Source organism: Callithrix jacchus, chromosome 9 (assembly GCF_049354715.1).
Source record: "Callithrix jacchus isolate 240 chromosome 9, calJac240_pri, whole genome shotgun sequence".
Lineage (NCBI taxonomy): Eukaryota > Metazoa > Chordata > Mammalia > Primates > Cebidae > Callithrix > Callithrix jacchus.
Genome location: NC_133510.1, coordinates 133,278,097 through 133,349,175, shown reverse-complemented (window position 1 = coordinate 133,349,175; position 71,079 = coordinate 133,278,097). Strand labels below are relative to the sequence as shown.

Below are 71,079 nucleotides of genomic sequence, written 5' to 3'. Positions count from 1 at the left end.
AAAATAGCCCTCCTCCAAGTGTTGACCTTCTCCTGAGATCAGGGGCCCTTGAAATGGTAAACATGGCAGAGGCCTTTGAACAGTACGTCCCGTGCTGCCTGACCCAGAGGAAGAGACATTGTCTTTGCCCACCCATGCCTGAGCCTCACAATGATTGGGTTAGTTTCGGTGGATGCCCACCTTCGTGGATATCTCAATGAAGTGAGCCAGTGGAGACAGGGCGGGACCGAATTCCTCCAGCTGCATGGATCCCCAAAGAGAAAAGGGGTGAAATGAATACCAGGTAGCAGCCTGCTCGTGCCCACTCACGAAACAGACAGCACTGTACCACTTGCTCTGCAATAACCAGATACTGCAAAGTCTGCGAGACTTCCTTTCTTTCCTTCTTTTTTTTGAGACAGAGTCTTGCTCTGTCGCCCAGGCTGGAGTGCATGATCTTGGCTCACTGCAACCTCCTGGGTTCAAGCGATTCTCCTGCCTCAGCATCCCAAATAACTGGAATCACAGGTGCCTGCTACCACGCCCGGCTCAGTTTCGTATTTTTAGTGGAGATGGGGTTTCACCATGTTGGTAAGGCTGGTCTCAAACTCCTGACTGCAAGTCATCCGCCCACTCAGCCTCTCAACGTGCTGGGATTACAGGCGTGAGCCGCTGCGCCTGGCCTGTTTTTCCTCCCCTCCCCTCCCCTCCCCTCCCTCTTCTCCTCCTTTTCTTTCTTTTTATTTTTTGAGACTGGGTCTCGCTGTGTTGCCCAGGCTGGTCTTACTGAGGAATTATATAACTTGCTTTGTTTAGTAACAACAGGGTAATACTTGAAATGTTTAACAATTGATCTGGCACAGGGGCGTGGACACGTTCGAAAACACACCACACAAAACAAACTGGAAGGGCCGCCCTGGCCCGTCCTGTCTCAAAGCCAGCCTGCTCAGCCACGCCATGTGGCCAGTTCCCATGTTAATAACGTGGTGCTACATAATTACTTCGATGACCACGTGACACTCCATTTTAAGGATCCTCCATAACTGGATTGGGCAGTCAGCTCACTGGAATATATTTACATTGCTCCCAGTTTTCAATACAGCATTTATTTGGAAGTGGAATTGCTGGGTGAAAGGGCTCCAGGTACACATCACAGTTGTTCTCCAGAAAGGGTGAGCTACTCTATATAGTTCACTCATGTCACACAGGAGCTCACGTCTCCATGCCTGAGCAAAATCTAGGTGTTATCAGCTTTTTAAAAAAGTACCCACCTGGCCAGGCGCCGTGGCTCAGACCTGAAATTCCTGCCCTTCGGGAGGCCGAGGCAGGTGGATCACTTGAGCTCAGGAGTTCAAAAGCAGCCTGGGCAACCTGGTGAACCCTCGTCTCTACTAAAAATACAAAATTAGCCGGGTGTGGTGGCGAACGCCTGTAACCCCAGCTACTTGGAGGGCTGAGGCAGGAGAATAGCTTGAGCTGGGGAAGCAGAGGTTGCAGTGAGCTGGGATGGCACCACTGCACTCCAGCCTGGGCAGCAGAGTGAGACTTTGTCTCAAAAACAAACAAACGGACAACTAAAACCTGCCAGGCAGAAATAATCACGTTTCCTCCATGCGCCCCTGGATTATGGGGAGTGAGGTTAAATACCTTTCCGCAGCTTAATGGGCCACTAGAATTTCTTCGGATTTGGATTGCGCACTCAGAGACCCAGACAAGAGACTCTCATTTTTGTCTTTCAGTTTTGTTTGTGGAGATTTTGCCTTTTTAACTACCTGATTCCTGGCATTATGGAATTTCACATTCTTATGGGGTCAAATCATCATTTTTTAAAAAGTGGTTTTAGCTTTGATGTCATGCTAAGAAGACGTTTTCCTGGTAAGTTTGTAAAAAATATTTACCAGCATTTTCTTTCTCTTGAATGAAAATTTTAGATAACATTTTTCCACAATGATTGTATTATTTTATGTTTAAAGGTTTTATCAATTCAACATGTATTTTGATGAAAGGTGAGGATGTAATATCACTTTCCCCACATCTAAAATAAGCCTCGACAGTATATAAAGTTCCAGATGCAGTTGAGACTCTTTCTGGATTTTATATTTTGTTCCATTATTTTTTCTGTTGTCACCTTGACCCCTGCTGTCCTAGTTGCTGCAGATTCACCATGTACTTCACCCACAGATTATGTCCTTTCTTCTCCCTGTTCCAGGCTTTTTTCCTTCACTATTGCCCAAATTTCATGGATTTAATAGGATTTTGTGGAGTTCCACTAAAATACATACTTTTAAGTTGCGTTTGCATTATACGTAGGAATTAACTTGGGGATAATTGGCTATTTACAGGCACGTGACAGGAGTTTCCCATTATCCCAGCCAATTATTCATGCCCTTCGGTAACATCGGCACGTTTTCTTCGGAAAGGCTCGCGCACCCCTAAGTCAGTCTCTAGGTACCTTGTGCTTACAGTAGGCACCGCAGGCGTGAGCTCGAATTTTCTTTATATTTTCAACCGGTTACTGCCGGTCCATGAGGATGCTATCGGTTTTTGTAGCTACGTTTTGTCCTGGTCTCCTTGTGAAAAGCTCACAATTCTATTTCCAGCTAAGGTGTTTTCAATGACAACAGCTGCAGATAATGACAGTTCCCAGTGACTTTCCTTTCCTTTCTCTTTCCTCTTCTGGGACTTCAGGGTTGATTCCGTTTGGGGTAGTGACGGGTGATCGTAGACAGCCTTGTTTTGTCCCTGGCTTTAATAAAGACGCGTTCAGTGCCCCATTCTCTTGTATAAGGTTTCTGTGTGTGTCTAAGGATCCCACTCCTTGTTGGACAATTCCTGGAAAATGGTCTCCACGGGCACATTCCTGTTGGACAAGAATCGGGACCGTGGTAAGCACACTCTGAGGGCAGCCAGCAAGATGAAACTAAGTCATTTGGGCAACAGCTTTAAGAATAGAAAGAAAGATCCAGGGAGCACATAATCCTCACTGGATTCCATGAGAGTTGGCAGGTTGAACGTTCCATGCCTCTTAGGAAAATACTCCTGATAGAGCAAAGTAGCCCAGGGTGTATGCACCTACTGAGCTTACAAATCGCTGGGGCTCTTGCTAAAAGGCAGCTCCTGATTCAGTAGGTCTGGGTGGGACCCTAAATTCTGCATTTGTTATAAGCTCCCATACATAAGAGGCTTTCCACAGGGAAAAAGACGTAGACTTGCTCTACGAAGCTCTATGTGGCAAAAGTAGAGACAGTAACAGCAAATGGTCACAAGGAAGCAAATTTTAACTCAACGTAAGAAATGTTTCTTTTTTTTTTTTTTTTGAGATGGAGTTTCACTGTTGTTACCCAGACTGGAGTGTGCAATGGCACGATCTCGGCTCACCACAACCTCTGCTTCCTGGGTTCAAGGAATTCTCCTGCCTCAGCCTCCCGAGTAGCTGGGACTACAGGTGCGCACCACCATGCCCAGCTAATTTTTGTATTTTTAGTAGAGACTGGGTTTCACCTTGTTGACCAGGATGGTCTCGATCTCTTGACCTCATGATCCACCCGCCTTGGCCTCCCACAGTGCTGGGATTATAGGCGTGAGCCACAGCACCCGGCCAAGAAATGGTTTTAATTGGCTGCTGGTCCACTATAGGACACTCAAGAAGTGATGGCCAAGATGAGTCCATAGAATTACAGACAGGAATAAGTGGAGGCGGGGGTTGAAGTTCAGGTGGGTGGCCAAGTGGATCCTTCACTCAAAGGGGTCAGGAGAACCGGAAGCATCAATATCACCTGGGAACTTACTGCAAATATAGAATGCGGGGTCTACCCAGACCTGCTGAATCAGGAGCTGCCTTTTAGCAGGAGCTCCAGTGATCTGTATGCACAGTGGGGCTGGAGGTGCCCCGGACTAAGTCACTGTATCAGGTGTCTTTTCCTAAGAGGCACGGAACACCCAACCTGCCAACTCTCAGGGAATCCAGACAGCGTTGGTTACTCGGTGGAACAAGAATCCTGGGGGTGCAGTCACTTAATGAGTCCTCACGAAGCTGGCTGTATCTTGCTTATCTGCCATCTCAGAATTTTGCCTTTAAAGTTGAGTGTATTGCCTCGTGGACACAAAATGGTCGCAAGAGATCCACATGTGATTTTCACACGCCACATTCAGTGCAGAAAAAATGACAGGTTTCCTCATCTTTTTTATCATGAAGCAAAATCTTCCCTAGAACCTACCCACATCCCTATTGTTTTAATCTCACTAGGAAAGCTCCCACATGCACACCAACCCCCCCAACACACACACCCTTTTTTTTTTTTAACTCACTAGGAAAGCTCCCTTCACATCTCACTGACCAGACTGAGTGACAGGCACACCCCTGACCCTGAGGGATTATTTTACCTGACTTTTTTTTTTCTTTTTTTGACTCATCCCTGGAACATGTGTGAAGATTTTTGTCTTGGAAAGTATAAAGCCTTCAGAAGGTAAAGGTGAGTTGAAAATAAAATACATTTCCAACTTCGTGTGACGCCCCCTTCCTATTGCATGGTTTTTCTCTCTGATGCCCTCTGTTTACCCGAGAGATACGATTTGGCTCAGAACGTTGCTGTAGTATTGTTTTGTTTTGTTTGAGACGGAGTCTTGCTCTGTGGCCCAGGCCAGAGTGCAGTGGCGCAATCTCAGCTCACTGTAACTTCTGTCTCCCAGGTTCAGGCGATTCTCCTGCCTCAGCCTCCCAAGTAGCTGGGATTACAGGTGCCTGCCACCATGCCCAGCTAATTTTTGTATTTTAAATAGAGGCGGGGTTTCACCATGTTGGCCAGGCTTGTCTCTAACTCCTGACCTCATGATTCGTCCACCTCGGCCTCCCAAAGTGCTGGGATTACAGGCATGAGCCCCTGTGCCTGGCCAGTATTGGGTTTTTTTGGTTGAAAATGGTTACAGTCATGACTGCCAGGGAAGAATGTCAAAGGCTATAACTGGCCTTGTTCTATTGCTCTAATTGCTTTTGTTTTGTCCCCTTAGACCTGTGCCATCATGACAGTAAATCAGAATCACAACTTCTTCATGACTATCTCATGTTCTCTTTACCCTGTGCCATGTGTGGAAAAGCAAGTTACCACTTACATTCCTAAGACTTAAAGTCCTTGGAAGAAAAAAAAAGTTTTGTTGACCTAAAGTGCTTCTGAGTTTAGTCCAAATTTGAGCCTTCTGCTGTGACGCTGGAATCCAAAGAAACCGAGGTGGTATTGACCCAAGTTCAATAAGACTGTTTCAGATGAGCCTCGGGAAGAGAGGCAGTTCGCAGATGAATGATCTTACTCAGAGTCAACAAAATCCAAGTGTTTTATGAGAGGCGAAAATAGTGCAGGGAGACTGCGGGGGGGCAAACAGGTGCTGCTGCCCTGGGGGCAAGGGTGGGATGGGGAGGGCTGGGGGGGGAGAGAGCGGCAGCATCTCGTGAGCTTCTGATCAAAGTCGGCACCTGCAGCTCCTGGTCACCATCGTCCCTTTGGAAACCCAGCCCTGATTTATCACGTCAGGGTTCGTCACTTTGTAGTTCCGCCGAAAATACTTAAAACATTGTTAGGATGGGTTTTAGATGCTTTTTTTAAAGTGCAAATATTCCCTAAAGTGCCACAAACTGCATCCTTTGAGGACATCTGTTTCAAGAGACCACCCGAGAGCATCCCATCCCGTCTGCAGAATCCCTGAAGCCCCCGGCATCTGGGAAGGAGGTGGGCGTGTGGCAAGGGTTGCTGTTATGAATCCCTTCCTACAAACCAAACCTGGATCGAACCTGGTACCAAAAAATGTACATACAAACAAACGCATTCCGAAAGTTTTCGAATAACAAACTGGCAGGCGCCGACTTTTGAGAAGTCTGGATGGGCTGCGGACATAGTGTGGAATCCAATGGTGTCATTTTCCTAGGAGTGTCCCCAATTACGACCGCTCACCTCGGCATCTGAAACTTATTCTTTCAGATTTCAACGTCTCCTTCCCTCCTCCCTCCAGCTTGGCCTTCACACTCTTAATAAAACATTAAAAACACCCCCACCCTATGTTGCCTGTGCACGTTTCGAGAGCGTCCCTGAAGTCTGACCGTTTTTCCGCATTTCCATATTCCAGCCGTCTTTATCCGTTTGTGTGTGGAGGTGTCCGTGCATGAGGTCTGATTTCCTGGGAAGTCAGCTATGATGTTATTGTGTTCAAAGAGAAAGACAGAGAATATTTTTCACTGCTGTAGAGGCTCTGTGCCTGCCTTTTAAATTTGAAAGATCAGTGGGTTTTCTGTGGAACCTGAACACAGTATTGGAAAAAGTGTTTCGGTAAGAAAAAAAGCTCATTCTCTTTAAAGAGTGCTACTCATTAGCTTTCAGGGCTTAACTTTCTTTGCAGGGAGGGACAAAAAAAACCCCATAAAAATAGCTCACATTTATTGAGCATTTGCTCTGCGCCAAGCAGTCTTCCAAGTACTTTACACAAATGGTTTTATTTAATCTCATGTCATATCTCCTAGGGCTGCTGTGAGGATTGCATGAATTAATAAATGTAGAGAACTTAAAAAATTGAGCACGTAATATTTGTTCAATCAGCAGGAGCTATTCGTGAGTGACAGTACGGTGAAGCAGGTACTGTTGTCACGCCCATTTTACAGATGAAGAAACTGAGGCAGGAAAGGTCCGGTATCGTGCTCAAGGTGAAGCAACATGTACGTGGTTGAGTCAAAGTGAACACCAGCTCACAGAGCAGGCAAGGCATAGTTCAGCTCCAATCATGTGATATCTGCTCATAAGATGCCAGTTTGCACTCCAACCTGTTATCATTTCCTACATTTCCTTCTCCTCCTTCTGAGAACATAATCTAGAATGTAGGATAATATCTATGGCCTCAAGAATACTTCTTGATTTTTCTCTTTTGTTTCTCTATCTTAAAGTAGCATCCCCAAGGTGCTAGTGGAGAATTCAGAACTATCAGCCCTTGGAGCTGATTTTAATTTTGCTCGGGTAGCCCAAGGGTTAAGTTAAAAAGATACAGAGGCTGAGTATCACGGGCAGGAGTGGATCCTCCTAACTGGCTCCTGTAAGACCTTTGCTGCATTCCCCCTTAGTGCTATCTGGAGCCCATATTTTGACATTGGATAAGACCATTTCCATAATCTCCTCTGCCAATCCTCTTACAGTAAAAATGGGCACCCAGCGCCCAAGTGGTTGAGGTGCTGCTCCAGTCGGAGCCCCCCTTGCAGCCTCCTCTTTGTTCAGCTGGCCCTGAGGTCTGCCTTCCTCCCTCCTCTGTCACTGAGGTTAACCACAGCTCCAACTCTCACCATTTCAAACCCCTGCCTGTGATCATGACCTTATCTCAAACAAATTCTCTCCTGCCACCCGGATGGCAAACAATCCACACTGCAGTCACCTTTGCTCCCCATCACATTGCCTGCCCGTCGTTCACTTTCTCCCTGCTTGATGAATGTCACTTTCCACCAAAGTCAGAAACGGTGTGGTCCTTCCTGACGTCCCTTCTTGCTCCCTCTCTACACAAAAGAAAGTCCTGGTTCTACCTTCTAAGGACCTCTCCATCCACCTGCTTCCCCCATCCCCGCCGCCAGCATCCTCCTGACTGCTGCGAACATGCAGGTTGCCGCAGCCTCCTCCCTTGGGCTCCCCGACACTTTTCCCTTTGCCATGTGACCTTGTTCCCCTTTTGCTTGGAATAAAGGTGCAGCAGTGCTGCTGTGAAGATGAAATGACTTAGTCAAGTCCTGAGAAACCAGAAAGGTGGGAGAGCCTGGTGGCTGGAGCCACGCAGCTCAGGTTTGCATGCCAGACTCTGCTTGCTGCCTGTGTGACCTTGGGTAAGTGACTCGACTTCTCTGTGCTCCAAATTCCTCATCTGTAATATGGCATGAGAGCAGTGCCACCAGAGTGTGTCAGAGGATTGAATGAATGCAAGTAAAGCGGTCAGCTATCATTCATTCATTCATTTGTTCATTCATTCATTCAACAATTGCTTACTGATTTGGGGGTTCCGGCTAGGTTATCAGGCCACCTTGTTTGTGTTTGGGCTCTTTTGCTTGTTATGTGACCCTGGGAAGTCACTTAACCTCTCTGTGCGTCAGGGTCTTTACACGTAAAGCGGGGCTGATGACAGGACCTCCCTGAATGCATTGTGAGGATTCACTGAGACAGGCCCAGCAATGTGTTCAGAACTCAGCAAACGCCCTAAGGCTGTGTTGTGACAGTTACTATCATCACAGTCGTTGCCATTATTGTAGTTATTCTTGCCACGTCCAAAGCCCTCTGCCAGGTGTGGGCTTACACAGGGGGATCAGGCGCCAAACGCAGTCCGGCTCCTGACAGAGCATCCTTTCGATGCTCTGTTGATAACTGCTCTTTCCTTCTACGTGACCCTGCAGCTTCCCCTTGGTATGACATCACACAGGCTGAATCTTCCGCCCTGTATGCATTTATATACAGAGGCAGAAACGTGTCCACCTCTGGGACTCCCGCCCTGATGCATCACGGAAGCACAGAAGATGTGCTGTGTGGGTCTCTCCTGTCCACCACAAGACCACAGGCCAGGTGCCAGTTCTTTTTCTCAGCCTTGGCACGCAGTGGATGGGGATTGGCTGGAGGCTGGAGGAAGGAAGGGAGGGATGAGTGGGTGTGGACTGAGTGTGATCTTGGACAATCTCCTTCTTTGGGCTTCTTCTATGACTCCACCACTGCCATCCAAAACAGGTGGCCATTTTCGAAGACTAAGGCCGTGGGGCACAGATGCAGAGAAATCTCCAAATTAGTGCTATCAACAATTCCTTTGGAAACGCTGCACTGAGCTAAAGAGAATCTAAGGACTAGTGATCTAGTAACCTGGGCTTTTCTTTCTTCCCCACCCCCAACCCCCTCCCCAGCTTTCTGACTTGTAGGCCTTGATGCTTCTCCTAAGACTCCCTGTCTGTGTGACGGAGGGTCAGGTTTCAGCTCCGCAGAGAGAGAGAGAGGAAGACCTTCGGGCAGTTTGCTTGGAAGCTCTACAGCTGCTACTGGTACTATTCACTGTGAAATTCACCCAACCACATGTGACGATCCCTTCACACTCGTAAACAAGATCGGTCATTTCTGGAATGGACCCACAGGGAGACACATTCAGGGCTAAATCAGAACAAAGGCTCTTAGGTCTGTTGCTGAACAGGTGTCTCCTTGGGACCGCATTTTCCAGCCCACGCACCTGAGCATGGGCACGTCTGAAGCTGCTGCAGTCCAGGAATTTTAGAGCCAAATGTCTGTGGGGTTATGTCCAGCCCTGTGGCTCACAGCAGCCGGGGCAATGTTGTCCTTGTGGACTTTTTAAAAGTTCTATTCCAAATATGTTATTTTTATTTCCCCTAAAAGTGACAAAAAGGAAATCCTCTGCACATAGATGCACATAGACATAAATATTTCTACGTAGCATTTTGGGGGACTAGGTGAACACAATCGACTAAGAAATTTGTATTTGGGGGCATTTCTAAAACCTTTCTTTCCCTGTTCTTTTCTAATGTCCTGAAAGCTCTTTGGGGTTTTGCATTAATTTACTTTGCCTATCTAGCTGGTGTTCCTCAGACTTGACCCCAAACCAGGATCTGCCTGCTCCTGCAGACTGCAAATACTCATGGCCATGCGCAGCAGCCCCAAGAGCGATGTAGTCTGTCCCCAGCCCTCGTGTGGATGTGTGGAGCAGCCCCTTCAGAAAACAGACTACACTGGCTCCAGGCGCTCCTCAGTGGTGGCACCTGTGTCATCTACGCTCCACGTTCTCCTGAGCTCCTGGTTTGACAAAGGCCTGGCCCCAGGGACAACCTGGCTTCCTTTACATTAAGAGTCCTCCCCACAGTAGGACTGCACCGTGCCCTTGCTTCCTTCTGGCTGGAACTTGAGTGTAGCTGTGCCTTTGACCAGCAGAGCCGGGCCAGCTCTTTACAGCTACCCAGTTCTCACAGCAAACCCTGAAGAAGATCTGAATACCATGGACTTCCAAAGCTGCTTAACTTCCCCTTAAGGACTCCCTGCCCTTAGCAGGTATCTTAACCCGCCCGGGTCTATAATCTGTTTTCTAGATGTCTCCATGGTTCAGAGTCCCTGCAAAGCCAGCACACTTCAGGCTGATGTACTCAGCTGTCTAGGCACCACTGGAGCCCAGCAGGTCAACTGAACACAAATGATTTCTTTCTCCTACTCCGTTGACTCTGCTCTCTGAATATATTAGAACAGGCTAATCCAGGCGCATGAGTGCAGCCACGCTTAGTGGTGAGGCTCTCCTTGGTGACGTGTGTCTGCAACTAAGGCCTCATGTCCAGCTACCAACAGTCACAGAAACGACTTCCAACTTCACAGGTTGCCTGCCTGCAATTCCTCTGAAACTCACAAGAGGATTATTCTCCCAACCTCGGAACCCTCCTATCTATGATTTTATATGGGTAACCGGTGCTCTCTGGCTAGAAGCATCCCCCGCCACCGCCCCAGAATGTGCTTAAAAAGCTTCCTGTGTTCTCTTCACACACAGAGAAGGGAAACCTCGCCACGCACCAGGGACTAGCAGCAAACTAAAGAACATATTTTATTTTTAATAAAATAGTGGAGCATGAAAAATATCATATATTACAAACATACACAAGCAGAAACCACTCTTTCCTGGCACTGTAAAGAGAACACACTAGACAGAGTTTGTCTCTGCCAACCTAGTGCTTCCTGATCTGTTGGGGAAATCATTTGTTTCACAACAGAATGAGTCAATAAGCCCGTGGGTAACTTCTGAATGCTCCTTCTCCCTCTGCCCCCCTCCTTTCCACAAATCAGTCCAAGTGTATCACCTCGGCTTGGTTTCCATTAAAAAGCCACAGAATGTAGCACTAAAGGGTTTCTGAGGGCCGGGCCTCTGGTTCTTTTGTTAGATTTCTTTTGTTGTCTTTATGTACAGCAGAATTCTCTTTTTATTTTCAAGGAAAGAGAAAAAAAAAAATGTATTGCACATCGTTTGAATTCACAAATGTGAGGTTTGATGGAGGGTTCTGTCTTGCAGGGAGACTATTGGTGAAGGCCAGAGTCTATTTTAAGCGACTCCAAGTCCACTGGCCTGTGAGGCTGCCCCGGGCTGGGTCCCGACTTTCCTCTGCCTGCAAGTCCTCCAGCACTGCCGCCTCCCGGGGTGGGGTGGGCCCTGGGGGCAGCTCATTTACTAAGGCAGGGGAGGCTCTTGAATTTGCAAAGCAGTTAAATGTCCTCTTGCTTGTAAATGGTAGCAAAGCCAACTCAAACACACAGATGTGTATTTACGGAGGACTCTAAACAAAAGTTTTTCTCTGAGGGCTGAATCAACCACTTTACCACAAATTAGTTACATGGGAGCTCCCGTCACAGGCGAGACAACGCGAAACAAACATTTTTCCTTTCAGTGTATCACAGCATCCTGAATTTCAGGGTAAACGCTTCTGTATGTATTTATTTTTCTTTTGCTTTTATTAAAAAAAAGAAAAAACAACCAACCAAGAAAAGCACCACATCTCAGCTCCAGGCGCCCCGTGCCCTTCCCTCCAGTCCCTTTCACACGCAGGTGGGCGGCTGGGCGGGGATCTCGTATTTCCCGTGGTGAGTTTTCTGAGGATGCTGAGCTTTTTTGTAAATCCCACCGCTGGTGATCACGCTGGCCGGTTTTCTCCGGCTCTTCTTCTTTAACCTGCGGCTGCACACCTGCTGCCAGGACTGCAGCGTCTTGGAGGTCCAAATCCACACCCCGCTGGTGATGCCCACCACCAGCAGCATGAAGATCTTCACCATGAAGATCTCCACGGCGGGGATGGAGGCGGCCATCAGGCAGTCCGGCGTTTTCGTCTGGTTGTTCATTTTGCACTTGTGCTGTGCCGCCAGGATCTTCCAGTAATCCATGTTGAGGCGTTCGTAGAAGTAGCAGGCGATCACACAGGTGGCCGGCACGGTGTACAGCACGGAGAAGAGCCCGATGCGCACCATGAGCTTCTCCAGCTTGTCGGTGTTCTCGCCGCCCGTCTTCATCACCCTCCGGATGTGGAACAGGGCCACGAAGCCCGAGAGGATGAAGGACGTGCCGATGACCAGGTAGCAGGCCAGGGGGACCAGCACGAAGCCCGTGAGCGCGTTGACGTCCATGCTGCCCACGTAGCAGACCCCGGTGAGCTCGTCCCCCGCCACCCTGCGCATGACCAGGATGAGGATGGTCTTCACCGCCGGGATGGCCCAGGCTGCCAGGTGGAAATAGCTGCTGTTGGCCTCAATGGCCTCGTGGCCCCACTTCTTGCCGGCGGCCAGGAACCAGGTGAGCGTGAGGACCACCCACCACAGCGAGCTGGCCATGCCAAAGTAGTAGAGCACCAGGAAGACCAGCGTGCAGCCGGTGCTCTCCAGCCCCTCCTGGATGACATAGAGCTGGCCGCTGTCGCGGTCGCAGGCGATGCTCTCGGCGCCGGCGAACAGGCGGATGAGGTAACCCACGGAGTAGACGCAGTAGCACATGGAGAGGAAGATGATGGGGCGCTCCGGGTATCGGAAGCGCGCCGGGTCGATGAGGAAGGTGAGCACGGTGAAGGCGCTGGAGAAGAAGCACAGCACGGTCCAGACGGCCAGCCAGACCACGGCGAAGCGCTTGTCCTCGCGGCTCCAGTACACGTCCACGCCGGGCGTGCAGAGCGGCGCACACGACGCGCTCTTCTCCACGTGGTGGAACTTGCCCGGGTTGTCGCAGCCGCCGCGCCCGGGCGTCCCGTCCTTCAGCGGGTGCTCCTGCGCGCCGTGGGGCCGCTGCGGCCGGAACAGCGGCGGGAACAGGCCCGGGCCGCGGGCGGGCTCGTCCGAGCCGTTGTTGGGCGCCTCCATGCACAGGTAGTTGGGGTCGTTCTTGTTGGGGAGCTTCCGGCAGTCCAGCGAGTCTGGCCACTTGAAGTTGAACTGCTCCATGATCGGGGAGCACTTGAGCCGGGCCTGCTCGCACATGACCCGGCAGGCTGGGATGGGCGTGGAGACCTGCTCGGTGCACATGGGCGCGTACAGCGAGCACAGGAAGAAGCGGAGGTGGCTGTGGCAGCCGTACTCCACCAGCGGCGCGAACTCGTGCAGCTGGATGGCCGCCTCGCGCTGGTTCTCGTGGCCCATCAGGTTGGGCATGCGGGTCGTGTTGTAGCCGATGTCCTTGCACATGGGGATCTCGACCGGCTGGCACTTGCCGTCGCCCGGGCGCTCCATGTCCATGGAGCTGATGGCGGCGCACGCACCCAGCACCTGCAGGACCAGCCACAGCTGCGGGCCCGGGCGCTGCATGCTGCTGGCGTCGGGAGTGTCCTCGCTGGGGGCCCGGCGCCCCTCAGCGCCGCCGCTCCCTGGCGCGGGCGGCCGCTGGCCCCGGCTCCGAACCCCTGCTCGGGCCCCCGCCCATGCCCGCCCAGCCTGGCCCGAGCGCCGCGCACGGCGCCCCCTGGCTCCGCTCCCGCGCCCGGCCTCCGCCGAGTTGGGGGCCGCGGCGGAGAGGAGCGAAGTTTGCAAACAATACCGGGAAGCGAGGGAAGCCCCCGGAGCTCCCCACGCAGCGGCTCGGCGCGGGCTTCGACTCACTGCCGCGACAAACTTTGGCCTCTTCTCGGGGCGCCCGGGCGGCGCGTCTGGAGCGGGCGGAGAGGGCGCACCGAGGCCGGGCCAGCTCGCGGCACCCCCGCGGCCCGGGCGGCTCCTCCCTGCCTGCGCCGGCCTCGGCCGGGCCCAGCCGGCAGCTGTTTCGAGGTTTGCGTCCCGGGATGAGAAGACTCGCAAAAAGGCGAAGGGGGCAGAAAAGCCGAGCGCTGACAGGCCCCGCCCCGCCCCGCGCGCCCCGCCCCGCCGCTGCTTTGCATGAGAAAGCGCCGCGGCCCCGGGCAGCCTCCGCCTCCCCGCCGCCCCGCCGGCTCCCGCGCCCCCGACCCCCCGGCCCGCAACCCGCGGGGGGCGCCGCTCTCGTCCCGCCCGCGTCGTCCGCTGTCCCCGAGACCGCCCGCCTGGCGCGCGGGGCTCCGGGCTCCGCGACCCTCCCTGGCCGTCCCGCCCGCCCGCCTCCCCTCGCTCGCCCTCTGCCCGGCCTCTAACTTTGCCTCTCGCCGCCTTCCCTCTCCGCCGGCGGCCCCTTCCCCGGCGGCCCCTGGGACTGTCCCCGGCACCCCGAGAACGCCGAGGTTACGGGGAGTTCGGGGCCGGCGGGAGGAGGGGACGGGGGGGCGCATCTCCTCTTCCTTTTATGGTGAGTCCCGGGCGGAGGGCGCTTTCAAAGAGAGGTGGGATTTGCGTTTTATGGCCCGGGCCATAAAGTGGCCCCTCGCTCGTAAACCTGCCCGCGTGGTCCCGGGGTTGGGGAGCGGCTACCAGCCCGGAGCTCCGGGCTCCGGTCTCCGAGGAGGGGTTTTCTTTGAAATTTCAAAGCGGCGAGCTTAGGGAAGGGGGAGGGGCCCTGGGAATCCGGATTTTGGGGCCTTGGTCTCCTCGGGGAAGGCGGGGAGGGGGAGGGGCGGGAGCGTCCCGGGACTTTTCACTCCGCCCTCCTCCCACCCCTCGGGAAGTGGGGGGTTGGCCTGAACCGCGGCGACCCCCGCCCCCGCCGAAGCCGCAGAGCCGGGGCCTCGCGCCAGCCGGGCTGGAGATGCCTTCTCGGCGGCGGAGTTTATTTATTATAGGAAGTCGTTCGCTCGTGGGTATTGATGTGACTTGGCGAGTGATGTGCCCGGCCAGCGCCCTCCTTGGCTGCAGCCCCGCGGAGGACGCGGAGTGCTGTGGGGTGGGTGGGACGGGGTGGGTCGTGGGAAGACCGCGCTGGCGCCTGCCCGTGGGATCCCCGCTCCCGCGGAAGCGCGCGCCGCTCGGTGTTCCTGGAAAGTGGAGAAAGAGCGCCCTGGGCAGGCCCTCTTAGCTCACCCCCCACACCCCCGGATTCGGGCGGGTCTGTGACCGGGTCACTTAGGACACGACGTCTCCCCCATTCCCTTCCCCCGCCTGGGGCATTCGTGGGGGGCGCCCACCCCCAAGCCCCACGGTTCCCAAGGATGCGCCAGGTGCTTCCCGCAGCGTCCTGCGTTGACCCTTAAATAAACAGCACCCCTAGGAGGCAGCCGGCCCTCTCCTCCCAGAGTCTCCGGGTACTGCTCTTCCAAAGTTCGCAAACTCCCAGGCCCACGTGTACAATCTCCAGCTACCTCCGGCGTGGGCGGGGTGGGAGGGGGCTGGGAGAGGTCGGGGGAGCAAGCCCCCCGCCCACCGGCCTCGTTTCCCCCCTGCTGGTTCCAGTTGGATTCCAGGGAGCAGGATGGGGTGTGCCGACGTCACTGGAAGCCGTGTGGGGGCTTCCCGGCCCCCGCGGTGGGGACGGTGCACTGGGGTGAGCTCTCCCAGGGAAGCACCCGGGAAGGAGAGGGGCCTGCCAGGAACCCCCCTCACCGACCAGCTTTCTGCTCGCGGTGCAGAAGTGGGGCACTTCCTCGGAGACTATTGGTTTTTAATTAAAACAAGCCCTACAATTTTTACATCTGTAAGAAAGTTGGGGAAACCTCACCTTTCCACTCATTCATTCATCTGCTCCGCAGATATCTGCGCGCCCAGGATCCCAGAATTAATTAGGCAGGTTCAGGTACCCACCCCCTAGTCCGTGTCCCAGGGTGCCCGGGGTTCACTGGGAGGTGCTAGAGGAAGTCGGGGTGAGGGAGAAAGTGATAAAGAAGGTAGACACTCCCGGCAGTTAGAACACCACCCTCAAGTGTGTTATTTCCCGCGTGAAAAATCGCGTGATTTTATTTTGAACACACTGCCGTTTTTATTATGATAGTTTTTTTTTTCTTATTCTTTTTTGGTCTAGTGAGTAATTTTCAAAACCTTTAAATTAAAATTGATTCACCGGAAATCACTTGGCTTTTCTAGAATTTTCCTTGCAAAGGTCCTTCCTGGGCCCCGTTTTCCTTCTTTCCCTTTTTAGTGTCTGTCCCTCAGCAACTATTGGAAATATTTAGTGCAAGAGCAAGAGCCAAACGGCAGGAGCTGAGTGTGAGCTGTTCGAGAAAGTGCCTCCTAATTGATGTTTTCTGTGCTGTTCTAATTCAGCCGTGTTCAGGCCCATTATTTTAGCTATAACCACTTCAGATTGCCTTTTTCTCTCCTGTTTTATAAAAACGTCTGCAGAAGTGCTTGGCCCTGTCCAGCTGAGATGGAAACCAACAAATAGACTTTATTATAGAAAAATGAGCGCTCTGAGAAACCCGCAACTGGAAGATAAGTCTCTAACTAATAAATGAAAAGGCTCTTTTGATGGCCCCAGCTGAAAAGATATTTTATTTTATTTTTTTCCTGTGTGTGGGATTTGAGATGTGCAGGCTAAGGAGCAGCCGGGTCCCCCGCTGCTCAGCCCTGGCTGGCAACCGACCCCCCTCTGGCAAATGTTATGGAGAATTGGGAGGAATTTTATGGCTGTCTTTCCCTCAGCTCTTTTTTCTTTTGTCTTCTTTGAAGAATGACTTTAGACATTTTATTTACATATTTAACCATGGATGAAAGAAGGAAAAGAAAGCTTTGGAGCTGTCGTGGGAATAGTGATATGTTTAAATTAATGGAAATCTTATTAGGCCTCTAAAATTTTGAGCAAAGGTTTTTAATGAAACTTTATAATTAAACATGATTTCACATAACATGCAGAGACAAGGAATATGCTTTTACCCCCAACCACCTAAAACTGTCTGTCTGTCTGTCAGAAAGCTATCCGTCAGCATTTTCTACCTTCACGTTCTTGCAAACGTGCACCGGGGTAAGTCTAAGGTTTTTGAAAGAGAATATTTCAGGAGTCAGGCAGTGTTTTGAACTAAATATTTTTGGAGGTGGAGGGGAATTGAAAGAGAGGCCCGGCTTCATTCCATTTAAACTCACAGAGTCAAAAGCATAAAGTACTTTGACACGGATATTGCTAAAAATCAAAGTTGTATCTTTTCTTATTATGTATTAGTCAATGGAAATTATAAGCACTGTGCGAGGTTTTCTGAAATGGGATTAGAGAAAACCCAAATAATCTCTTTAAGATAAAAAAAAAGTACTGAGTCTTTCAGCAATAGAAAGAAATTAAACCATAAGCTTAGCATGTTACAAGCTAATTGCAGGAGTAAACTCGTGGAATATGAAAAAGGCTCATAAACAGAAATGAAGTTGCGCTGGCGAATTTTGAGATGAAGAGTGTTTCAGGCTGTCGTGCCGCCTTCTCCTTCCTTGAGCTGCTGCTTCCGTGATCTCTCTTGGCACATTCAAGAGTGAGGATCCACTTCAGTGATTCCTGTGTTTCTTCTTATGTCACCAATATTTGTATTTAGTCAGGGACGTTTCCAATTCTACCTTCAAGAATGAAAACTGGTCTATTTACCAGTAATAAAAAGTTGCTTTGCCTGCAGAGAAGTCTGATGTGAATAGGCCTGATTTTTCTCTGACCTCATCTGGTATCAAGTTTCTGCAGAAACTGATCAGATGGAAAACATGCACAGAAAATTACGTTTTCTGATCAAGTAGGCATGCTTCCCGTGGCGTGCCCCTCTTTTTCACCAGGGAAAATACCTTTAGAGATCTGAAGTGATGCTTAGAAAACACAATTTGTACCGGCAGAAGAGCCAGGGAAGTTGCGGTGAATTCAACAGGCACGAAAGTTTTAATTCCGCCTGGAAACACTGGCAGTGAGTCGTGGAGGGCTGGGGATGGTGAGAAGTGAGCCCCAAAGCACCCCCATCCTAAAGGGGGTGAGTCGGGTGTCCGAGGTGGCTCCAGCACGATTTAGGCAGCTATTTTAAGGCCACTTCCCTTGAAATGTGGTTTGAAATATTACCAAAGGTTCCACGGGGTGCATTAGTGTGAATTGCAAATCAGAGCATTGATTTAATCCTCTTTCAAGGCTGGGCTTTGGATCGCTGGCGTCGACGGGCTCCCCACTGCTCCTGGCTCAGGAGGCACCATTCAAGGGGGCAGCTTCCCGCCTCTATTCCCACACTCCAAAAACAACACTGCAGACAGACACCCTCCAACTAAATTAGATTAAACCCCTTCCCTTCCACAGCGCATCAGCCTTTTCGCTGCCCAGGCCTTCTCTCTCGGCCCCTCCCCATTTAAAGACACAGGTTTCTTTTTCATCTCAACAACTGCAGCAACAGCAACGAACATAATCAAACTTTGTTTATTGTTTTAGCGACAAGGCCAGCGTTCTAACTGAGTGATCTCACATGACAAGGACGTTACCTGTTTAAAATACAGGAGGGCTTCGCCTGCCTGCTCCAAAATGCAAGCAGATTGCCCCTTCACCTGGGGCAGAGCTGGTGCCTGGTCGCGGAGCTTCCACCTGTGACTCTGCGCTGGGCTGCTTTCTGAGGAATTATGTGAGAAAAGAAACTCCACAGAATTCCAGAAACACGACACAGAAGCGCATGTGTGGTTTCGGTCTGTGCTCGCCCGAAGGGCCGGAGTGGACGGGTTCTCCAAAGCGCACGCCCGTTCTGTGAGTTGACACTTCATGCTTTGCCTTCGTTACTTTGCTCCGTGTCCCCTCCCTTAGCTGTTTGGGACGTGCTGATTTAATTACTCACCTTCCCATCTGTTTCCTTTCGGCTTTCCTCCTGCACCCTGGGACCCTTTTTGTTGCCTGTCCTGGGAGCTGAGTAGGTCAGCTTGTCACAGGCCTGCAGCCCCTGCATAGGTGACGGAGGAGGCAAAGGTGACAGAGAAACTGTCCCTTCAGGGACAAAGCTCACCCATGAGCCTGGCTCTGCCTCGCAGGGAAGCGAGAAGGACCCTGCTCCCGCTTTTCACCTTTGGTGGGCTTGGAATCTGAAGGCACTGTCCACACCCAGGAGCAGCCCCACACCGCGGCGGTGAGCGAGGGAGGAAAAGACCCTGTGCCTGGATCTCGGTCCCCCTCTTCCACCTTCTAGCCCTGTGACCTCGGGCGTGCCACTTCTAACCTCTTTGCCTCGGTTTTCTCATCTGCAAAATGGGGCCAGCGGAGTGCCCACTTCCCAGGGCACAGTGAGGAGGATGTCATAACACACTCGGAAGCATTGATAGCAATACCACGCACGAGATCAGTGCTCAGCGAAGAGTAGCTGCTGTTCTTGTTGAAATACATGTGGAAGGAGAGAATGCAATAAATAGGAGAGAATGTGACATTTGTGGGCAGGAGTTCCCGGACACGACAGCGTCAGGAGCACAGTAATACAAGCCCATAATCACGTAAGTAAACAGTCGAACCACTAATAAGAGCCAAAGCTGGCTGAGCATTTGACATGTGCGTCTCACAGGTACCCCAGGAAGCCAGTCCAGAGAAGATTTCCATTTCAGAGACGAGGAACTGGGGCTGGGGAATCCCAGTCATTAGACCCAGGCCAGGAGCTGGGGGTGAAGCCAACACCGTTCCACTCCCCCAGGGGCCCAGGTACCTCCTTCTCTCCACCCGCCTTTCCACCTGCCTCTCTGGAGATGCTGGCACAGTCTGTACTTGTGATGGAGCCTGACTGGAATCAGAATGGAATCCCATTCCGCCGTCTGTCCATAGCCAGGCGGAGATCAAGTCATGGCTTACGGCCTTGTTCAGTTACCCCTGGCCTGGGGTGAGGTTGCCACTTACCTATCGTGTTGATATCCCCGTGACGGTGTTTGAAGGGAGTCTTTCCAGCCATGAGCAGGGAGGAAACAGTGGGAGAAGCAAGGTGGGAGGGATTAATGTGTGTGGGTTTATGCACATCCTCAGCTGTGTGACCCCAGGCAAGTTACTTAACCTCTCTGAGTCTTTCTGTTTCCTCTGCTGTAAAACGGGAACAGTGACACCTACTTTATGAGGTTTGGGGTAGGGATTCAGTGAGATAACTCAGTAAGCTCTGAGAACCGAGTGGAGCCCATGACGCTGGTCCTGTGGGACTCCCTGCTCTGTAAACTTTCTGGTTAGCTGACTTTTCTTTGTTAAATTCTTCATTTGTCTTCACTACCAGAAGGCAAGATGGTTCTTTGTGGGGCTGCTACACGGTGTCGCTTCTTCCTTGAATTTAACCAGCAGTGAGCAGCGGACAGCATCTTCCCTGCCAGAAGCCGGCGAAGCAGGGCCTGAAATCGCAGACTCAGCCCCCGCAGGCCCCATGTCCAGGACAGCTCCTCTGCTGAATCCGTGGCAGATACCACCCGGAGCCCTTCTGAAGCTTTTCCCTGTTCTTCCAGCGTGGATCTGAAACTCCGCTCGACTCTGCAGCCTTCCAGAGATCGTTCAGGTTCCAGCCTCATGTGATAGCATGAGGAGAAACTGTGGTTCAAATAGCTGTGTGCTCTGCTCCCCCCACCCCAAACGACAGTTTACATGCACTATTACATTTTTCCCTAAGGCCCAAAATAGGGTAGGAAAGGTCGTTTTGCTATCCCCGAATGCTGGTCACCCTCGTTTCATAAGGTAAGACTGGGGAAGGGCTCACCCACTGCCGTTGCAACTGAGAAACGGAATAAACACACTGTCTCCCCTTCTGACAACTGTCTACTCTCTCCCCTTCAGACAAACGTGTGTCCATTCTGCTGGCAGATCAGTCTCTCTCTGTCTCTGATAGATAGATTATATATGTGCACATGTATATGTGTGTGTGTGTGTATATATACTACACACATATCTATAGACAGTTTACGTAGCTATATATAGATAGAGATTGTACACACACACACAATCTAATTTTGGAGCTGCATTTCCAGTTCATGCACGCACACACACCTGCAGGCACAGTCATTAGCTTTCAGAGCTGACCCGTTCGGAGGCTGCGTCCCCGGCCTCCTTGTGGCTGACTGATGCCTGCCCGTGGCCGACCGATGCCTACCTGTAGCTGACCGATGCCTGCGCGTGGCCGACCGATGCCTACCTGTAGCTGACCGATGCCTGCGCGTGGCCGACCGATGCCTACCTGTAGCTGACCGATGCCTGCCCGTGGCCGACCGATGCCTACCTGTAGCTGACCGATGCCTGCGCGTGGCCGACCGATGCCTACCTGTAGCTGACCGATGCCTGCGCGTGGCCGACCGATGCCTGCGCGTGGCCGACCGATGCCTGCCTGTGGCCGACCGATGCCTGCCCGTGGCTGACGTGTCCACTACGCTGCCTCCTCCTCAGGTCCCCCACCCCCGCCCCTGTCCTGGAGCCACCTTGCCCTTGTTTTATTTGTTGTCCTTTTTCCACCTGCCGATGGTCTTACCTGTTTGTGTGTGTATTTTCTTCCCTCCTCCACCAGGAAGTCAGTCCCAGCACAGTTGTTCTCTGCTCCCTTCTAGTAAGGACTGTGCTGGGTGCGCTTGCTTTGCAAGGTGGTTCAAGTCGAGCAGGGCATGGACGGAGAGACTCTCCACCCTCCTGGCATTCACCTTCGCTTGGGAGGAGGCGATGGGCAGGGGCTGCGCCTGTGTGTGGTAGAGCGTGTTCCACGGTGAGTGGCTGTGGCGTGGATGGGTGGCTCAGTGCTGTCCGGAGGGCTGGGAGTGGGGGTTGCAGTTTTCAGTAGGATGGGACGGAAGGCCTTGATGAGGAGACCATTAAGGAAAGGCAGCAGGAGTGGGTGCAGAGACCTGGGGGCGCTTCTGGAAGTGCCTGCCAGGATACTGGGATGTCTGACAGTGCCACGGCCCTGAGGTACCACCGTACCTGGGGTTTTTGGGGAAAGACAAGGGGGCTAGTGGCTGGAAGGCATGGCATGGAGCCAGTGTTAGAAGGTAGGTGGCAGAAGACTTGTGCAGAGGGGTAGTGGGAGGGAAAGAACTCGGGCCATGGTGGCCTCTGTGGGCCTTTTGATTTTGACTCTGAGTGAAGTGGGGAGGCACGGAGAAAGGAGAGCCACACTGCAACTTCCGTCGTCCCAGGACCCTTCTGGCTACTGTGTCAAAGACACATGGTGGCAGGGGCAGAGTGCAGCAGAGGAACAGTCAGGAGGCAGCCATAGTGCTTCAGAGGAGACAGGATGGTGGCCTGGACCCCGGAGGCAGAAGAGGCCGTGGTCAGCCCAGGTTGGGTTCTGCTGAGAGGGCCACCAGCAAGCCTGGGCCCAGAGTCCACACTGAGAGCTGCCGGCAAGCCTGGACCCAGAATCCAAGTCCACGCCGAGAGAGCCACTGGCAAGCCTGGGCCCAGAGTCCATGCTGAGAGAGCCACCAGCAAGCCTGGGCCCAGAGTCCACACCGAGAGAGCCACCAGCAAGCCTGGGCCCAGAGTCCACACCGAGAGAGCCACCAGCAAGCCTGGGCCCAGAGTCCACACCGAGAGAGCCACCAGCAAGCCTGGGCCCAGAGTCCACACCGAGAGAGCCACCAGCAAGCCTGGGCCCAGAGTCCCTCCTGAGAGAGCCACCGCAAGCCTGGGCCCAGAGTCCACACCGAGAGAGCCACCAGCAAGCCTGGGCCCAGAGTCCCTCCTGAGAGAGCCACCACAAGCCTGGGCCCAGAGTCCACGCTGAGAGAGCCACCAGCAAGCCTGGGCCCAGAGTCCACACCGAGAGAGCCATCAGCAAGCCTGGGCCCAGAGTCCACACCGAGAGAGCCACCAGCAAGCCTGGGCCCAGAGTCCACGCTGAGAGAGCCACCAGCAAGCCTGGGCCCAGAGTCCACACCGAGAGAGCCATCAGCAAGCCTGGGCCCAGAGTCCACACCGAGAGAGCCACCAGCAAGCCTGGGCCCAGAGTCCCTGCTGAGAGAGCCACTGCAAGCCTGGGCCCAGAGTCCCTGCTGAGAGAGCCACCGCAAGCCTGGGCCCAGAGTCCACACCGAGAGAGCCACCAGCAAGCCTGGGCCCAGAGTCCCTCCTGAGAGAGCCACCGCAAGCCTGGGCCCAGAGTCCACACCGAGAGAGCCACCAGCAAGCCTGGGCCCAGAGTCCACACCGAGAGAGCCACCAGCAAGCCTGGGCCCAGAGTCCACACCGAGAGAGCCACCAGCAAGCCTGGGCCCAGAGTCCACACCGAGAGAGCCACCAGCAAGCCTGGGCCCAGAGTCCACACCGAGAGAGCCACCAGCGAGCCTGGGCCCAGAGTCCACACCGAGAGAGCCACCAGCGAGCCTGGGCCCAGAGTCCACACCGAGAGAGCCACCAGCGAGCCTGGGCCCAGAGTCCACACCGAGAGAGCCACCACAAGCCTAGGCCCAGAGTCCCTGCTGAGAGAGCCACCAGCAAGCCTGGGCCCAGAGTCCACACCGAGAGAGCCACCACAAGCCTAGGCCCAGAGTCCCTGCTGAGAGAGCCACCAGCAAGCCTAGGCCCAGAGTCCACACCGAGAGAGCCACCGGCAAGCCTGGGCCCAGAGTCCACGTGTGTCCATTCTGATGGGAAGCTCATTCTTCTACTCCATCCTGCTGTTTTCCCAAAGAGAGAAAAAATAAAATACCACCACAACCAACAGCTAAAAGCTGGCACCCACTCTGACTTTCCACATCTACGCATTTGTGTAGCTCTACTTGTAAGCCTTCTGAAATTCTGTGCAAGAGTGACCTCAGCGAGGTTCAGGGGGTCCTAGGGTTTGCGGAGTAAATGACATTTCTCCCTAGAATTAGGGAGGGTAGAGACGGGCGGAGAATTAGGGAGGGTAGAGACGGGCGGAGAACTGACCATCATAACAGCTGCTGTCCTTGGAGCCCCGTTTCTGAGAGCCGCTCGAGGCGTGCTTCTAGCGGGTTAAATGGTGTTCGCCGGGAAGATGTGCTCACGGCCTGACCCTGGGAACCTGCGGGTGCGATCTCATTTGGAGAAAGCGCTATGTGCTGCCTCTGCAGATGTATCATGTTGAGGATCTTGAGAGGACACTACCCTGAATTATCCGGCTGGGCTTGAAATCCAATGACTGATGCTGTTGTAAGAGAAAGATAGAGGGGATTTAAGATAAGAGAGAAGGCCACGCCGAGACCGGAGTGATGTGGCCACAAGCCAAGGAATGCCTGCAGCCGCCAGAAGCCGGCAGAGGCAGCAGGAGCCTCCTCTGGAGTGTTTGGAGGGAGCTCTGCCCTGCAGATGTCTGGACTTCTGGCCTCCAGGACTGCAGGAGAATAAATTTCTGTAGTTTTAAGCCACCCAGTTGATGGCCCTGGGAAGCCCAAAGACGGCGAGGCCTTTTGATAAGGGTTCTCCCGGGGTCACAACATCGAATCCTCTCGCAGGCCTGAGCTATAGTCTTCCCACTTCAGGGAGGAGGACACGGAGGTTCTGGGACACACAGCCAGTCAATGGTAAGGCTCGATTTTCAACCCAGCCTGCGTGGGGTCAGAGAGCCCACTTTCCCCACTTTCCCCGTGGGGCCTGTGGCCTGTGCCAAGGATGCCTGCTCCTCTCTCCTGGGCCCGGGAGTGGGCCATCTGGCTGAGAAGGCAGGGAAAGCCAGTCTTCTGGTTTCAAGGTTGCCCACTGAGTGGAGTCAAGCAAAGATGGCATGTTGGTCTTCCTCCTGAGCTCAGCCTGGGAGCACAGCCTTGACGTGACCCCGTGGATCCCAACACATCAGTGTGGTGGTGCCAGCCTTGCCGTTTTAGCCCCTGGCAGCTCTGCTTGTGCAGGGAGAAGCCAGCAGTTTCCCTCCATGATCACCTCAGATACTGAGTTTCACTGGGGTTGGCTTCACTGGAATTGGCCAGAAATTCTCCAGGCTTTCCCTCTTTCACTGTGCAGGGCCCTGGGGGTGAGGCATTGCATCCGTTCTCCTGTGCACCTGCTTCCCCCTAAGAGTGAGAGCCACGTAAAGGCAGGAACCAAACAGGAGTCTCCATGTGGTCCCAGTTCAAGGGCGGTGTCCATGTGCGTTTCTTCAATAATTCAATGAATGACTCATTCTACACTGACACGGCACACACCTGGCCCTGCCATCTCCAGAGTGGGGAGGGGTAGAGCTTGCACCTGACCTGCATATGCACCGAGGAGGGACCTGGAAAATGGGAGGAGTCCGGGGGCTCCACTCTCATTCCCTCTGCGGAGGCCGTGCAAGGGACAGCGCCCTGTGGGACTGCATCCTTCACCCAATTATCCTTAGTGTTGGTTTGCTGAGGATTATGGCCCCAGCTCCATCCATGTCCCTGCAAAGGACATGATTTCATTCCTTTTAATGTCTGCATAGTGTTCCATGGTGTATGTATGCCACGTTTTCTTTATCCAGTTTATCATGGGTGGGCACTTGGGCTGATTCCACGTCTTTGCCACGGTGATTGGTGCTGCAATGAGCATTCGCGTGCACGTGTCCTTATGGTGGAGTCATCTATGTTCCCTTGGGTATATAATATTATGTAATATTGATGGGCACTTGGGTTGATTCCATGTCTTTGCTATTGTGACGAGTGTTGCAATGAGCATTTGCATGCATGCGTCTTTATGGCGGAATGATCTGTTCCTTTGGGTAGATATCCAGTAATGGGATTGCTGGGTGGAATGGTATTTCTGCCTCTAGGTCTTTAAGGAGGCCTGTGGCTGGGCAGGCGCAGGATGGGCAGTCGCTGGAGGGTGAGGGCAGCATTGTGGGCCTCCTGACTGGAAGGCTGGCTCCTGTTGACTGCATGCTCGCTGTAGGCCAGGCACTATTCAGAGCGGTTTAGGGGCTCCCGTTCTTTTTTAAATCTGGTTTTGTCCTAGCTGCAGCCCCACATGGTTGGGGCTATTGTTGTCTCCATTCTAGAGATAAGAAAAGTAAAGTTAGAGCACACGCACATGGCCGGGAAACATGGGGAAGACCCTCGAGCCAAGCTGTCACCCCTCCCCTGCTGTCCGTGCTTGTCTGGCCATAGAGGCACAAGAAGCAGAGCTCCAAAGATGGAAGAAGCAGGAAAAGGTGGATTTTGCAGTCTCTGCAGGGCAGGGGGAGGTGACAAGCCTTCCTTATCTGTGATTAACATGTCATGCCACTCATGGTCCAACCTACGCATTCTTTTCAATTTTTCCATTTTTTAAATTTCTAACTTTTATTTTAAATTGGGGGTACCCATGCAGGAGGCGTGGGTTTGGGACATAGTGTGCGTGTGGCCTGCACCACGGTGCCTGGCTACCTGGGGTGAGGGGACTGCAATCCAGCCCACACCCCACTTCTGGGCCATGCATCCTGGCCAGGGTCTGGCGTCTGCCTCAGGAAGGGCTCCCTCTTCCCTCCGATGTGCACAGAACTTGAGATCCCCTCCACCTAACCGTGTGCCCCTCAGAGGCCTCCTCTGAGAAGGGGCACCACTTCCTAGTTCTCACAAGTGCTCGTGGCTACTTTGTAGTTGGCCTTGGATGTGTTATGATCCTTTCCTGAACATCTGTTCCTTATCTGTAAGATGGGAGCTGTGTCCTCAATGGGTAATAAGAGATTGTTCCTGAGAAAAGCCTATGACAGGCTGGGCGCGGTGGCTCACACCTGTAATGCCAGCACTCTGGGAGGTGGTGGTGGGTGGGTCACCTGAGGTCGGGGGTTGGAGACTGGCCCGGCCAACATGGAGAAACCCCGTCTCTACTGAAAGTACAAAATTAGCTGTATGTGGTGGTGCATGCCTGTAACTGCAGCTACTCCAGAGGCTGAGGCAGGAGAATTGCTTGAACCCGGGAGGCTGAGGTTACCATGAGCTGAAATTGCGCCATTGCACTGCAGCCTGGGCAATAAGAGTGAAACTCCATCTCAGAAAAAATAAATAAATAAAAAAGGAAAAAGAAAAGCCTATCACAGAATCTGCCACGGGGACACTCACAAGGGCCGATCTTGGCTGCTGTTGCTGCAACTGTTACTGAATGCGTTTGTTAGGAGTCTTGTTAGTCAGTGACAAAAATCGAACTCAAACTGGCTTGCACTAAGCAAAGGTCCTGCGTCTCGGAGTGAAACGGGGGATGCTGTGGCAGAGGCTGGCTCTAAGCTGAGACCATCCTTTTCAGAAAGACCCTTTTCTCCATCCGTTTCAGCAGAAGTCCCATGGAGCAGCACGAATGGCTGTTTGGGCCGTGGGTTTGCCCCTAAACCAGCCGCTCTGGGGAGGGGGGATGAGTTCCAACCGGACAGGCCTTGGTGCAGGAGTCTAGTTGTGTGTATGTGGAAGGGTGTGGGAGGGAAGAGTCACTGAACCTCTTCTCTACTACGAGGTGCAGCTCCCTGGAAGAAAGGAGGCTCCATTACCAGGAGGAAATAAGGAATTTTATGGGAAACCCCATCATCACTACCGCAATCTACCATGTTAACACACAAGAAATGCGTCTCGGTCTTAACACACAGTCTTGAGAGGGGCACAAGCTGAGTGCACTTCCCAACATCTGGGTCCATGTCCCTCACAGGGGAGCTGCCTCACTTAAGGTTCCTTTGGATAGGTAGAGCAGGAGACCAAGCTACAATGGGTTATGAAAAGAAAGAGAAAGGCTGGGCGCGGTGGCTCACGCCTGTAATCCCAGCACTTTGGGAGGCCGAGGTGGGTGGATCATGAGGTCAAGAGATCGAGACCATCCTGGCCGACAGGGTGAAACCTCGTCTCTACTAAAAGTACAAAAGTTAGCTGTGCATGGTGGTGCACACCTGTAGTCCCAGCTACTCGGGAGGCTGAGGCAGGAGAATTGCTTGAATCTGGGAGGCTGAGCTTGCAGTGAGCCGAGATTGTGCCACTCCATTACAGCTTGGTGCCTGGTGACGCAGCGAGACTCTGTCTCAGAAAAAAAAAAAGAGAGAGAGAGAGACCCACTGGCTCGCGGAGTTGAAAAGCCAGGATCCAGCTGTGCTTTTAAGCTCCTCATTCTTCAGCTCTTGGCTCTGCCTCTTGCTGTCTTGGCTTCACCCTTCGCAGACTGCCCTGCAGGGACCAAGGTAGTGTCTCATTGGACTGGCTCCGGCGTTGCCTAGTTCTAAGCCATCCACTGTTTCCAGAGGGAGAGGGTGTCCTGACTAGCCAGGATGAAGCCAGACCTCTCTGAGATAACTGTGCTGAGAATCAGGTAGATTCCCCCAAAAGGAAGGTTGGGCACTGCAGTTCAGGAGAAGGTGATCACTGCTTGCTAAGCAACGTGTTACTTAGGTTGGGGTTCGCACCTGTTAATAGACAGGTGGCACTTGGAAGTGAAATGCGGCAGCATCCAGCGCTCAAGCTCCTGGGCTTGGTCTGCTCCGCACCTTTTCCTCTGCCCTTTGGGCTAAAGCCATTGGGTTTGGGACAAGAGGGGGGAGAACTGGTGCCTCTTCCCTTTTTTGCCCAGGAAAGGTGTTTTTCCGTCATTTCATGGATCTAAGTCATTACATCTGAGTAATTCCTACAAACCAGATCCAGGAAATCCAGGAGTGGGCTCTCTGTAGGTTAGAATGCGTCAGGCTGCAGGTAACAGAAGGCTTGACTGGTAATGCCTTCAGCAGCAAAGGGATATCTCATTTGCTGGAAGGAGAAGTCTACAGCTGGCACAGTTCCAGGGTTGGTTTCTTTGGCAACTCAGAAGTTCATCGAATCTCTGGATTCATTTCTTCCTGCTGTGCCGTTTCCAGCCTGTTGACTTGGCCTGGATCCACTTACCTCTCGAACTCATGATTGCTGCCTCCGCTCCTGCCATCACATGCACAAGCAATGCCTGTTCGGTGGAACAAAAGCGGAATCACACTGTCCTGTGTCTCTACGATGTTTTTTCAATCATGAACACTGTTCCCAGGAACCCCACAACAGACTTTCTGTTTCATCTCATTGGCCAGAACAGCCTCACAGGAGACTAGTAGGATTGGTGTAGACTGGCCGGGAGGCGCTTTTAGAGCGTGTGGAGGAGGGCAGGCGTCCGAGCAGGGCTGGGCCTCAGTGGGCAGGGGAGGACAGGGGCTGGCAGGCATCCTCTGTCACTCGGGGGACTTCAGTCCTCCCGGGGCTGGACGGCGTCGTAAACAGGATGGCAGCAGTTGGGTCGCCGTGGCTGCTTTGTCTCCAGTGAGTGCCCCTGGAAACCGTGTCTCTGGTCACCACGTGGCTATTTGGTGAGCTGCTTACTGGGGTGAGCTGCTGCTGAATGGGTGTGGTTGAAACTGGAAGGGTGAGGTCCCAAAGCCACCGTCTGCCCCTCCGTGACTGCAGCAGGCAGCCCCCACCCCAGCTTCCACGCAAACCTGTGGGAATTGGAACAAGGTATCGGGGGAACGGGGGTCAGGCCACCAGGGCCCCACTTGGGAAGGCACCTGTTGCACCGTATTTTGATGGCTTGAATGTGTACCCACTGGGCCAGGGAGTGGCTTAATCACCAGGGTAATAGCAGCTCCACTTACAGCTTCGGGTTTCATAGAGGAAAACGCGTCATTGCAAGATGCTTTTGATGTGGTCGACTCAGCGACGAGGCCACAGTCACCGTGAATTTTAAATGCTTGGTAAAGTGCACGGAAAAAGAAAAGGCACAGGTCACACTGGGCAGAAGACATTTCACTTCCTAGATGCCAGGTCTGAAAGGATGCCAGGAATATTTGCTGCCCTTTCCTTCAGCTTCCTGAAGGACTAAGTCCATCCTAGCTATTATCAGACAAACACACACTCTTCCAGGGGAAAAGACTGCAGAACTGTACATTCTTTATCATCAATCAGAACGTGCTTTCTGGCTGGGTGTCATGGCTCACGCCTGTAATCCCAGCCCTTTGGGAGGCTGAGGCAGGTAGATGACCTGAGTTCAGGAGTTTGAGACTGCCTGGCCAACATGGCAAAACCCCATCTCTACTAAAATTACCAAAAAAAAATAATAATAATAAATAGCTGGGTGTGGTGGTGAGTGCTTGTAATCCCAGCTACTCGGGAGGCTGAGGCAGGAGAATTGCTTGAACTGGAGAGGCAGAGGTTGCAGTGGGCCGAGATCACACCTCTGCATTCTAGCCTGGGCAAGGGAGTGACACTCCATCTCAAAAAAAAAAAAAAGTGCTTTGTGATGTCCTGCTGAGGTCCCTGCTGCTCTCCTAACTCCTTCTCAACCTGCGAGGTGAGACAGCTGCTTGGCTCAGGTGACCTGGTGCCTGTGTTGGGTGCCTGCTACATGGAAGCACCAGCTCCCTGTGCACAGAGGGTCAGAAGAGAGCAACGTGTTCCTGAGTGGCTCACGGCCCAAGGGGAGGGGCAGCGAGACCAACACGTGCCACAGAGCTGCTTTTCATATGAATTCCAGATTCTGGGAATTTGGAGTAGATGGTATGACGAATATTCACAGACTTTCACTAGACCAAAATCGGAGCACATGCCACCTACACCGCAATTTTTAAAATTAGAAAAAACGTACAACTTTAAAGCAGGCCGACTATGTTAATAGTAAGCCACATTTTCCCCCATGTGGAAGGTCAGTGCCACTTGAGCTGGTCAACAGAAATACAGAAAAATTCCCTGGCGATGTGCGCTGCTTTGCAAAGTTCAGCCTGGAATTATGCGGGTTTGAAACAGGCTATTTGCATACAATATATCCGTCCTCTATTCCAGTATAATATTTAAACTCTGTGCTAGATGTCCACTTAGTTCTTTCATTGATGTGAAAGCTATTTCATGAGGAGTCAGCAGCTATGCCTTGTGATCTGATCCAGTGCTTTTTTTCCTAAATAAAATTGTGTTGGCACCCATGGCACACAGCCACGCCTATTCATTTTCAGTTCACAGGAGGTCACTTTCTCACTCCTTGGAGTAGCGGCCACACAAACCATCTGACCCAAATGTCTAAAACATTTATTATCTGGAATTTTTTTTTTTTTTTTTTTTGAGATGGAGTCTCACTGTGTCACCCAGGCTGGAGTGCAGTGTTGCCATCTCAGCTCACTGCAACCTCTGCCTCCCGGGTTCAAGCGATTCTTCTGCCTCAGCCTCCTGAGTAGCTGGGATTACAGACGTCTGCCACCATGCCCAGCTAATTCTTTGTATTTTTGGTAGAGACAGGGTTTCACTATGTTGGCCAGGCTGGTCTCGAACTCCTGACCTCATGATCTGCCCCCGCCTTGGTCTTCCAGAGTGCTGGGATTACAGGCGTGAGCCACTGTGCCCAGCCCTATTATCTGGATCTTAATGAGAAATGTTTACTGGCTTCAGAGTGAGGAGTTTCATCACTGAGGTAAGCGACTCCATTTTCTTGTGCCTGGAGATTTCTCAGCCTAGCCGCACGTTCTTGCTATAACTCTGTGACATATTGGTGGCCTCTACCCCACCTCTCAGCTGTCTGACCTGAGAGCTCTGTCCAGACAGATGGACAGGCCAGTACCTGGTGAAGAAGGCGGTGTCTGAGAGGAGCCAGGACGCATTCCTTCACCCTTTCGTTCAGTCATTCAGTGAGTCTACAGCACACACCATCTCTCTTTTTTTTTGAGATGGAGTCTCACCTTGTCGCCCAGGCTGGAGTGCAATGGTGCGATCTCAGCTCACTGCCACATTCACATCCCAGGTTCAAGTGATCCCCCCACCTCAGCCTCCCGAGTAGCTGGGATTATAGGCACCCACCATCATGCCTGACTAATTTTTGTATTTTTAGTTGAGATGAGGTTTCACCATGTTGGCCAGGTTGATCTCAAACCCCTGACCTCATGTGGCCTGGCCGCCTCGGCGTCCCAAAGTGTGGGGATTACAGGTGTGAGCCACCGTGCCTGGCCTACAGCATGCATCGTCTCTGTGCAAGCACTGTGTCAGGAACTCCAGGTACGTATAGCCACAGGCCAGTAGAAAGGGCACCTGTTCTCCCTTTGTTTTTTGTTTGTTTTGAGACAGAGCCTCACTCTGCCTCCCAGGCTGGAGTGCAGTGGCATGATCTAGGCTCACTGCAACCTCTGCCTCCCAGGTTCAAGCCATTCTCCCACCCCAACCTCCCAAAGTGCTGGGATTACAGGCATGAGCCACCATGCTCAGCTGGCACCTGTTCTCACTAGGATGGATACCATAATGGGGGAGGCGTAGGATAGACAGATTGGCAGGGGGCTAAGTTCAGGTGCTGCCGCATGCTGTGGAGGTGACAAAGGAGGAAATGGGGGTGGACCGTGGTGCATCGGAGACTGACTACTTAGCCGGGGGGGGTGGTCAGGGCTGGGTTTTCGGAGGCGATGCGTCCCTGAGAGCTGAAGGACGAGGACAAGGCAGCCACGTATAGGTCTGGCCGTGAGGCCGTGACTACCTTCGTGCAGGTGTTCTTTGCTGATGCACTCGCCCAGGAAGCACTCGTGCCCGTCACAGTGCTGGAATATTAACAGGTCACCATGCAGGAATTCAGAGGTGGCCCAACAGAACAGTTCGGTTTCTTGGGTTTGAATCCTGGCCTCATCGTGTCGGAGCTGTGTGACTGTAGCTAAGTCAATGAGCCTCTCTGAGTCTTGGTTTCCTTAAGAGCAAAACGGGGATAATAATTGTAGCTACGTTGTAAGGTTGTTATGAGGACTCTGAACAATAGGTAAAAGCTGTAACACCCCGCCATTTACACAGGCTTTGCACCACAGCTCTCAGGGTACAATTCACGGAGACTCAGAGGTCCAGCCGCAGTGCAGAGTGCGCGCTCAGATGACCCTGATCAGAGGTGTGGGGAGTGCCCGTGAGCCAGGTGTCCCAGAGGAGGGCTTAGAACGCAAGCCGGATTCGTTTTGCTGCGTGGGGTAGGAAAAGGTTATCTGGGAAGAATTCCCAGAAGAGGCAACATTGAACAGTCTTAGCAAGGTGGTTAGGAATTCCTCAGCCTGGGCAAAGGTGGCGGGCATGCCAGGGGAGGGGTGGGCACGCCCAAAGGTGCAGTGTCTTGAAGCTCCGTGGCACCCCCACGGAGGGGAGAGGCTCCACAGGGCTGGTGTTGGTGTGTGGCAAGATCAGATGCGGGTTCCAAAGATGACGCTGGAAGCTTCTGGAGGAGAGGGGGTGAAGGTGGAGAGAAGGCCAAGATGCCACTTGGGTTCCACTGAAAGAGTTCAGGCCAACAAGGGCGACAGCAACGACTTTAGAAATGAAGGGAAAAAAGAATGTTGAAGAGAAAGGATGCGGCAATCCAGTGGGGCCTGCCCTGCTGGGAGCCCGCTGCAAGCAGCCCTGTTTGCGGTGGCGGGTCTGAGCCTCCATCAGCCACAGTGACTCACCTGCGCTTAGCTTGGAGCGGGAACTGAAGGCCAAGGACCTTTGCTTCTGAGCTCCAGCACAAACGCTCCATGTAGATGCGGTTTCTGACTTTCCTTAGAGGCTGTGATGATGCCAGGCAGAAATCGCTACCCTTGGATGTTTCCAACTCTCAGCCATGGGCATGCCATCACTGCAATGTGAATCAGCTTCCTGCTTCCAACATCCCCTCCTTCGAGACCCCGTTACTCAGCAGTTTCTCCCAGCATGGCCAGAAGCCCTGTGCAATCAAGGGACATTTGAAAATCTTCTCCCCTGGTAGGTGAGGTGCACGTTTGGTGAGTGGAGCTCTGGTGTGAGCCGGGTGGCTTCCGTGCTGGAGCTGATGGTATCTCTGGCTGGCTTGTGTGGCGGCCGCAGCAGTCACTCCACACCTGCCATGAGGTCAGCCCATAGGGAGATGCATGGCAGGGAGAGGTCACCCAGGAGCCCAGAGAGTCACCATCCCAGTCATCATCTTCATATGATCCTACATTGAAATCCTTCAGATCATAGAGTTAAATAAATTATGTTATCACAATTCATTTTTCATGCTTCTCTTTACTTTTTAAAAGTAGCTACCAGAAAATTTAAAATTGCATCTGTGGTTCACATTATATTTCTGGTAGACTGTGCTGATCTAGATAAATAATTTTTTTTTTTTTGAGATGAAATCTCACTCTGTAGCCCAAGCTGGTGTGCAGTGGCCTGATCTCAGCTCACTGCATCCTCCGCCTCCTGGGCTCAAGTGATTCTCATGCCTCATCCTCCTGAGTAGCTGGGACTGTAGGCACACACCATCATGCCCAGCTAATTTTGTGTAGTTTAGTAGAGAAAGGGTTTCACCATGTTGCCCAGAGTGGTCTTGAACTCCTGAGCCCAGGTGATCGGTCCACCTCAGCCTCCCAAAGTGCTGGGGTTACAGATGTGAGCCATTGCGTCCTCCCCATATTCACTCCTTTAGGGCTGAATCCACTCCACACCTGCTGCATTCAGACTGTGCAGTGTTTTAAAGACATTTGAATTTCTGAGTGAACTTTAAGACATCAGCATATTTCACATAAAAACCAGAGCTTTCAGCATCTCAAAAATCTCCCTCTGGGCACAGGTCCGGCTGCAGGTGAGGGGCCCCAGGGCCCTGGAAGCGGGGCTTCTGCAAGGATCGGTTCTCCACCAGCCCCGAGCTACTGTCCCTCCCGCCCGTCCCTTCTGTGGCCTGCGTGGCTGCGTGGTAGACAGCAGGTGATGTCGGATCCAGACGCCAGGCTTGGTAGAAGACTTCCTGATTCATCCAGAACAGCCCCTGCATCTGGGTTAGACAACAAGACGAGAGTTTGGATGCTGGCCGGATGACAGGGCTGAGAAAGTGAAGGTCTCTTGGCCTCAGTTTCCCTGCGTGTGAGGAGCATAGTTATATGTACAGTCGGGATTGTTCAGCCTAATGACTGCTTGCGAAGCCCTGGGAAATGACTGGATTAGGACCTGTGGAAAGGGTTGTCTTCTCACAGGACTCGGCCTTTGGTTCTCACTCCAAGCGAAATGCAGGTGAGTCACCCTGGCTGATGGAAGCACAGATCGGCCAACACAAACAGGGCTGTTTGCATCAGGCTCCGAGCAGAGCAGCCCCACTGGATTGACACAGGGCTGCGTGGCTCATCCACGTTCTAAACCATGAAAGTGTTTTCCCTGCTGGTGCCCTGGCCCAGGGCAGCTGGGGTTGCTGCAGAGGAGGGCACTGCCTCTAGCTTCTGACCTTGAATGCAAATGCCCCGTATAGATGTGGTGTTTCCGGCTTTCCTTAGAAGCTGTGGTGATGCTGGGCCCAAATCTCCACGCTTGGATGCTTCAGGCTCTCAGCCATGGGCACTTCATATAATATTAATGATAATAAACTTCTGCTGCCAGCATCCCGAGGTCTCCCAGCATGGCCAGAACACGAGACAAGGGTTATCATCACACCCCAGAACCGCTTCGCCCCTTCCAGAGGGAACGGAGCCCTAGCCAGATTGAGGCTGCTGTGGAAGGGCCGGGAGACCCCGCGCTGATGCTCCCGGGTCAGGCAGGCAGCCCTGATTTGCTGGTCTTGGCAAATCCAAGATGGAACATCCATCCTGTTCCATTTGAAGGATGATGCGGGAAGGGGACAAGGTCGGTCCCTTCCCCAGGGCGCTGCTTGGGTGAAGCCTGGGCTGTTCTGTGGGTGCTGCTTGTTTCTGCTTGGAGAAGACAGGACTGTGTGCCAGGGGTGAGGGTGCTTTCCAGCTCTGCTGAGACTGGCATTCTAATGCAAAGCATGCCCCTCTTACCCCAGCACCACGAGGCTGGCACAGCCTGCAACAGACAGCGCCTTGACAGGGGACAGGGAAGCCTGTTCTTGCCACGGAGGACCTTATAGTAGCTGCGGGAACTGCACGGATGGAGGAAGGAGGTGTCTGGGTAAGGCGTGGCGATCCTCCTGCCTCACTGCCATGCCCCTGAGGACACACACGAAACAGCTCTGCTGATCCCTGGGCCAGTATTAAAGCTGGGAACAAGAAGACAGGACTGACTCTAGGGCTCAGGTGGGCTCACTCAGAGCAGCTTGTAAAACAGGTCCCTGCTCAGGTCTTTCCAAAGCCACCTGTGGCAAAGCAGTGACTGATAGCTGTGACCAGGGTTGGAGGGCGGCCGAGAGTCAGCGCCACTGCACGTCATGCAAAGCCCGTCCTGGGACACCAGCATAGGGGAGTATCTGCTTCCTGGGGTACACCAGCATAGGGGAGTATACACCAGCATAGGGGACTATACACCAGCATAGGGGAGTATCGGCTTCCAGCACGGCAAAGCCCCCATGGAGCTCCCAGCCCTGCCCTCCCTCTGGAACCTGCCTTGGCTGCCTCTGCCCTGACCCCCATCTTTCCTTCAACTTCCGTGGTCTGCATGGTGGCATCAGGTGGGGGATCGTGGCCTGACTTTTCTGTTCTGTCTCACTTGGACATCTGAAGACACTGCCTCTTTAAAGACACGAAGTATCTCTCTCTTATTTTTTTGGTGGGGGAGAGGGAGTGGTCTGCACCTCTCTGCGAGCGTAGAGCAGGGTTGGGTAGCGGTGCCATCCAGGGATGAGTTACAGACAGCTGCCTGTGCAGGCACTGGCTGGTCCTTGGTCATTTATGTTAGCTGTGGTGACCACAGTTAGGACCCAGCGCTTACGCTGTTCTCACTCTGTAACCCTCCCCACCCTTCCCAGACTGCAATCCTGTCATTAACGCTCGCATTTCATAGCTCAGAAAACTGAAGCCAGAGCAGTCAAGCAGTCTGCCCAGGGTCCCAGCGGTGGGGCCGAGCCGGGCAGCAGCCTGTGCCCACGGCCTCCAGAGTCGGGTCCTTCGCTATGCTCTGGCTCTTGGTGTGAAGGAAAAAACCCTCAAAGAAAACACGTAAAGTTTGGCTTCTGAGCTGTTGTAGGTTAAAAAAAGAGGCCGGCCCAGCTATTTTTTTTTTGTATTTTTAGTACAGACGGGGTTTCACCATGTTGACCAGGATGGTCTCGATCTCTTGACCTCGTGATCCACCCCTCCTCCGCCTTCCAAAGTGCTGGGATTACAGGCTTGAGCCACCAGGAGGCGGAGATTGTGGTGAGCCGAGATCATGCCATTGCACTCCAGCCTGGGTAACAAGAGCGAAACTCCATCTCAAAAAAAAGAAAAAAAGGCTGGGCATGGTGGCTCACACCTGTAATCCCAGCACTTTGGGAGGCCAAGGTGGCAGATCACCTGAGGTTGGGAGTTCAAGACCAGCGTGACCAACAAGGTGAAACCCTGTCTCTACTAAAAACAAAATTAGTTGGGTGTGGTTGTGGGTGCCTATAATCCCAGCTACTTGGGAGAATGAGGCAGGAGAATCACTTGAACCCAGGAGGCAGAGGTTGTGGCGAGCCGAGATTGTGTCATTGCACTCCTACCTGGGCAACAAGAGTGAAACTCCATCTAAAAAGAAAAACAAAAAAGGCTAAGAGGTCACAGCAGGAGCTGTGCTGGGATGCCCTGAGCCGAGCAGCTCTGTCAGCCTCTGGGACCCTGAGCATCTGTTGTGCATCCTCCTTCCGGGGCCCATGGGTGCCGGGAACGGCACAAATCACTCCTGCTCCCCTCTGCCATACCAGAAGCCCATGTCCCACCTCCCTGGCAGGTGCCAGTGTCACAGCTGGAACCAGGTGGGCACAAAGCGTCAGGATGTGCTGAGCTTCTGAGGATGAGGGTGGGAGTCCAGACCGAGGGGGCCAGCGGCTGAGCTTCCGGAGGACCCAGACCTCAGGAGAGCGTGGTCCCCAAGCCAGCTCCCAGCCATGGCCCTGCTACTGGTTTCTGAGGCCCTAATGGAACTGATGCTTCCCTGCAGTGCCTTCCATAATGCCAGCCGCCTTGACACCCACGTACACAAACAAAACACAAAGACACTTCCTTCTGATTACAGAATTGATACACACTCCTTATATAACATGATAAAACGTGAAATACACATGCATAGAGATGTATGTATAATACATACACTCATTATGTATATACGCATAGGAGATATACACTCACCATGTAAAATGTATAAAACATGAAATATGCATGCGTAGAGAGAGATGCATAATACATACACTCATTATGTATATACGCATAGGAGATACACACTCACCATGTAAAATGTATAAAACATGAAATACACATGCGTAGAGAAACAGTGACAATATCATGGAGGCCGGCCACCCAGACTCTGCCCCAGCGACTCTGTGCATCTCCTCTGATCTCTTTCTGAAAGCCTGAGCACCATGATGACATATAATTTTGTAAGTGGCTCTTACTATACGTGGCTTTCCGTGGCCTGCTTTACTTCCCACTGAAGATATCATGAGCATCTTTGCCTAGCAGGGAATGTTCTTTCAAAAGATGATTGTGGTGGCTTGTCAACATTCCATTGCATCTGAGTTTTTAATGAATCCGCCAATGTTACTGGACATTTAGATTTTTTGAGTTATTTCCACTTTGTGTTTCCTTCTCAAAGTCATTTTGAATCTCTAACATAATATAACGTGTTAGAAAAGCTATCTAGCTTGATTTGGCTTTCCAAAAATGCTCAGTGACTTCAGTTCCTGGCCCTGGAGCAGGAGGCTGGATTTGGGGTCCGGTTTGTGGCACACAGAAAGCAAGCTTAATCCTCATTTCAGTTCTGGGTCAGAGAGCAACCTGGCTACTTATCTGGTTTTGGGGTTGGGCTCGGGAGGTGGGAGGGGTGGGCCGCCTGCCCCCCAGTCCCCTGGCCTGATGGACAGGTTTCCAGAGTGAAGGGAGGCGGCAGAAAAGCGGAGACATTATCACAGGGACACACAACAATGATGCCCACAAGGGCACCGGAGCCCAACAGCCTGCAGGGCGGGGGAAGCTGGGGCGTGCACGTCCTTGTCCCTTTGAAAGCTCTATTTTCTGCAGTCTGTGACCTGCCTTTCTCTGACTTGTGAATTTGGAAAAGTCAGCATTCCACGGCTCCCGCCGCAGGCCTTTTCCTCAGGAGCTGTGCACATTCAATTTGCGCAGTATCCCTTTCCTTTCCAGCTTCGGCAAGTGCTTTTTATGTTTCATCCTTGGCACAGAGGGAAAAATGGTTCCGCAGGCAGCCCCTTCGTTCCTCCCATTCACCTCTACCACCGGGGAAACGCCGACGGAAGGCCAGGGATGAAAATTTCTTTCCTAAGACTCTCTCCATCTTTTACAACGGCAGGCATTTTATGGTCTGAGTTTGCCATAAACACAACTGAAAACAATATGACAGCCTGTGGGGACTCTGGGGCAGAGAGGGAGGCTGGCGGGGGAGCTGGTTGGGGGGGGTCTGCAGAAAACGCAGGGATAGACACTGTTCCTCTGGCATGGACTCCGAGACCGCAGTGTCGCTGTGTGCCCCCTTTTCTCAGGGCCCCTCAGATTACAAGACAGCGTGCTGCTGGAAACGTCTCTTCCCACAGCCACCGGTTAGCCTGGGCCGGGTTAAGTGAGGCAGGAGGGCTTTGAAGAAAGGGACTGGAAGAACCTTCTGGGTGGTCTGCCCTGCATGGGGCGGAGCCGGGGCGCCATCCCTCCCACCCATGGGAAACTTCTCGGGAAGGAGGACGTGGTTCCTGGCAGGAGGGCATGCTGGTGGCGGTGATGGTTGAGGCCCTGGCGGGACTGCAGGGTCGGTGGGAGCAGAGGCGCTCCACACTCTGCTAGTGCAGAGCCACAGGCAGTGAGACCCAGGGACGTGCCCACACAAGCCCTTCCGCCGCTTACCAGCTCCGAAACCCTGGGCAAAGGGGGCAGCGTCTGAGTCTCCCGCCTCTCCTCAGAGAACGCTGGTGTGTGGGGGTCAGTTTTGTGGCCGGGCTTAGTGTCCCCAGAGATGAAACGGAACCCTCACTCAGGTTGCCGGGCAAGCGTTCGGGAGATGTGGCTGATGGCTACAGTCAAGTGAAGGCGCTGCATCCCCCAGCCCACAGAAGGCCTTCTGAGGAAAACAGGGTTCCTGAAGCAGGAGAAATTCGGCCTCCTAGAAATCCTGCCTGAGTCTCCAGCCGCCAGGCTGCCCTACAGATGCTGGACTTGCCAGCGCCCACAATCATGTGAGCTAAACGCTTCAAGCACATCCTTCTCTATCGACCGTCTCTTCACAGCCGCATTTACACTGCTATCCGCAGCACCGTCTGTGTCTGCCTGCTGCTGGCCGCGCCTCCACAGAGCCCTGATGACGCACCGAATTAGCCGTTCGAGCTAACGAGTCACCCTACATAACGTGCCCAGCCTCATGTCCAGTCACAGAGGACGACGCCTTGGGGAACGACAGGGATGAGGTTGGCTGTGCTCAGCCAGGTTGGTTCTCCGAGTTCACGTGACCACACATGGAGGCCCCCCGCCGGATGCGCCGGATGCTGATGTGATGTTCAGATGATGAGCAAGGACCCTCGAGACGCTGATGCGACGTTCGGCCACTGAGCATGGACCCTCTGCCCCTTCTGCCCGAGGGCCGCTTGCTGAAGCCCTATCCTGCGCCTGGCCGGGTGCACACCAGTGGAATCCATTTTAACTTGATGAGCCTGAAATAAACTCTCCATTAGGCAAATCGAACATTTCTGGTAATTTAAGACAGAGAAAAAGAGAGAGAGAGAGAGAGAGAGAATGCAAGAGCTTGACACACACTTCAGACAACACAAAAGCAAACAGATTCCCAGGAGTGTGTGTGGGGATCTTGGGGAAGGAGCCCCATTGAACTAGGTCTCTGGAGGAAAATCACCCTGGTGACATGCTCCAGATGAAACAGAAAGCCCGTTTATTTTTTCTTTTTTACTAGTGATACTGGATTCCGAAATTAAGCTCTGGGGCAAGAAGATCTCAAAGGATATTCCTTGGCCAGATGCAGTGGCTCATGCCTGTAATTCCTCAGCACTTTGGGAGGCTGAGGCAGGCAGATTGCTTGAACCCAGGAGTCCAAGATCATCCTGGGCAACATGGCAAAAAAAAAAAGTCTCTACAAAAAATACCCTGGCATGCTGGAGCACGCCCGTAGTCTTAGCTACTTGGGAGGCAGAGATGGGTGGATCACCGGGGCCTGGGAGGTTGAGGCTTCAGTGAGCCATGATCGTGCCACTGTACTCCAGCACTTGGGTAACAGAGAGACACCCTATTTCAGATAAAAAGGAGAAGAGAAGAGAAGAGAGAGAAGCAACCCCGTGTCCACATGCTGGGGTGCATTGTCTTGCCGTGAGGTACCGTCACTGATGGTGACCTAAGCCTCCTCTTCACCTCCCCCCACTTTCTTATGTCCCCATCTCTGTTTTCACTGCCCATCTTCATGCTGAAACCAGGCATGATTCAGAGCCACGCTGACTCTCCACTGTCTGGCTTTCAGACCAATCCTTGGTTATATTCTCACCCTCTTCTCTAAGACCAGGGAGCCAGCTACCCCTTTTTGCCTAGGTATCATGCCACTCCCGTATCTGCACCCCAGCATGCAAGCACCGGGCCGGCCCCTGGCCTCCAGGCGCTGTCACCCCTGAAGCTGCTCGCGACCAAGCCCGAGCCCGAGCCTCCTTAGTCTCCATTTCATGCAGCAAATTGACAGAGACCTGGGGCGTTTGAGTCATCCCCAGAAAACACCTTTCTGACTCAATTCTTCTGAAATGCCCCAGAACTGGCAACCGAGCCAGTGTAAGCTGTTTTTCGCAGCGGGTGTGCCCATAAGCTTTTAGAAGTGGCTCACCGCACACCCAGGGAAGGCCGGGCTCGGAAAGTAAACACACCGTCTTTCTTTTAGGCTTAAACGCCCATTGTGAGACACGGAGACTGCCTTGTTTTGTTTAATTGCCGTTATTCAGTCATTTGTGCTGCCAGGAGGTCAACTACAGTTCTTATCGCCCGGGAAGCTGTCTTGGCGCAGCCGTTCCCTGGTCCACGAGCCGCCTAACTGCACAGTGACATGCAAGACATAGGCACTGCACGGACCTGCCTCCAGGCGTCTTGCTGCAGGTGAGCCGCTAGCTTGTTGTTGCTTGTACATCTCTGCCAGCGGGAGACTGAGTGTTTCCAACCCACGAAGACTGGCCCAGAGGCTTCTGCCGAAATAAAAGACGGCTGTTTACCACGGGTTGGACAGCGTTTGTTTTCAGATGTCTGTGAACTGTCCCCGCAGGGCTAGCAATCATTTCAGCTCAAGCAGAGAGACCTCTCTAATTTTATTTACTAGATGTGTTAGTTTCCCGGGACTGTCGTGATGGAGGCCCACAAGCTGGGTGGCTTCAAACAAGCAACGCTTATTCTTGCACAATTCCGGAGTTAAAAGAAGTCTAAAGTCAAGGTGTTGGCAGGGCCAGGCTGTCTCTGAAGGCCCCGGGGGAGGTCCCTGCCAGCCTCCTGGCTTCTGCTGGTTGCATTGCTCCAGTCCCCACCTCTGTCTCCACATGGGGTCTCTGTGGAGTGGGGTCCAGCCTACTCCAGTGCGATTTAATCTTAACAATGACCTCGCCTCCAGATACGTCACATTCTGAGGTTCTGTGTTTGTGGGACCTCCGCCTACTTTAGGGGGATGCACTCCAACCCACAACAGTAAACCATGTTTTATTCCATGACTTAAACACGTAGGCTCCTTGCTCAAACTAGAAAAGCAGACAAAGAACACGGAAAGGCAGAACTCAGAGTGGGGGTCACAGGCACCAGCGCCTGCAGGGGCCCAGCAGGGAGCGTGAAGGAGGGTTGAGTCCTGGGTGAGAAACACTCGCCCAGCACATCCACCTTGGTTTGTGCCTGGGATAGAGCGGTGCAGGCTCCACTCTTCCCTAACTCCACTGCCAGGAGTTTAAGAGGAAAGCGCGAGTGTGTGGGAAATGTCGGCGGACTCCTGCTCCCGGGGACGGAGTATGAAGGAGCGGTGAGGTCTGTGCAAACTGGAACGTCCGCGCCTCCTCGAAGGGGCAGCCCCAGGGAATCCCAGCCAGTTCCTCCCATGGAAGACGGTGGCCGGCAGAGCCAGGCCTTGATTCCTCAAGGGAAGCCGGACGATGGGGCGTGGGCGTGAAGTGACCTGATTTGTACATCCTGGTAACAGACAGAGTTTGTTAAGATCTTAGGGTAGATGGAAGCATCTGTGGGCAGAGATGAACCTGTGAGTGTGGTTTTGTTTTTCTCTGGTTTGTAGAAAGGGGAAACTGAGGATGACCTGGTGGGGTTGTGGAGTACCTTCTGTGGTGGGCTAGGCAGTGGACTCCCAAAGACGTCCGGGTCCTGATCTCTGAAACCTGTGACTGCGTCACCTTCTACAGCAAAAGAGACTTTGCTGATGTGATTCACATAGATTCGTACACCTCTGTCTACATGTCAGGCACACAGATACACACGCACATACACGTATACACAAATGCACATACACATGCACACACATACACATACACACATCCCCCAAATACAGACATACACACACACATACACACATGCACACATCACTCGAATACAAACATACATGCTCACACACATATACACATACACATATCACCCGAATACAGACATACATACATGCACACAGACACATACACATCACCCAGATACAGATACACACGCACACATATACACATACACACATCCTCCAAATACAGACACACACATACACACACACACATACATATACACGTCACCCAAATACAAACATACATGCTCACACACATATACACATACACATATCACCCGAATACAGACCTACACACATGCACACATAGACACATACACATCACCCAGATACAGATATACACACATGCACACATATACACATACACATCACCCAAATACATACACACACATGCACATATACACACACATCAACAGAATACAGACATACATGCACACATGTACACATACATATCACCAAATACAGACATATACACACAGACATATACACATACACACACCCAAATACAGACATACACAGACGCACAAATATACACATACAGACATCACCCGAATACAGACATACACGTGCACATATACACATACACACATCACCCGAATACAGACACACACACACATACATATACACATCACTCAAATACAGATATATACACATGCACATATATACACATACACATCACCCAGATACAGATACACACACACACACACGCACACGTATACACATACATCCTCCAAATACAGACATATACACACACACATATACATATACACAGCACCCAAATACAAACATACATGCTTACACACATATACACATACACATATCACCTGAATACAGACATACACACATGCACACATAGACACATACACATAACCCAGATACAGATATACACACGTGCACACATATACACATACACATCACCCAAATACATACACACACATGCACACATATACACATACATATCACCCAAATACAGACATACTCACATACACACATATACACATACACACACATCAACAGAATACAGACATACACGCACACATATACACATACACATCACCCAAATACAGACATACACACACACATATACACGTACACACACCCAAATACAGACATACACAGATGCACAAATATACACATACAGACATCACCTGAATCACCGGAATACAGACATACACACATGCACACATATACACAGACACATCACTGGAATACATACACAGACACACACACACATCACTGGAATACATACACAGACACACATATACACATCACCCAAATACAGACATACACACATGCACACATATACACATACACACATATACACATACACATCACCAGAATACAGACATACACACACACACACACACACATATACACATCACTGGAATACATACACAGACACACACATATACACATCACCCAAATACAGACATACACACATGCACACATATACACATACACATCTGTACACACATGCACACACACTGAGTCACATGCAGATAGTACACAGCCCACATTACACACACACACCATATCCCGCAGACCCCAGTCCTGCCTCGGCAGGATGTGCTGGGGAGCCAGGTCTGTGTTGCTGGCCCTGGACTGGGGAGTGCCGGCTGCAGTGCTCTGCCTGCCCTGTCTGCCCCATGCTTCAGCAGCAGGGGTGGCGGGGTGGTGGTGGGGACACACCATGGGCCTTGGTGCTCGAGGGAGCTCTGCATGAGGAGCGGCCTGGGGCCAGGCTTGTGGAAACAGAGGGCTTGGTGGCTGTGCCGTGGGTGGAGGGAGCAGAACCGGAGAACTTTGCCAGGACCCGGCTGCAGCGTGTTCTTCTGCGTGTTTTGGGTCCGAGTGGAATGAACCATTCTTATTTCGTTCATCTGCTTCCTTTTTCTCCCCTCACAGGATCCCTTTAGTGTGTTTTAAAGAGCAGGCCTGCACTTCAAGCCTGGCCTGGGTCAAGAGCCCAGTTCTTCGGGGCGCCTTGTGGTGCTGCAGAGCGGGGGGCTAGCCCCAGGGGAAGAGTGTGTGTCCTGGAGCTGATGGCCTCACACACGGGATCCTCTCCTCTCACCACAATGAAGGCCGCAAGTCCAAAGTCAAGGTGTGGGCAGAGAGGCTCTGTGGGAGCGCCTGGCCCAGGCCTCTGTGCAGCTGCGGTGAGCCGGCAGCCCTCGGCTTTCCTTGGCTTGTGGAGGCAGGACTCCACTGCAATCTCCACCTGTGCCTCCACGCCGCCTCGCCGTGTGTCTCTGTGTCTGCTCTCCTCCTTCCTGGAAGGGCTCTCTCCTTGGATCTGGGGCCCACCCTACTCCAGAGAGAGCTGGTTTCCGTCCTTACCTCCATGACATCTGCAATGACCCCATTTCCAGATGAGGTAATATTCCGAGGAGGGATGAATTTGGGGTGAACACTATTCAGTGCTCCACAAAGAGCATCCCGGGAAGCATGGCAGGGCTCACTGGCTCAGGGGTCTTGGCTTCTGTAAATGCCTGGCTTCCTTCTCTCCCCTCCCTGTGGGATCCACAGCACAGACTGTGGCGAGAAGTTCCCTGAGTTCAAATCCTGGCTCTGACCTTTCCTAACATGGGGACCTTGGAGATGAGCCGTGCCTCAGTTTCCCTATCTGTAAGCATGAGGAAAATGGTGACCACCTGAACCTCATGGGCCTGCTGGGAGCCTGGGATCCGCCCGTGTGCATGAGGGGCTCCCAGCTGAGCCTGGCAGAGTCTCACTCAGGTGCCCACTTCCCTTTCCTTCGATTTTGGGGAAGTTGCTTATCTTCAGTAAACCTGTTTCTCTGTGGTAAAGTGAGCATAACAACGCTCTTTCAGAGGGGCATTGTCAAGATCAAAGAGATCATTTCTAAGCCGCTGGCTCCCGGCCGAGGTGCTCCGTAAAGGTCAGCCATTATTACCAGTATATGATGAGCTCCTATTTCTGCTGTAAGAGAAAGGAGCTAAGGCCTGAGAACAACACGGATAACTCGCCTTACACACCCGGAGGTCAGGAGTCTGGAGCCGGCCTCACAGAGCTAAACGCAGGCATCACCAGGGCTGCTGCCCCGTCTCTCAAGGCTCCGTGGGGGGCAGGTGGGGGTAATCCATTTCCTTTTCTCTTCCGGAGTCCAGAGGCACACATGCCCCTGACTCCCGCCCTCCATCCCTCCGGCCTCCACTTCCTTGGTCACCCCTCTTCCTCTGTCTCTGGCCCTCCTGCCTCCTGCTTCACAGGGCAGGGCAGATCGGGGACCCCATGCCAACCAGGGCCATATCCACAGGACCGGCCACAGGAGCAGGTGCGTGCCCCTTCCTCCCTCCCAGAACATGCCCTGCCCTGCGGCTTCGGGGGTCCCTGCTCAGCCGCTGGACCCTCCCCGCTGTCTGGCCGCAGTCCCCACACTCAGCGCCGCCTGTGCTCCAATCCCACTAGAATGTGGGTCTCTCCCATCCACCCTGTATGCACGTTTTGTGTCAACTATGAATAAACTCTTTAAAATCCCCAGATAGCATCACACAGATGCATCGCGGGTGCTCAGCAAGTCCAGCTAATATAGAGCGAATAAAAGTAAAGGACGATGGAAGAAATCACCTGGCTCCATGTCCCTCTTCCTGGCAGAGGAAACGTAAGTCAGGCGGGACTCGCCGAGGTCTGTAGATTCGAAGCACTCCTGTCCCTCTAAGTGGAAGCCTGGAGTCCAGGGAAGACGTGGAAAGTCCCTCTGAGGAAGCTGTGACTCGCGGCGTCCAGTCCAGCAGCCTGGGGGTGCCCTCAGTGAGGGGACACTGAGAAAACAGGTAGGCTTGGTGCAGCACCCACAGATGGGCAGAAGCAAGGAGTGCCATCTCCCAGGGCTGGAGGGACACCAGGAGGAGATGTGTCACCTGACCTGGGCCCATCCGGGCTAGCACCGAGCACAGCCACTCGGACAGGAGCGGAGACCCCAGAGGAGGTCTGTCCCATGGGAGGCAGAGCTGTGAGGAAAGGTTGCCTCTGCAGGGCAGAGCGAGAGGGAGACACCCTGGCTTCTCCCTGCTCCTGACTTCCAGATCTCTGCTGCCAGGGCCCCCTTTGTTTGAACCCACCCAGCGGCCAGGCAGCACGGAGGTAAGAAGTGTGGTTTCCCCCAGCAGTGTCCAGAGCACGTGGGATGGACCCAAGAATGAACAAACTGCTCAGATTTTGCTGAAGGGGATCCCAAAAAAGCTTTAGCATGCCCTCCACCCCCACGCCCTTACAGATGGATGGGGTTGTGGGTGTGGGCACAGATGGTGCCAGGAAGGTGGCATCTGTCTAGAGTACAGGAAAAAGGTGCCCAGGGCCTTCAGGATTTTTGGTCACTCCTGTTCTTTGCTAACTTTGTCTGGATTTCTCTCGGAAGAACCCAAAGCTCTTTGCATGTATCCCCTCATCTCATCCTTGGAGCAGTCAAATGATGCCCATTTACAGGCTGAGAAACTGAGGCCAGGGACACCCAGCTGGGACTTATGTGCACATGGTGCAGCTGCCAAGCCCTCTGTCTCTGCCTGTCTGGGAAGTCCTCACCAGCTTATTCAATGGTGCCATGCATGGCTGCACCCGAGGGGCAGGGGGATCCAGGGGCTGGTGCTAATCACAGCGTGGACTGTGCCAACAGGCCAGCTGTGCCCACTCAGCCATCTGGGCACACAGCAGGGCAAGCAGCTCATCTACAAACACAGGATAGGTGAAAATGCAAAGGCATGAGTTAGCACCAAGGTATGGGGGAGGGGGCAGGTGAGAGCCAGGTGTGCAGCTGGCCCGAGGGGTCATCTCTGATGCAGGCAGCCAGAGCAGACGAAGGAGATGGAGCCAGCCAGCTGGCTTCAAATCTTGTTTTGCTACACTTCCTAGCTGGGTGGCCCTAGGCACATTTCTTGTCCTCTCTTCACCTCTGCAAACTAATCTGTCAAGTGGGGAAAGTTGTAAAAGCCATCTTATAAGTTGCTGTAAGTATTAAACACGAGAAAAAAGCTAGAGAGCTTGACACCTAGCATGACCTTCCAGCTCATAAACTTGAACGTCTCCCCTTCCACGCTCAGGCCTTTCAGGGTCTGTCTGGGAGAGGACCCAGCATGCAGGCGGTCCGTCCTAGGGGCGTGTGCCTCCTGACGCCACAGGCCAGGTCTTTTAAACACTTGCCATCTTTTTCCACCCTGGCTCTTTCTGCTGCTGCCATGGGCAGTGCCTGCAGCCAGCGACTGCTTTGGCTACCACGTAACTTCCCAGTGGGTCTCTTGGACAGATGTCTCCAGGGTGTGACTTTCCAGTGCCTGCAGCCAGCGACTGCTTTGGCTACCACGTAACTTCCCAGTGGGTCTCTTGGACAGATGTCTCCAGGGTGTGACTTTCCAGTGCCTGCAGCCAGCGACTGCTTTGGCTACCACGTAACTTCCCAGTGGGTGTCTTGGACAGATGTCTCCAGGGTGTGACTTTCCAGTGCCTGCAGCCAGCGACTGCTTTGGCTACCACGTAACTTCCCAGTGGGTCTCTTGGACAGATGTCTCCAGGGTGTGACTTTCCAGTGCCTGCAGCCAGCGACTGCTTTGGCTACCATGTAACTTCCCAGTGGGTCTCTTGGACAGATGTCTCCAGGGTGTGACTTTCCAGTGCCTGCAGCCAGCGACTGCTTTGGCTACCACGTAACTTCCCAGTGGGTCTCTTGGACAGATGTCTCCAGGGTGTGACTTTCCAGTGCCTGCAGCCAGCGACTGCTTTGGCTACCACGTAACTTCCCAGTGGGTCTCTTGGACAGATGTCTCCAGGGTGTGACTTTCCAGTGCCTGCAGCCAGTGACTGCTTTGGCTACCACGTAACTTCCCAGTGGGTCTCTTGGACAGATGTCTCCAGGGTGTGACTTTCCAGTGCCTGCAGCCAGCGACTGCTTTGGCTACCACGTAACTTCCCAGTGGGTCTCTTGGACAGATGTCTCCAGGGTGTGACTTTCCAGTGCCTGCAGCCAGCGACTGCTTTGGCTACCACGTAACTTCCCAGTGGGTCTCTTGGACAGATGTCTCCAGGGTGTGACTTTCCAGTGCCTGCAGCCAGCGACTGCTTTGGCTACCACGTAACTTCCCAGTGGGTCTCTTGGACAGATGTCTCCAGGGTGTGACTTTCCAGTGCCTGCAGCCAGCGACTGCTTTGGCTACCACGTAACTTCCCAGTGGGTCTCTTGGACAGATGTCTCCAGGGTGTGACTTTCCAGTGCCTGCAGCCAGCGACTGCTTTGGCTACCACGTAACTTCCCAGTGGGTCTCTTGGACAGATGTCTCCAGGGTGTGACTTTCCAGTGCCTGCAGCCAGCGACTGCTTTGGCTACCACGTAACTTCCCAGTGGGTCTCTTGGACAGATGTCTCCAGGGTGTGACTTTCCCAAGACAGTCGCCACTGGTTCCCTCGTCCTGCTTGTTGCTAATATGTGGGTCATCTTCAGGGCCTGTAGGTTCCATGGAAAGACATCTATCTCGAGGAGGCTGGTGCAATTCCAGGAGGGAATTTCAGCACGCGCTGTTCTTCCTGGTCCTTTCCCATGGATTAGCTGCATGTATTCCCACAACCCTATGAAGCCGATGTTATTACGATCATCACCATTATTAGCCTCCTTTTGCAAATAAGGAGAGCGGGCACAAAGATAGTAGGCTGTGGACCTGGGTTTGCCCAGCTGAGTGACAGATTCAAGCCTTGCGTCCTGGCAGCCTGGCTTCACATTTTTCTAATTGAAATTTTTATAGAGATAATTGTAGATTCACAAATAATATAGAGATCCCATGTACCTTCTACCCAGTTTTCCTAATGACAACGTCTTGCAAAATGATAACGGTCTCACGGAACACTGACATTGATCTGGGTTCACTTTTGTTTGTTTCTTTTGGGTTCATTTGTTTGCTTTTGAGATAGGGTTTCACTCCTGTCACCCAGGCTGGAGTGCAATGCCATGATCTGGGCTCATTGAAACCTCCGCCTCCTGGGCTAAAGCGATTCTCCTGCCTTAGGCTCCCAAGTAGCTGGGACTACAGGCACATGCCACTGTGCCTGGGTACAGGCTCTCTCTTTTTTTTTTTTTTTTTTGGTAGAGACAGAGTTTTACCATATTGTCCAGGCTGGTCTTGAACTCTTGGGCTCAAGCAATTTCCCACCTTGGCCTCCCAGAGTGCTGGGAGGACAGGTGTGAGCCACCACGCCTAGCCTGGCTTCATTTCTACCCACAGCACTCCCTTGCCACGCAGGTCAAAAGGCTGATGGTGATTCCACTCCAAACCTTGGGTCCACCTGGCCACTTGCAGTGATGCTCCATTATCCTTAAGGCAACTTAGGAAACCCTTCAGTGGCATTGAGTAAGTCACCTCAAAGATGGTTTGGTTTAGTAACCCATCTGCATCTCATCTGTCCACCATCTGCAGCACACCACGCTTCTCAAACCAGCTGCAACACAACCTGCCATCCCACAGGCTCATCTTAAATGATGACTCTGACCCCAACCCTCCCATCAGAAGGAGAGGCCCATATTTCCTCCCCTTGAATTTGAGTGGGCCCGTGACTACAGCAGAGATGCTATGAGGATAAGATGCTTCTGGGGATAAGACATAGACAGTAACAAAGCTTCCTCTTGGTTCCTTTGAAAATACTTGTCCTGGAATCCAGCCACCATGTTGCCAGGAAGCCCAAGCTAGCCCACAGAGAGAGGCCACGTGAGTAGGTGTTGTGGCCAACAAACCAGCTGAGGTCCCAACCCTCAGACAGTCAGCAACAACCACCACATGCGTGAGTGGAGACACTTCCAGGTCTGCACTCCAGCTACTGAGTCAGCCCTGGACACACACGAGTGCTCAAAGTGGAGGCCCCAGCCCATGGAGCAGAGAGCAAACATCCCATGCATGCCCTGTCCAAGCTCTGACTGCTCAGAACCCATGAGTAAAATCAAAGGGTTGTTTTATGCCATTACATGTAGGGTGTTTTCTAGTCTAGCAATAGGCAGTGGAACACCATCCCACAACATTCTTGAGCACCTGCTCTGGGCCAGGCAGGATGGTAGGAGCAGGATGTTACAGTGAACAGCCCAGATGCAGGTCATGCCCTGTGGCACCTCCGTTCTTGCGAACACAGAAGATAAAAGATAGTCAGAGTTTTGCCTCTCTTCATGCCAGGATTTGTTTTTGTTTCTGTTTTATTTTATTTTTAAAAGAGGGGGAAACTTGGACTCAAGCCTTTTTGGGCTTTGATGCTCTTGCCAAATGAATTAGTGAAAAGCATTTCAGTCTGGCCGTGCCAGTTTAGTGTCGCCTAAGCAGCATTAGCTGTGAGTCACCTTCTGTTGCTGTGCTGAAGGACTGACGTCCCCTGGGTGTGTGTGTTTGGCTGTTAGTACTGTATCCTCTGACCTGTGAAGGTGGGGTGGTGTTACAGAGACTGATGGGAAAAGGGGTGTGGAGGGGCTTGGGCCGTGGCCTCTGAGGTTCCTCGGGATCTGCACCTTTGGAGCCATTTCACAGCATCCGAACAAGGCCTTGGGATAGCTAGAAGAGTGTAAATCATTGCTCATGGGAGGGGAGGACTTGGCTTGGGTGACAGTCATATAGCCCAGCCGTGACAGGCGGTGCTGAGGGGAGGTGAGAAAGCCAAGCTCAGCTGGCAGCTTTGACTGGCATACCCTTCTCTCCAGCTGAGCAGAAGTCCTAGCCACAGCGTTCCCAGGGCTTTTCCAGGGGCCAGTTGCGGATGGCAGTGGGCGGATGGAAAAAACCGATTATTTCCCTGGTTCGAGGCCAAGGCTGAAGTTTGCAAACTCTGTGAAAACAAACACAAGAGTGAATGTTCCCAGTCCCAGCAGGACAGAAAACAATCAGGAGGGATTCCCAGAGGGAATCCAGGGTGGAACCAGGACTGGGAGAGACCCAGGGTTAGGTGTCCATGCCAGGCCCTGGAGGTGGCCTTTCCCATGGGAAGCAAGGGTCAGTGGTGCCGTCTGTGCCTCATGCTGGAGTGACCGTGATGGGGAAATCCACTCACTCACTGGGAGCATCATTTCTTCAAATGGCATTGCAGCGCCTCCCAACGCTGCCTCGTCAAAGGGCTTCCAGATGGCCTTTTGGAAATCCAGTGAGTTCCCGATATTCCCATAGGAGACATTTCTTTTGACACTCAGCATCCATTTCTTCCATATCCCAGAAACAGGGTTGTACATTTTTCCGAGGAACTCATCTCTCCATATTCTCAGCCCCATAGCTCTGCAGGGATGGTCATGTGCAGGCCTGGCCAATCACAGCACTGCATCTCTTTGGCCATTGTGATTGGTTCAGGGATAGGCATGTGACTCAATTTTGGCCAATAGCCACCAGGCCAAGAACTTCACACAGGTGAGAAAAACAAGGTTCATTTCCACCGGGCTTGCAGCACCGAGGTATCAGCTGGGAAACCTCCATAGGGACATCGTGGAGAGAAAACTGCCTGAGAATGAGGACACCTGGAGGAGAGCAGGGCTGAGAGGTGATTTTGACGATTGCATTTGAATCTAGCTGTGCCCAGATCCTTCTCCTGTCATTTCTTTTCTTTTCTTCCTTTAGACATTTGCGTTTGGTCTTAGGAACTTGCAACTGAAAAAGGCCTGGGAAAAAACATCCTATCTCAACAATGATAGAATGAGTCTTCCAGGAGAACGTGCATCTCACTGCAGGATAGGGGAAGAGGATGAGCTCGTCTCTGGAGGAGACTCTGGCTGCCCTAATGAATGTGCATCTCACTGCAGGATAGGGGGAAGGGGATGAGCTCGTCTCTGGAGGAGACTCTGGCTGCCCTAATGAATGTGCATCTCACTGCAGGATAGGGGGAAGAGGATGAGCTTATCACCATCATCGCTAGCGCTTCCATCACGCTAATCATTCATTAGAGTGATTGTTCTTAAAACAAGCCACTAAAATCAACATGTTTATTTCCTTACCTCTGGAGGTCAAAAGTTCTGGAATCCAAGGGTCAGCAGTTCTGTGTTCCTTGGGGAGGCTCTCAGGGAACATCCAGTTGCCTCTTTTTTCAGCCACTAGGAGCACCCACGTTCCTTGGCGTGGGGCCCCTTTCTCCATCTTCAGAGCCACCAATTTCTAATCTCTCTGACCCTTCTTCTGCCATCCCATTTCCCTGTTTTCCTGTGACCACAGCTGGGAACAGTCGTCCAATATTTAGTACTTCTGTGGTTAGCCTGGGCCCACCTGGGTAATTCAGGAAGATCTCCCGTTTCAAGGTCCTTACCCCCTACTCACATACAAAGCCCCTTTGCCATGTAAGATGACATATTCACAGGCCCACGGGGGAGGATGTGGACATCTTGGTGTTGGGGGGTTGCTGTTATTCTGCCTACCACTGTCACACAATTAGCAGACAGTTATTATGCACTGGATGTGTCCTGCCTATTTGTTGAGGGGTAAAGGGGATGTAAAAAAGTTTTTAAAAATCATGAGAGCTTGATGAAGCACCCAGTGCGGAAGGCTGCACCATTGAAGGTTTGATGTTTTGGGGACGTTAAGGGTGACAGAACGGCTTCTCCTGAACTCCCGGGCAACCCTAGACCTCCCTGTCGACAACTGAGGCAACCCTAGGCCTCCCTGGGACCTGTTTTCTTTGATTTTTACGAAAGACACATCCAAACGAACGCAGCGGGAGGTGGGACTCTTTCCAGGCTGGACATTGGAGTGTGTCCGGGCGATGCTCTCTCCCAGCTGGCCTTGCTTGGCCGCCCCTACACCCACTCCTTGCCCTGACTGCAGTGGAGGCCCAGGTCCCCTTCTAAACTGCGTGAGGCTTCCTGTCACTGGGAAACACAGGTCCCATGTGGCTGTCAGGCCCGTGAGCCAAGCGTGGGCAGGAATGACAAACCCTGGAGTCGTCATCTGAGGTGCAGGGGAGGGCCTGGAGGCGGGTGGGTGCAGCCCAGCCTCACCCGGTGCGAGTGTGTTTAGGGCAGGCTGGGCTGGCCACACCACCTCTCCTCTGGATGAGCCCTGCTGGTCACCAGCCATACCTGACTCAGCTGCTCAGTGACTCTGCCTCCAGGCAGGCGCTGGGATGGGTCCCAGTGCACCTGGCATAAACCCCACGCCGTGTGCCTGGCCCTCCAAGAACCCCTGGTTTGGCTTCTTACCTCCTGGATCTCCTTCTGGTCCCTGTCCCAGTCCGCCTCACTCCGGGCGCTCGCAGGCTCATCCTCTGCCCCTGGGGGACCCCACAGCCTTGGCACGTGCTCTTCCTGTACCTCAATATGCTTTCCCAGGGAGTCCCACAGCCATTCCGTGCCAGCATTCAGATTACCTGTCACAGGTCACCCCTCAGGACGTCTCCGTGGTCATTGCTGCTGACATTCCAGCTTCCAAGATGTTTCCCTATTTCATTCTTTTTTTTTTCTTTTTTTTTTGAGACAGAGTCTTACTTTGTCCCTCAGGCTGGAGTGCAGTGGTGCTGTCTCAGCTCACTGCGGCCTTAACCTCCCAGGTTCAGGCGATTTTCCTGCCTCAGCCCCCGAGTAGCTGGAACCAGAGGTGCGTGCCTCCACGCCTGACTTTCTTGTATGAGAGACAGGGTTTCGCCTTGTCAGTCAGGCTGGTTCCCAACTCTGGAGCTCAAGTGATCCATCCGCCTTCCAAAGCGCTGGGATTAGAGGCGTGACTCACAGGCATCGGCCCGTTTCATTCATTAGTGATTGTCACTATTTCCAAGGATCCTGTTTTTCTTATGTCAATTGCTTCTTTTGTCACTATGGCGTAACGGCCTCGAGGACATCATTTGAGTGTCTTTTGCCGAGGACAATGGTTGACAAAGAGTAGGTGTCCAACGGCAGCCATTTGGTGAGTTGAAACAGGTTGTGAAGGTGACCATATTTATTCTTGGTGTGGGAGCCTTCTGGCACCTGTGCCCTGGTGAAGTCCTCTCCCACACGGGTCAGGAGGTGAGGACGCACGCCCTCCGGGGCTACACCACCCAGGCTGTCCTCTCCCACACGGGTCAGGAGGTGAGGACGCACGCCCTCCGGGGCTACACCACCCAGGCTGTCCTCTCCCACACGGGTCAGGAGGTGAGGACGCACGCCCTCCAAGGCTGCACCACCCAGGCTGTCCTCTCCCACACGGGTCAGGAGGTGAGGACGCACGCCCTCCAAGGCTGCACCACCCAGGTTGTCCTCTCCCACATGGGTCAGGAGGTGAGGACGCACGCCCTCCAAGGCTGCACCACCCAGGCTGTCCTCTCCCACACGGGTCAGGAGGTGAGGACGCACGCCCTCCGGGGCTACACCACCCAGGCTGTCCTCTCCCACACGGGTCAGGAGGTGAGGACGCACACCCTCCGAGGCTGCACCACCCAGGCCCTGTGGCTCTGCCTGGGTCTCCAGGAACACAAGCTTACAGAATTTTCAGCCACCACAGAAGAAATACTTCCACCTGAGGCCAGCATGCTGTCGAGGCCACGTAGATGGTCCACAGTCCCAGCTGAGCCCACCTCCCAGCCCTCCCTGCCAGGATGTGAGTGAAGTCGCGTGGACCCGCCAGAACAGCTCTTCTTGGAACCAGATACCTCCACATGGGCCCTGTCCAGGCCAAGGAGAACTGAAGAGTCACCCAGCCTAGTCCTGCTGAATTCCAGACCCATGGATTGCAAGTAACAATGTTTTTATGCTGGTAAATTTTGTATTTGTTAAAGAGCAATAGATAATCTGAAATCTGAACACTAGGTTATTTATATAACATGCACCATAAACTGGGTGGTTTTTTATACACACACACACTCAGACACACACACTTTTTTTTCTTAATCTAGAATGACCTTGTCCAACCTGTGGCCCACGGGCTGCATGAGACCCAGGACAGCTTTGAATGCAGCCAACACGAATTCATAAACCTCCTTAAAACATCATGAGATATTGTGTGTGTGTGTGTGTGTGTGTGCGTGTGTTTTAGCTCATCAGCTATTGTTAGTGTTAGTATATTTTATGTATGGCCCAAGACAATCAGTGTGGCCCAGGGAAGCCCAAAGCTTGGACACTCCTGCTCTAGAAATTGCTTTCTTTTTTATTTAAACTCTATGGGCCACAAGAAGAAAATCAATGCTTGCCATAAAGTAAAAACTTAATAGTTCTAGGAACTTGGGCTTGGGAACCCAACTTCTCATGAAGTCTAAGATTCCATTGATTCCCTTATTGCTGCCATCTAAGACTAAATCTTGACAAAGCATCCCAACTTTAGGGGTGTTCAAATACGAAGAATTCATCTTAGCATTAGTGAAAAACAGTGAGTCTGCACACCACCATGTAAAGAATGTTATCCAGCAACTATTCCCAGCAGAAACGTAGCCCCTGCTAGGAGCCCTGGGAGAGCCTGGCTTCCCTTGCCCAGGCGTTTGCCCTTCAGCCTTGCCATGGCTCTTGCAGTCCCAATCCCTACCTGCTGTCAGACCCTGGGCAAGTTAACCTCCCTGAGCCTCAGTTTCCCCCATCCAGCAGGTGGGGTAACTGTAGGGCACACGCCCCAGGGCTGTTGGGAGCATTAAGTGGAATGATGGGGGCGAGGCCCTTTGCAGCATCTCTGGAACCAGCAAGTGCTCAGGAAGCGCTAGCGATGATGGTGATAATGACAATGATGATGGCAATTGCTTTTTTTTTTTTTTTTTTTTAATTTTTCCTGACATGCCTTCCTTGTCCACTCTGCAGTAACTACTCCATCCTGGCTGAGACTGGGCAGGCTTTCTGCTTCGGGCCTTTCTGCATGGTGGGCACTTCGTAACCTCAGCCAGCTCTGCAGAGGGCACAACGCTGTGGTCCAAATGTTCGTGTCCCCACAAATTCTTATGTGGAAATTCTCGCCTCCGAGCTGATGGTTGTAGGACGTGGAGCCTCAGGGAGGTGATCAGTGGTGAGTATGGCTCCTCGTGGATGGGATCAGTGCCCTCAGGAAAGAGGCCTAAGGGAGCCCTTCGTCCTTCCCGCCACGTGAGACACAGCAAGGTGGCTGCATCTGCGTGGGAGGACCTCCAGCAGACACCGGTCTGCCTTTATCTCGATGTCCAGCCTCAGAACTGTGTGAAATAAATTTATCTTACTTATAAACCAGCTGGTCTATGGTAGTTGGTTACAGCAACTTGAACAGACTGAGACCCACAGGTTTGCAGCCCACCCTCCCAGAGCCTGACCCCCTCCCCCGGTTGTGTCCTTCCTGAAGCCTTCTGAGCCCGGTCACTTGCTTCCCCGCGCACCTGTCTCTACCTTCAGTGGCTGTTACAACTCAGCTTCAGACAGTAATTTAGAAATGACCTTCTCAAGACCTAGCTGGCATGAGACAAATTATTTTTCCCTAGGGTATTTTATTATTATTGTTGTTTTCTATTATCCTCTTGTAATTCATTTGCAAAAGCCTGGCCTCTCAACAACTTTGCAAACGTCTCATTGACTGCAGGCTATCAACAACTCCTGCTTACCAAATCCAGGTGAAGGTGTCCAGAAGTACAGCCCGTCGCTGGAAGATCAGGGGTGGTTTTTCAGTTGGCAGCATGGAACTGGACCCGGATGACATCAGCATTTGCCAAGAAATGTGAGTTGAAGCCTTTGTTAAAAAATTGAAATATTGATGGTTGAACCTTAATTTAATAATTAGGACAGCATAATTGTTGGAAACAGATGCTTGGTGCAGCAGAGAAAAACTAGCACTGAGACAAAGGATTTTTCACCAATGCGATTTTTACTTCCTGGACTGTAGGGAGGGTACCCTCGATAGCCATTGTGTCACGAGAGCACAACGAATAAAGGAAAGCAGACGTATTTATTTCTTACGCATTTGGGCTCGTCCTTACTCCTGTGTCTTACCTCCATTGGCTGGAGCCAGACTTCACAATCTAAACTAAAACCCGATTCACGAGGTCAAGAGATCGAGACCATCCTGGTCAACAGGGTGAAACCCCGTCTCTACTAAAAATACAAAAAATTAGCTGGGCATGGTGGCGCGTGCCTGTAATCCCAGCTACTTAGGAGGCTGAGGCAGGAGAATTGCCTGAACCCAGGAGGCGGAGGTTGTGGTGAGCCGAGATTGTGCCATTGCACTCCAGCCTGGGTAACAAGAGCGAAACTCCGTCTCAAAAAAAAAAAAAAAAAAACACCTTTTCTAAAGAGGTAAAAGCAATGGAGAGCTGGGACATGCCTGTGAGCACGTCCAGCACAGGTATCTTTGTTAAAGTACAAGGACATAGAATATACTACGTGCCTGTAAGCACGGCGTGTCTAACCGCTGTATAACATAGGGCTTAGCGAAAAGTTGTTAGCACACTTACGATTTATTCTTTAACAAGAAAGGAAACTTTACAGAGGAACTTTTTTACTTCCGACAATAAAGTAGACAGTGTTATTTGTCCTGCTCTTCAGATGCAGGGACTGAGAGCCCGGGGAATTAAATGGGGTACGGACGTCATCCAGGCCACTACATACGAAGACACCTGGGGCTGTGCTTGGTAGAGGGTGTGATGACTTAGTGTGGCCTCATTGCTGCTGTGGCCCTTGAGACTGGTGTGCTCTGTTTCTGTCCTGCATTTGGACACATTCTGGCTGCCTGCAGACACTCTGAGCACACAGGCAGGAGGGCCTTGCCTGCCATCTGGCTGCCGCTGCGAACGGTGAACCGCCCCTGCTGTTGATACTCCCAAACCTTCCCAGCCTGCAGAGCGCGGTTCCCCAGTTTCGGGTGTCCAGATGCTCCTTTTCCGTGATGGGGTGGACTGAACGTCCTTCGCCAACGTCCCTGTCAAAAGCATGGCCCGGGGACTTGCCTTCCTATAGCCCTTTAAGAATTTGGGGCTTGATTTTCCCCACTCAGATGAAGTTGTGATTTAGACATGTCTGGCCCTCTGTGTTGAACACATAATTAAGATGATGGCCCAAGAAGTCAGGTCCAATTTTCCAAGTAAAAGCCTGACTGCCGAAGGCCCAGCTGTTGATAAAGTTTCCATCTCGGACAGATGCCCAGCCTTGCAAGCATTCGGCCCGTAAATGAGTGGACTTTCCCATGGTCAAATGAGTCGCTGGGAATGTTGACTCATCTTTTAAAAATCAGAGTCACTTAAAAAAATTGAGTTGAAATGCCATGTAACACAAAACGAACCACTTTAAAGCACACAGTTCAGTGGCATTTAATACACGCGCAACGTTGTGTGAACCCCTCCGCCTACTTCCTTACACTGTCGTCACCCCAAGGAAAGCCTGAACCTGTGATCAGTCACTACTCGCCCCTCCCCCAGCTCCTCCCCCCACTCCTCTGCTCCTTGTCTCTGCGGATTTGCCTATTCTGGGCATTTCATGGAAATACAATTATATGCTGCAAGGCCTTTTGTTTCTGGCCTCTCTCATCATGTTTTTGGGGTTCACCAGTGCTGTAGCAGGGACTGGAGCTTCCTCTCTTTCTGTGGATGGATGATTTCTGTTGCGTGGATGGACCACAGTGGTGTAATGACCACTGATGGTCATTTTGGCTGTTTCCACGGAGATCACTTTTAAGGAGAGAGATCAGAAACAGCTCTGGGATCAGGGCACTCTGTGAGCTTCTCTGTTACTCCCCCCAGTCCTCTGGGGACACACAAAGGTGTTGAGAGAGTTGGTCCCCACCCTTTCTGCAGACCCACAGACCACGGAATCTGATGGTGGATGAAAGGGAGGCTCCGGAGAGGCGCCTGCAGGGCGGAAGGCTGTAGGTCACCCCACCGGCAGCTCACCCCACCCTCAGAACAGCTTTTGACTTCAGGAGCAGCTGCAGAATTTAGGCCCCACCCTGGAGTGACCTGCCTGTCACAGGCTCCAGGGTTCAGCCCAGGTTAGGCCCTGTGGCTGCCCGTCTTGGGCAGGGCTGCCAGGTCTGGAAGTGCTGGGGAGGAGACCCTTGCCAGGCACCTGCGGGGCTGGACTGTTGCAGGGGGCATCATGAGAGGAGCCCTGAACCGGGACTGGGGCACCCTGTTGGACTGCATTCATGAAAAGCAGCTGTGAGTAGCTGGGGTCTCTCAGTTGCAGTGTGACCTCCCGCTCCCCGAAACGCGTGATGCCTCCCAGGGCATTGGTGTTCTCAAGGGAACGGCGTCCTCCAACCCAGCCCATGGGCAGCCTCCAAGGCTGGCGGTCGGGCAGCCGAGGAGCTACCTACAATTACGCCGGCCGGGACAGGGGACAGGACACTGGAGGCCTGCTGCCTGAGGGGCGCATGCGACCCCTCCCCGGCCGGGCCTCAGGGTCTGTGTGGTGCAGGGAGGGTGGAGCTGCAGAGGCCGGGGTGACCCCTGTAGGGTGTGTGGTGTGGGGTCACTGTGGAGCCAATGCATGTGTGTTTCACAGTGTGTGAGGCTGCATGTGGGTGGGTGTGGGCATGCAAGTGAGGGTGTGTGTGTGCATGGGTGTGAGTGTGAGTGCACGGGCGTGGAGGTGCGTGCATGCATGTGAGGGTGTGTGTGTGAACGGGTGTGAGGGTGTGTGTGCATGTGAGGATGTGTGTGCATGGGTGTGAGTGTGAGTGCACGGGTGTGGAGGTGCATGCATGCATGTGAGGGTGTGTGTGTGAACGGGTGTGAGGGTGTGTGTGCATGCATGAGGATGTGTGTGCACGGGTGTGAGTGTGAGTGCATGGGCGTGGAGGTGTGTGCATTCACGTGAGGGTGTGTGTGCATGGGTGTGTGTGTAAAATGAACTCCCGACTGTGTGCATAGATGTGAGGGTGTGTGTGCACGGATGTGCGTGTGTGAGTGCATGGGTGAGTGCGTGCACGGGTGTGAGCATGTGTGCATGCACAGGTGTGGGTGTATGTAAATGAACGCCCAGCTATGCGCACACGTGTGTGTGTAAATGTGGGGGTGAATATGCGCTTGCATGAGGGTGTGAGAGAGGGGATGTCTGTGTGTAAGGGGCACAGTCCCAGACAGCCCACATGGCAAGTCTGCCATAACCACAGCGACACCCCCCACATCTGGGGCTGCAGTGTGGATGGTGCTGAGCCTGGTGATGGGAAGTAACTCGAACCCGGCTTTGAGGGCTGAGTCATGGTGACTCCATCAGAGGCCTCAGAACAGCAAGCACAACCAATCAGGGAGCAACCCTCAGTGGGTAGCAGCGTCTACACAGTGACCCAGCTCTTCACAGACCTTACACCAAGGGGAGGAAGCCACGCTGGTTTTCATGGAAGCGAAAGAAGCCATGGCCGTTGTTGTCACTGAGGAGGACAGCGTGGGAGCGGGTGCCGATGGGGAGGAGCCAGGAGGACATTCAAAGTGGCAGCCTGCATCTTCAAGCTTTCCCTGTGCCAGGCACCTGGCTTCAGTCACGCCTCCTTAAACTTGCCTCCTGCCTGCAAGCCAGGTGGCATCACCACCCCACTTCATGGCTGAGGGGCCAAGGAGCCTTGGGGATGCCTAGGAACTTATCCTAACTGCCCTCTTGCCCCAGAGTGATTATGCCGGGGTGGAAGGGAGCAGTGAGTTCCTCCCAGAACCTGGAGCTCGCATCATCTCTGACAGAGCTCCGCCAAGAAGGACAACCTTGGAGCCCCATCTGCTGAGGCCAAGGGAGGTCCCACCTCCTGCCCAGGCTCCTACCTGGGTGCCCCCAAGCCAACTAGGCTACAGGTTGCTTCTTGTGACTTTTAAGGGCAAATGAGAAGGAGAGCTCATCTTCAGCCTGGATTCCTTTCATCCCCTCACCTCTGCTTAATTGCATTGGGAGTTCATGCCTGTGTGTGACAGGGGTGATTACTCTAATTTCCTGCAGCCTAATGAGAAGTAAGACGTTGGTTTTTGCCGAAACTTGTGTGAGCTGCCAGGGACATCACATCCGGAAATTTTGTGATGAAGAAACTTTTGAAAAAAATTAAAAATCAAAGGGAAGTTTGGGGAAACAGGGCCAGGGGATTTTCCTCTGGTTTCTCCCCTGGAGCTGCGCTCTCCCCCGCCTGCCCTGTCATCATCTTGATTCGTTCTGCTACAGGCAGGCGGTTAGAAAAAAGCTGGAGACCGGGAGAGAAGGAACGTGAGTGAGAAGCAGGTCTGCCGGGGGCCAAAGGAGGCAGGGAGGAGATTGGATGGGGGTTTCTTGGTGGCCCAAACCCTAGTGTGGGTGCGGGCAGCTGGCAGGACAGGGCGCTTCCTGTCTGGGGGCCAGGGCTACGCCTGCTCCCTGGGTTCATGCCCGACTCTCCCAGGGCAGGACCCTCCCAGCCTAGTTGCTGACTGGCATCAGGGGTAGGGCAGGAGAGAGACTCTGGCTGCATCTCCTGTGGCCGCTGTAACAAATAACACAACTTGACCAGGTACAGTGGCTTCAAACAACACAAGTTGACCAGGTACAGTGGCTCACACTGTAATCCCAGCACTTGGGGAGGCTGAGGCAGGAGGATCACTTGAGCCCAGGAGTTTGAGACCAGCCTGGGCAACATAGCAATAACCCGTCTCTACAAAGAATAAAATATTAGCCAGGTGTGGGTATGCACACCTGTGGTCCCAGCTGCTCAGGAGCCTGAGGCAGGAGGGTGACTGGAGCCCAAGAGGTTGAGGCTGCGGTGAGCTGTGAGTGCATTATTGCCACCATTGCTGCACCTCAGCCTGGGCCACAGAGCGAGACCCCGTCTCTAGAAACAAAAACGAAGGCTTACAACTTCATTTTCCTGCAGCCCTGGAGGCCAGAAATCTGCAGTGAGTCTTTCGGGGCTGAAATCAGGGCCGCCGTCTCCTCCCGAAGTCGACCTGGAGTCCATTTCCCACATTTTGCAGTTTCTGGAGCTTCCTGCATTCCGTGGCTTTCGACGCCTTCCTGGGATCGCTCTGGCCTCTTGCTTCCTCTCCTGAACTTCCTGCCTCCCTCCTAGAGGACCCCGTGATTACACTACCCAGGATCGTCTCCCATCCTGGAGTCCTTAGTCACGTCAGCAACGTCCCTTTTCCCATGTCACCTGACGTGTCCGGCGGGTCCAGGGATGAGGAAGCAGACATCCTTGGGGAAACCACAGGCTCAAACCAAAAGGAAAACAGCCGTTCCAATGGGGTCTTTCCCCTGTGCTTCCTGCAGTGAGAAGCTGCCTCCCTTTCTGCTCACCTTAGATGTCAGAGCCAGCCTGCGGTGCCCGGGCCCGGAGCAGCACATGTAGGCAGGTGGCTGGAGCCCGACCCCGTCCTCGGAGCGCCTCGTGCTCAGCCCCAGCCACAAGGCCCGTTCGCAGAGGAGAGCTGACTTGCTGGCTCTGGTGTGCTGTGAAGGAATGATCCTGGACAAATGCTTTTCATTAAGGAGCCCACGAGACACCATGTCAGCCTAACAAGAGGATTAGGCGTTTGTAATGTAAACAACCCAACTGTAGAGGAAAGAGACTCTGCCTGGAAAATAGCAATTGTCTTAAGAAATGTTAAAAAGCAAAGAAATAAACCCTACTAGGTTTCCAAAGTGAGGGGGCAGGCAGAGCCCCACCTCACAGCTCAGGTCTGGGGGCCCCTGCCCTGCTGGGTCTCAGAGATTCCAGAGGAGTTCCTGGGAATTCCCCCATACTCTGCCAGCAGCCCTCCCACCACGCCCTCTCCCCCGAGGCAAACAGCACCCTAGCCCTTCCAGAACATTCTCCATGGTCACAGAGACAGGGCTGGCTTGAGGGGTGGATTCAGAGCCCCCGCCTCCTCTGCAGCCCCCACACCCTGCAACCCAGCTTCCCGTCCAGAGAAGGCTGCTCATCCGCAAGGAGGACACGCCCGCAGCCTCTGCAGCCGGGAGAACCCTCGGCTTCAGCCTCCCGGAGCGCTTTCTAAAGGGAGTCTTATAGTTTCCTATGAACCGCACGATCACCTCTAGGAAGTGGCACCGGAGGGGTGGCCGTCACACGAAATTAAATCTCGGAGGTATAAGCAGCAAATCGCTGTCCTCCAGCCCACGTTGGCCTCAGATCTTCCCGAGAGCCGCCATCGCTTCCTCTGAAGAAAGCCCAGGGTTCCGGGTCGGCCAGTCTTGTCAGCTGTCGCACTCGCTGAGAGCAGGAAAATAAAATACGCTACAGTTTTCAAACCTCATTTTGGCCCATATTTCATTTTCTTTTTAGTAGTATTTTTTCTTTCTTTCTTTTTTTTTTTTTTTTTTTGAGACAGAGTCTTGCTCTGCCACCCAGGCTGGAGTGCATGGCTCCATCTCGGCTCACTGCAATTTCCCCCTCCCGGGTTCAAGTGATTCTCCTGCCTCAGCCTCCCTAGCAGCTGGAATGACAGGCATGTACCACCACGCTTGGCTAATTTTTGTATTTTTAGTAGAGACAGGGTTTCACCATGTTGGCCAGGCTGGTCTTGAACTCCTGGCCTCAAGTGATCCACCCGCTTCGGCCTCCCAAAGAGCTAGGATTACAGGCAAGTGCCACGGTGCCTGGCTCCATATTTCATTTTCTAAATAGACTGTGATGAACTTGAGAGCAGGCCCCGGGCCCCTGGAGACCTCTGGGTGGGTGCCTCCATTTCTTGCTTCCACATCTATACAACTTACCTGTGTCCCCTACAGCCGGCTTAAGGCCCAACCATCTGCCAGCCTCTTTGTTGCAGTGTCTCCCCCTCCTGAAGTGCTCACTTCATCTATCGGTCCCCATTTCTCTTGGTGGTCTGAGCAGGTCATGGGGATCCTCTGAGTTTGACCTTTTGAGGACCTACTGGACTGTCCCACATGGTGAACGCCTACCCTCTCACAGGCATTCCACTTTATGACCCCGACAGACTCTGCAGAGGAGCACTGTTAGCACAGGGGCTGATGGATGCTGGGTGTGGACACAGCCCTGGTCCCCAGCTGACCTGACAGCCTAGGCCTCAAGGCTGAATTGCCCCTGCAGGCTTTCCTGCCCTGAGGTCATGATGCTGCGCAGGGACGCTGGGCCTCTGGGGGCACAAAGGTGCAGCCCCTCTCCCCTGCGTGGGAGGACTCTGCAGGGCCCAGTGTCAGGGCTCCCGGGGACTGTGGCTGCCGCCGTGAAGCCTCACCCTCCTTGACATCTCCTGTCCTGGACTGCCAATTTTCTCCCCGGCAGGTGCTGCCCCACGCCCCTCCGGCTGTGGAAAGAATCCTTCCAAACTCTGGGGGCTTAGAGCACAGTCATCTTATTATATAGGGCAGAATCCTAGACGATTTGGAGTGGTTTTCACACAGAGAGGGTGTGGGGCTGGCCCCTGGGGGCTACACAGCTGGGGCTGGAGCACTGGGCTCTCTGGACCATCGAAGCTCCTGGCAGCCTCTCTAGGTGGCCCTCCAGAGTATGCCCCCAGCACCTGGACTCCCTGCAGGGTGGTGCACACATCTTAAGTGTGGCTGCTGAGGGCAAGGGGGGAGGATGTGTGCCTTTCACAGCCTCGTCTCAGAAGCCAGGCAGCCCCAGTCCTGCTAGAATTCCTTAGAAAGATAGGCACGAAGACCCAGTTTAAGGGGAGAGGGTGTGTTTTAACGCAGTGTATAATAGAACATTTGAAGTATAGTAAGGCCAACAAATAAGGAGACGATGGCCTTTGAAAAGAGTGTTTGTTACTGTTTCCAAGAGGAGGGGACATTCTACAGTATGCCAGCCCACGCTAGGCCACTTGGGAGCACCAGACAGAGCAGGAGGCAGAGGCAGAGGGACAAGCTGCAGGCCAGAGCCTTTCTGGGGATTTCTGTGGGAGGAGCAGGTGACATGGTTTGGTTGTGTCCCCACCCAAGTCTCATCTTGAACTGTAACTGGGATAATTCCCACTTGTTGTGGGAGGAACTCGGTGGGAGGTAATTGAATATGGGGGCGGGTCTATCTTGTGCTGTTCTTGTGATAGTGAAAAGGTCCCATGAGATCTGATGGTTTTATAGAGGGCAGTTCCCCTGCACACACACTCTCTTGCCTGCCGCCACGTAAGACGTGACTTTGCTCCTCATTCACTGTCTGCCATGACTGTGAGGCCTCCCCAGCCATGTGAAACTGTGAGTCCATCAAACCTCTTTCCTTTATAAATTACCCAGTCTCAGGTATGTCTTTATTAGAATACAGCAGGCAAGGAGGGGTGAACATGCTCATTCTTGGCTGGCTTGAGTAACTTCAGTGGGTACTGGGCCTAGAGGCTGTCCCTGGTTGTCTGGTGCCTGGTCCTGGCATGGCCAGAACAGGTGGATAGTGGCCCAGGGTGTGAGAGCCCCGCAGAGGAGTGGTTATGGACTCTGGGACTGGTTTGCATTTGAAAACAGCACTTGCTGGTGAATTGTTCACTACTGCTAGGTGCTGGCTAAACCCAGGAGGGCCAGTCTCTCCAGGGCAGCAAGGCCCGGATGTCAAAGCCTCAGGGTACAGAAAATAAAAGACACAGTCAATGGAGTGTAGACCCTACCCCTTGATGGGGGAGTCACCCACGCTGGGATGGGAAACACGGCTGAGGCTATTTCCGGCACATATCGTGTGCCGTAGGTGTTGGCCCCGGGGCACTCCCTGTTAGACATCTGGAGGAATGCTCTCTGGTTTAGGTTCTGCTTCCTGGAGACAGAACCAACTAATTTACAGAGTAGCGAGAGGGGGGAGTGAAAAATGGCATGTGGAGACAAAGAGCTAGGCACCCCTTATTGAAAAGGAGGAGGCAAATCAATCACAGCTGCTGGAGGGACAGAGGGTGTCAGTGGGCCGGCACGGAGACCGATGGCTGACTCTTCCACAGCCCATCCGGCCGTGCTGGATGCCAGGGAGAGCACGTGAGACCCCGCCTTTGAGCTCACCCAGCATTCACACCTGCTTGCACCTGGGAGGCCTTCCAGCAACCTGTGTCCATGGAATGAATGACGTCATTCCTGGCCTCTTCACACTTGGAATCAACTGATATGCCAGACAGCCAGCTTGCAAAACATCTACTCTATAGAGCTATTTAGATGTCTTTAGCTTCTTGTGAATGCCCCGTCCTCACATGTAAACTGGAGAAGGCACCTGGACAGATAGAAAGCTCTGTGGGACAGATAGAAAGTTCAATGGGACAGAAAGAAAGCTCTGTGCTTGGTCCAGCACCCAGAATGTGGCAGGTGTGTAGTGGAGATCATCTGTGATTATCCTTTCCAAAGGTAGGTGCATCACTCAAAGTTCGTCTTCACTAAAAGTCCTAAACTTGATTTTGTGCAGCCAACAGAAAAACTGTCCCTTTTAAAGTTAATTTCAGCGGAAAGGGTTGGGCTCAGATCCTAAAGAAGGGAGCAACTTGCTCACAGTGTCCCTGTCCTTGATGGGATTAGTTAAGAAGCTGCGTGCAAAATGCAACATAGAGCTGGACATGTAGTAAGTGGTCCATAAATTTTTATGACAATTACCAATATTCTTTGAGAGAATTACATCATGTCTTGATTACATGATGTATACTTGTCCATTTTACTCCTATAGTGATCTTTAAGCTCAGTGTCGCTAAGGTCTACGAGTCATATCTGATCTCCAAAAGTTTACAATTGCTAACAAAAATAAAACTTGCAGAGCATGAAGCAGATGGAAAGCACACATGGGGACCGGCTCATTAATCTCTGTCAGTCCAGAGATGCCAACGTCAGACGTTCGGCAAAGGGGAAGGGATCATAGGACTGTTTTCTCTTAAGCACATGTTTTATATTAGAGACCTGGTAAGTAATAAAGGTGCTCCTCAGAGGGGGAAGAAAGCTGAGTGTTATAGTTCGTAAGTTGCCTGTATAATGTGGCGCTTCTGAAATTGAAGTTAATTTTTGCAAGAATCAAACCTGCTACTTAATTTCATGCAGTGATAGGGAGGCAAACCTACATTGTATTCCCTTTAATTTCACTGTGTGTTTGCACAGGGACAGTCAATGTGGAGGAACTCTCTTGGAGAAATCATCCACTCAATGATTTTACAAGTTATATCGTAAACCTGATAGTTCATTCTAAATTTCTGCTCCAAAGTTGGTTTCTTCTTTCTCCTTTTAAAACCGTCCCTGGCAATGAGGTGGTGGGGAGGTACCTCAGAGGTCACTGTTCTAGAGCATGGTCAAAGAAAGGTGCTTGCTGATGCGTGAGTGGGGAGTACAGGGAGGTCTGCACAGGACTGGAAAATTATATTAGAAGTAAGATGCTGTAATGGATGGACAGAGGGATGGATGATGGGGAGATGTGTGGTGGATCAGATCAGGAAATGTTAGTGGTGGAAAGGGTGCACGCTGCACATGGTGCAGTGGGTGTTCTCTGTGCCAATCTTTCAACTTTAACGCATGTTTTAAGGTTGCTGTTGTAAAATGCTGTGAAGACAGGGTCTTGAAGAGCATGTTCACCTCCTCTGTTCTGCTGCTGGTTACAAACCCCTGCTGCTCACAAGTGTGGACAAAGCACTGAGCGATGCGGATGTGTGGTGTTTACTTCTGTTGTGGAAGATTGAAGAAGGTCTGCATATTCAATATTTACAGGTGGAGGGTACTGAGGTCAGCTACTTCCTCTAAAATGTATCTAAAAGTCAGCAGGATGAATGGAGAGGGGGCTCCCACTCTTAGTGCTAGAGGAAAAGCTGAGTATTCTTGTGGATAGATGCTTGAACTTTGCTGATTTTTCATTAACTTGTGGAGAGCACAGAAAAGGGCCCGCTCACCACCACGGTGACTGAGGAGGCAGGAGGTCAGGAGCACAGACCGGGCTTCCCATCTTGGCTCCACTGCGTGTCGGCGGTGGGGTCTTGGGCAAACGTTCCTCTCAGAATGTAAGCAGATTCACTTTCCTCAAAGCTGATTTAAAAAAAATACAGTAGAAGTCACAGAGAGAGAGAGAGAGTGGGGGCCCAACACGAAAACCCAGGGGGAGCCGTGTGGCTGGACCTGGGCCTGGCTTCTTGCTTCACTTTTCCCTGCCTGTGTTTGCCACACACTCTGCCCACAGTTCAGACCTGACCCTTGTTGCCTCTCAGTCCGCAGGGTGGCAACGCCACCAGCTCTCTCTTATGTGCAGGTCTTCTTTTCAAGTCAAATCAAACCTACAACCTCGTAGTTCCACTTCCCGATTCCCAGAAACGCTCTGGTCCCACTCAGGTGAAACACCCTTTCCTGGTTCCATCAGCTGGTGTACAGTTACTGAGCACAGTTACCGGCAGCCCCTGGCTGCAACCATGTAGTTGAAGAGAGCCTGTTTCAAGAAAAGGGAGGCTGAGTGGACGTCTCTTGGTGGTGTTCCCTGCATTTATGTTCTCTGTAAAATTTGTCGAATGGGGGTAATACCTATCCTACAGGTTTTAAAGAGTGTGTTTGATAGGAAGGCTGGCAAATGGTGAATGTAATTATTCCTCAGTAAGAACTAACCGAACCTTCAGACACGAATTGCATAATAGGACACGTGGAACAATTGTTCTGGGTAGAGACTATTCTGGTTATCTATTATTGAAAAACAAACTACTCTGAAACTTAGTGACCTAAAGAAACAACAATCATTTATTTTGCTTATGAATCTGCAGTTTGGGTGGAACCTGGCGGCGGCGCTCAACTTAGCTCCGTGCAGTCTTGGCTGGGGCTTCCTGATCAGAGGTAGCCTGCTCCCTGGATGGCTCACTCACGTGGGCAGCAGGTGCGTATTGGGTATCAGTTGGGAGCTTAGCTGGAGTTGCTGGCTGGAGGTCTCTGCTCCTTCCATATGGGCTCCTCCACAGAGCTTCTTGGGCTTCCTCACAGCATGGTAGTCTCAGGATAGGCTGACTTGTTTCATGGTGGCTGGCTTCTCCCAGAGTGGCTGTTCTGGGAGGCCCGAGTGAAAGCTGCAAGACCTCTTATCCCATAGTCCCAGGAGGCTCAGGACATTCCTTCTACTTTATTCTATGGATCAAGCAAACCATCTCCAAGGCCAGCCCATGTTCAAGGGAGAGGGAATTTAATTCCACCTCTCAGTGGGATAAGAAGCAAAGAATTTGTAGTCACACTTTATCTACCACAGTTGGTCCAAGAAGTAATTTGAGTATCAGGCTATAGTACCGCTGTATTCTTAACATTCACTGAAGTGAATCCATTCAAAATGTTCCCACCTTCCATGCAGAAATGGAAAAAATTCAGTCCTTGCCCTCAAAAGCTTAGGTAGCTGGGGAGACAAAGCATAGCCACTTGCCCGCATTGTAAATGCATGTTAGTCTACATCAGAAGGGCAGAGACCATGGGCAGAGATTCTCAACTCAGGAGTGAGTCAGAACAAGAGCAGGTGTGTTGAAAAAACAGATGCCTGGGCTGGGTGCTTGGGGAGGCTGCCTCAGTAGGTCTGGAGAGAGGTCTGGGCAACGGAAATAAACAGGTAAGTTTATTTATTTTTATGAGACGGGAATGTATGCACACAGTACCAAATTTATCAGCACCAAAGAATATATTGTAAAACGTCAGGCTTCTTTCTACTCACTCCTGATTCCCAGCCAGCACGCTCCCCTACTCAGAAGCAACTGGACATTGGTTCAATTGCTTGGGTATCTCTACAGATATCTTAGGCCTATACATGCATATGTTTAACACTTTTCCTGTTTAGAAAAGAAAGTGCAGCTCACTGCCAGCACTCGCTGAATTTTACATAAACACACTCTTTGAGGCTGAGGCAAGTCTGTCTGATTTTCTACAGGAAAACGAAATATAAAGCCTGTCCAGGGAGTTCATTCATTCTTTCTCCCTCTTTCTCTTTCCTTCCTTCTTTCTTTCTTTTCTCTCTCTTTCTTTCTTCTTTCTTACTCTCTCTTTCTTTTCTTTCTTTCTCTTTCTCTCCCTTTTTCTTTTTGAGACAGAGCCTCACTTTACCCAGGCGGGAGTGCAATGGCATGTTCTCGGCTCACTGCAACCTCTGCCTTCCAGGTTTAAGTGATTCTCATGCCTCAGCCTCCCAAGTAGCTGGGATTACAGATGTCACCACCACATCCAGCTAACTTTTGTATTTTTAGTAGAGATAGGGTTTCACCATGTTGACCAGGCTGGTCCCAAACTTCTGACCTCAAGTGATCTGCCTGCGTCAGCCTCCCAGTGCGCCGGGGTTGTAGGGGTGAGCCACTGTGCCTGGTCTCAGGGGGTTATTTTTAAACAGAACGAACATCAGAATCATCTGAGTCATCAGAATCATCCACTTTAGAAAAATCAGATTTATCGAGTGAATCTTTGGCC

The 71,079-nt window shown here is 52.5% G+C and overlaps 1 protein-coding gene and 1 long non-coding RNA gene across 2 annotated transcripts; one reads left to right on the top strand and one right to left on the bottom strand.

Moving 5' to 3' along the window:
* Positions 1 to 10,536: 10,536 nt before the first annotated feature.
* On the bottom strand, positions 10,537 to 13,767 carry FZD10 (frizzled class receptor 10). The gene has a single exon (XM_002753157.6). The coding sequence runs from the start codon at positions 13,287 to 13,289 to the stop codon at positions 11,544 to 11,546; it is 1,746 nt and encodes a 581-aa protein (XP_002753203.4). The 5' UTR covers positions 13,290 to 13,767; the 3' UTR covers positions 10,537 to 11,543.
* A 687-nt stretch (positions 13,768 to 14,454) lies between these two features.
* LOC144577800 (uncharacterized) lies at positions 14,455 to 31,072 on the top strand. Its single transcript, XR_013522417.1, has 3 exons — positions 14,455 to 21,132; positions 21,251 to 21,442; positions 21,873 to 31,072. It is a non-coding gene; the product is annotated as an uncharacterized LOC144577800 (long non-coding RNA).
* Positions 31,073 to 71,079: the final 40,007 nt, after the last annotated feature.

What these genes read in the sequence shown, in the direction of transcription:
- FZD10 (XM_002753157.6), bottom strand. Translation starts at nt 13,289, where the DNA reads ATGCAGCGCCCGGGCCCGCAGCTGTGGCTGGTCCTGCAGGTGCTGGGT.